The sequence below is a fragment of the Notechis scutatus genome, chromosome 15, assembly GCF_049901735.1.
Source record: "Notechis scutatus isolate UNSWTSFEM ecotype Mainland chromosome 15, rNotScu1.2, whole genome shotgun sequence".
Classification (NCBI taxonomy): Eukaryota; Metazoa; Chordata; class Lepidosauria; order Squamata; family Elapidae; genus Notechis; species Notechis scutatus.
Genome location: NC_142023.1, coordinates 7999217 through 8070973, shown reverse-complemented (window position 1 = coordinate 8070973; position 71757 = coordinate 7999217). Strand labels below are relative to the sequence as shown.

At 43.8% G+C, this 71757-nt stretch overlaps 1 protein-coding gene across 1 annotated transcript; it reads left to right on the top strand.

The window, feature by feature from the left end:
• The first annotated feature begins 28585 nt into the window (after positions 1–28585).
• On the top strand, positions 28586–69740 carry FIBCD1 (fibrinogen C domain containing 1). The gene is made up of 7 exons (XM_087944302.1): positions 28586–29076; positions 46809–47285; positions 50666–50825; positions 51963–52099; positions 65986–66082; positions 66922–67101; positions 69303–69740. Exons 1-7 carry the CDS (start codon positions 29005–29007, stop codon positions 69560–69562), a joined length of 1383 nt encoding a protein of 460 aa, XP_087800428.1. The 5' UTR covers positions 28586–29004; the 3' UTR covers positions 69563–69740.
• The last annotated feature ends 2017 nt before the right edge of the window (positions 69741–71757 follow it).

Here is a 71757-nt window from a genome sequence, read left to right as displayed (position 1 = left end):
GCAAATGGGAGATGAAAGCTATTCCTGATTCACTTTAAGACCACTTATGAAACTGTTTTTGGGAGGAAATTGTTTTAGAGATCAATCTGCATGGGGAAATTTTAGGCCATATAGATGACAACTTCCACGAGGTAAAATAGCAATTATAACAGACAGCAAAGTTCAGGACCCCAAACAGCTCCAAACCCATCCAGGTAGTAGAACAGAAGAACATAGAATAACAGGGTGGGAAGGGACCTTGGAGGTCTTCTAGTCCAACCCTTCTGCTTAGGCAGGAAACCCTATACCCTTCCAGACAGTAACTGTCCAGTCTCTTCTTGCAAACCTCCAGTAATGGAGCACCCACAACTCCACTGGTTAATTGTTCTCACTGTCTCTTAGGAGGTCATTACTTATTTATTTAAAACATTTATAGGGCTGTCCATCCTATACTAGACTCTGGGAAGCTCCAACCATGAGTTAAAACAAGATAAAAACCATTAAAATCATAAACATTCAAATAAAAACACAAAAAATCCAAGTCAAACTTCCAACATGCAGTCACCTTGTCCTATCCCAGCGTTTGAGGAGGAAGTCAGATCTTCAGGACTTTCTGGAAGAGTAGGAGGGTAGAGACTTGCTAAATGATAGGGGACAAAAGACATACTTCCTAACTCACCTAAGGTGGCAATGTTTAAGAGAAGGATCTAGGAGCGTGCCCAACTGTCTAACCTTGTAGGATCAGTAGACACCCCTCAGATAACCTCATCCTCTGCCATTCATATGTAGGGGCTAGTGGTTAAGACATTGGGCTTGTCGATGGGAGGTGGCAGTTTTTAAACCCCAGCTCCATGTGATGGGTTGAGCTCCCATCCTTGCCTCAGTCCTGCCAACCTACAAGTTCAAAAGCATGCAAATACAAGTAGATAAATAGGTACCACTTCGGTGGGAAGGTACACCTTTGATGTTGACCTCATGACCACAGAAGCTGGGTCCCTCAGCCAAAAAAACAGAGTTGATTATCATCCCCTAGAGTCAGATACAACTGGACAGGGGAAACTTTTACCTCTGTAAAAAAGCTCCAAACTTTTTACTTTTTACGCCATGGGGCAGGCCCTACTTCATCTAGAAAATAAAATAAAAATAAGGGTTTCAACCACAAAAGTAAACTGTAGTAGCCTCTGTTTCCTAAGGCAGAAGTCAAGTTATGGATCTATCTATCTGAGCTTTCAGGCTATTGAAACAGAGGAACCGTCACAAATCACAACCCCACACCAGGAATTGTTTCTTACTATGCTGTGCAAAGGCACGAACCACTAAACAGCAAATAGAAGTTGGTTATTAGTTCTCTCTTAAGAGCTTCCTTTCTTAATTTTAAAATCAGTAGGCTGCCTTCCCTAGCCAAGTCTCCCCTTAATTGCCAGAGCTTCACTTCACAAATAACAAGAACACACAATTTGAAGCAACACTTAGGAGTTTTCCGGGGCTGAAGAGGACCAAGATGCTTTATCTGCTTATTCCAAGTAATAAAGACCTTCCGCTGCAGACTGAAGCAAATTGACCCACCTTATAAATCAGCTCCAGGGATTAAATTTTACATCTCTTTCCGAGAAACATCCAAATCTTTAAAGTGCATGTGGAAATAAGTTACATTTTTCTTTTATTTCATTTGGATCTCTGCCGCAAGATCTACCTGATGTATTAGCTTTTAACAGGAAAATAACAGGGGAAAAAAAAACAACCCAGAATAACAGAGTTGGAAGGGACCTTGGAGGTCTTCTAGTCCAACCCCGTGTTTGAGCAGGAGGCCCTATACTATTTTGGACAAATGGCTGTCCAATCTTTGCTTTTGGGGGGGGGGGGGATGTTCAGAGCCTGGGAATTTTGTCTGAGGGAGGAAAAGGCAGGAAAGGGGTCTAAGGGGGGGTTCTGTCAGGTTTTGGCGGGAAAACATTTGGGGAGGGGGAGAGTTGGTTAGAATCCTGAAAGGTGAGGGGGGGGGACATTTACCTCAGACAAGGTTAGAAATTGAGATTTTTTTTAAAGTTAGAATAGCCCTGAAGCTTCCACTGAGGGAGAAAAAGGTAAGGAAAGAAAAGAAGGGGATAAAAGGAGAGATATTTTTTTTTTTTTTGAGGGGGGATAACTGAGGAGAAAAGAGAGGGAGGAAGGACCCCATAGAGAGTCAGGAGGGAAGGGAGGCGAGCTGACCCAGGTGAGGGAAGGAGCCAGAGACCAATCCCCAGGAGACGGGGAGTTCTAGTCCTGCCTTCTTCACGAAAGCCAGTGGATGACATTGAGCCAGCCACCTTCTCTCAGCCCCAGGAAAGAAGCAATGGCAAATCTCTTCAGAAAAAACCTTGCTAAGAAAATGGCAGGGATTCGTGGAGGGCAGCCTTCTGAGAATTCAACAGGATTGAACGGAAGAAATATAAATCCATGTTTGTTTGTTTGCTTTTAAAGAATAAGAAGAGGAAGCTTGGCGATACGAGTTCTTGACCTTTGGAAGATCAAGAAAGTGGGATCCAGCTTGGCCAATGATCTGTCAGGAATCTTGCAAGAAGAGATTTTTATTTTATTTTTTCCTGACAGGGAGAGCAATCGACTAAGCCAACGCGTCGGAGAATCCCAAGAGAAATTCAGTTTTCAGTTTCCTTATCGTCCAAAACCCATTCTAAAAATACATCAATTGCCACAGACGTTGATAAATAATAAATAATCACAAGTCCAAGAGAACAGATGGCAGAGCTGTTCATCTCAGACAACTCCATCCCGAGTTGTGGGTGCTTTGGGGTGATTTTCTTTGACCTACCTCAACCTAAGATCAGTGGGAGAAAATATCTGAGCGGGTCAGCGTTAGCCTTTCGGTCTTGGTCACCCCAAAAAGAGAGGGGATAAATTGACAAAGGGGATCAGCAAAAGAATGTGGCATTAATAAAGCAGTAACCATAGCTATTTTTTTTAAAAAAAATCTTATTTGCTTTAGCTCGTTTCTGTCTGCAAAATAGAAACCTGGAACACCCCAGTTTTCAATGATTTTAAAGGAAGAGATGCTGGGAAAGAGATCAATCCTCAGCTAATTTCCTCCACTGTTTGCTAAAAGAGGAGCGTTTGTGTCTGTGTGTTTGTGTTGCATGTGTTGTAACACAATCCCCTATTATTATTATTTTTCCATCTCTTGCTTGGCACAAGCATAACGTCTCTAATTTGCATGCAAAGCAAGAGATGAAATCTTGGGAAGAATTTCCCCTTTCATTATTAATATGACGGTTGATAGCAATGGAGAACTGGGGGTGGATTCTGGGTGGGTGGGGGCCCTCTAAAATGCATCCAAATGGGGGAGAGGAGGAAGCAGGAGGTATGGCTTTGGCTTTTATTGCGAGACATGATGGACAGGACTGATATACGTGTCTGTTTCTGGTCACCACGATATAAAAAAGATGTTAAGATTCTAGAAAGAGTGCAGAGAAGAGCAACAGAGATGATTAGAAAACTGGAGCTTAAAACATATGAAGGACAGTTGCAGGAATGTGATATGTCTAGTCTAACAGAAAAGAAGGGGCCAATTCTTTCTCCAAAGCACCAGAAGGCAGGACAAGAAGCAACGGGTGGAAACTAATCAAGGAGAGAAACAACCTAAAACTAAGGAGAAACTTTCTGACAGTGGGAAGAATTAATCAGCAGAACAGCTTGCTTTCAGGAGTTATGGGTGCTCCAACACTGGTGGTTTTCAAGAAGAGACTGGAGAACCATTTGACCAGGATGATATAGGCTCTCCTGTCTTAAGTAGGGGTTGGTCTAGAAGACCTCCAAAGTCCCATTCCAGCCCTATGAGCCTAGATTCTACTTTGTGCGAAATTTGAAAGCGAAGAAAAACAAGGGGAAGAATGCGTGATAAAGTAGGCTAAAAACGTCGGTTATGATATACAGAATGGGAAAATGCGTGACTGAGAGGACTCAGCTGTACGTTGTGTTATCATGTTAAGGAGATTTTTTTTTTTAATAAAAGAGCTTCGGTTCCTGTCCCCAGAGAAACTGTCTAGAATGTAAAAAGGCACTTCAAGTACATGTTGGAAATCTGAACAAAAAAGAAGGGGCGTTTTAGCATTTGTGTAAGAAAGCTAGACAATTCTGGATTCAAACGCGTATAAAAAAATTCAAACGCATATAAAAAAATTGATACATAATGGAGAGGTTTGTCTTTGAGGAAGGTAGGAACAAAGAGTTGGAAAAAAGGAATTTAACTCCCAACCCACCTCTAATTTTTCTCATTTGCTCTGAAACAATCCCTTTTCTACTTCTTCATCCCCAGGTAACCACTTCAAATGATCCCTCTCACATATCATGCTAAACCATGTTTGATTAACCAAAGTTTGTTGAATAAGCCATCATTGGCCCATTCTGCCCATCCCTCTAAGGCGTTGCATATAGTTGAGCAACTGCAAGAAGCAAATTTGTACAATATGTCGGTGGTTCTTTACCACGGACCTCTTTTAAATACCTTTTGGGGGCTATGAACCACCTGGCAGAGACCCCCCCTCAAGAATTAATTCAAGATTTGAATCATAACATTTTTTTCAAGCCTTTGCAGACCACCCCTGTGATGACATCGTGGGGGTGTGAGAACCACTGCATTATGATTTTCCCCCCCAACGATATGAATATACTTCGTTGGTTTACCATCTTCTGAGATAACAGATAGTCCTCCACATATCACCACAACTGAGTCCAAACTTTCTGTTGCTAAGCGAGGCCATCATTAAGTGAGTTTTGCCACATTTTACCACTATTCCTGCCACAGTTGTTAAGCGAATCCCTGCAGGTGTTAAGTCAGTAACACAGTCGTTAAGCGAATACGGCTTCCCCATCAACTTGGATTAGCAGAAGGTCACAAAAGGGGATCATATGACCCCCGGGACACTGCAACCGTCATAAGTACAGTTGCCAAGCATCCAAAGTTTGACCACCTGACCACGAGGATGCCGCAACTGCCGTAAATGTGAAAAACGGTTATAAGTGTCAGGATTCCAGCAATCTCCCTAATTAAGTCATGATTCTTGAGCCAAACTTCAAAAAAACTTCAAAGGATTTATTGGCGGTGACATACGGGCACTGCCCTGTATGAAGCCAACTCCGGCATACATAAGCCTGTTTCCCCCCACCCTCCCCGCTGGGTGTGTCATAAATCAGATTCTCCAATTGAGCACATTCACGGGCTGGGTGTCATCATTCACGTTCTCCAATCAAATATATTCACGGGCAAAAGCTCTGGTAGTTTAGTTACAATCTTTTAAAGATAAAGAGTTGGAATGTACTTTTGCTTTCAAACTGCTCTTCCAAATTTCCTTCCTTCCCCCCTCCTTTTTTTATGGCAACTACTAAATCAGGCACAGGGATGTTTTATGAGTTGACAATAAGTCACCTTCTTCAGTCAACGAATGTTTATCAATCAGGGCTGTATTCGGTCATTGCTTTTCCCCCCGAATGCTTAATTTAAAGCACTGAAAGAGAGCAACCTCACCTACCTACCCTGAGAAAAATAAAACATATTGGAGAATTTCCATTTTGGCTCTCTAAAGGAGAAATCCTCACCACGTGTTTAAAGTCCTTGCAACAAAGCTTTATATGGAGAGCAGGTTTGACTTCTGCGGCCCACTTGAAGTCTGTGCTGCGATCTAACATATGAACACCCCGAGTCTTTGTTCATATAAATTGCCCCAAAACCAAAGAATCCTTCACCCTCCGCCGTTATCAGAATGGATGTCAGCAAGACGTAAAAAGTGCCTTACGTACTAACAGCGCTATAGAAATGATGAATGATAACTGTAAAATGGGGGGGGGGGGGCTTTTTTTGTCTTGGGAAAATAAGACCAAAGAGAAGGGGGGGGAAAAGCGTGAGTCTTTATGTTTTTTCCTCCTCACAAATATTATTATTTGTGTTTTTGGTTTCGCATTGGAGACGCATTGCAGAAGAGGAAAACAACAGCATTAATCTAGTTCACTAATATGTTCAACTTAAATCAAATGCCAGCTAATGCAGCTTATTAAGTTTGCAAGTTTCCCCTAAATGAGCCAGAAAGAGATTTCCATCTGTGGAAATCCATTCCTTCACCAAGACTGAAAGCCAGGATTGATTTGTTTCATCATGGGCATTCAAATGGGTGTTGATGACTCTTAACAACCACATAAATAAAACTTCCCCAGGTTGATCTGTCCCCAACTTGGTTCTTCAGGTCTTCCAACAGTGCTCACCTCTCTGTTGTAACTGAGTTCATCCACCTTGTTGTTGGTTGTCTTCTTCTTTTTCCTAGCACTATGGACTTCTCCAAAGGAGCTAGGTCTTTGTATCAATCAATTGGCTGATTATGTCCTGTCAGGTTGATAGGAACTCTTAGGAACCACATAGGTAGACCTTGTCCAGATCTTCAATCTGGTCTTTCAGGCCTTCCAACCATGCACCATCTCTGTCATACCTGAGTCCATCAAGGTAACTTCTGGTTAATCTCTTCTTCTCTTTCCTTCCTAGGATTTTCTCCTTCTCTGGGGGTTGTACAACTTGACAGGCTAAACTTGATGTGCCATCCAGTCCATGTTGACTTCTAGCAACTACCTCAATAAACCTTCTCCAGGGAGATCTGTCTTCAGAATTGTCCTTCAGGTCTTCCAACCCATTCTTCAGGTCCAACTAGTCCTTCAACTCTTCCAACTCATCACTGCCATAACTGAGTCCATCCGCCTTCCGGCAGGTCATCCTCTTCTTCTCTATCTTTTCATTGATCAATTGACTGATTAGGCGCCATCAAGTCAGTGTTGACTCTCAGCAACCACATGAATAAACCTTCTCCGGATGAAAGGTCCCCAACGTGGTCCTTCGGTCTTCCCACGGTGCACCCATCACTGCTGTAACTGAGCTCATCCACCTTGCTAATGCTCATCCTCTTCTCTATCTTCTCATTGATTAATTGGCTGATTAGGTGTCATTGAGTCAGTGTTGACTCTTAGCAACCATATCAATTTTCAATGTTGATGATCCTGTGCCCTCTGGGCTTGCAGCTATTTTTGCAAACAAAACCCTCACCCAAGACCACCTATTGACTACCATTTTTCCTTTACCATTGAAACACTGTAAAATCTCTCCATCTCTGTAACAGACATCCCCAGGTACATAAATTCATCTACTGTTTTTCCTGCCTTCCTTTAACACAACTTGCAAATGTTAAACCCATCTATCCAACTATCCAACCTAGCTACCTTGGCCCCTGAGACATCAATTTGCAAATCCAGACTCCTCATTGCATCATAAAAATCTATCTAACTTTCGCTGCACATCATTCAAGCCCAGGCGATGCTCCGCTAAGGTCGCCAGAAGCCAACCTTTGTACCCTTCTCTGCAAACAATTGAAACCAACCAAGGCAACTGCACACATCTACTTTTTGCTCCCTTGCTCTGCGGTTCATGCTCTGCTACCGTTACGTTCTGCTCTTATCGCATCCAGCAAACAACCTTCAGTTCTGCATTTGCACCAAACCGGCATAATTCAAAGCTACTCGGCGGCTCACCCGCTAACTCCAATCAACAGGCCTTTAATAAACTTCCTTGCGTGCGTTCCGTGACTCACAAGAAGAGGCTTGGTTTGCATGCCTTCAGCACATCAAAGCAAGCCACACTGCATCTTTGGTGCTTCCTTGTCACCCTCGTGCCTTTTCCATCAAGATTCTGCCAGGCCGACTTAAAAACATCTGTACAGCTTTGTATTTTATTTTTTTATTTTTTTTGCATCAAATCTTGCTCTGCAGAAGGGAATGACAGGTAGTCCTTCACTTACGACGGCCACAGGAGCCAGCATTTCCATTGTAAGCAAGGTGATAGTTAAGTAAGCTTTAGGGTCTTCTTTGCCATGGTCATTAATGAAATCACTGCAGTTTTTTTTTAAAGTGAATCACGGGGTCATTGAGCGAATCCAGTCCACCCCTCCCATTGAATTTGCTTATTGGAAGCTGGGTGGGAAGGGTGCAATTGGTGATTGCATGGCCCCAGTATGTTGCAACCATCATAGATACATGCTGGGTTGCCAAGCACCCAAATTTTGATGATAGAACCGTGAGAGTTGGTTGAAAGTCAGCTTTTTCAGGGACAATGTAACTTTGGTCACTAAACCAATACTTGTAAGTTGAGGACTATCTGCAGCAACACATGCTTCCAATTGCCATATCTAGATGCATACATGTTAAACAAGAACTGTTTAACTGACAGGGCAGGCCACTAGTATATAAACAGAGAGAAAACCCCCACTCCTCTTCTAGCACTGATGATGTTACCTAGTTGGATGGTGAAACGTCTGCAAGAAAACAACCAAGTTCAGAGAGCACTGAGGACCTTACAGCCCTCCTCCTCCTCCTCTTCCTTCACCCCCTTCTTTCCACAAATCCCACTCTCTTTTGCATTGATGATGTAACCTAGTTGGGTCATGAAACGTCTGCAAGAAAACCATCAAGCTCAGAGAGCACCAAGGACCCCGCAGTCCTCTTCCCCTTCTTCCTTTTCACAAACTCCATTCCCTTCTAGCACTGATGATGTTATGTAGTTGGGTGGTGAAATGTCTGCAAGAAAATCACCAAGCTCAGAGAGCACCAAGGACCCCACAGTTCAACCCTGACCTTCAAATATTCTCTTCTATAAGTCGTACAGCCTCACCATAAACAAACCACAGCTTCAATGTTTCTCCATATACCATAGATTATATATCTGTACTCATCACGTGTTTTTTTTTTTAAATATTCCTGCAGCACCTATAACATTATTTTGGTATACCTTCTTGAACGTATATTTTGCATCAAACCAATCCACACCCAAGAAATGCAGATTCCTCTTAAACACTTCAAGACTCACCACTGCTACATTCAACAATTGGACTTAGGTTGGTCTTAAGTAGAGAAAAACATCACAGACTTCACAAATGTGTTTCCCTGCAGTGTATCTTCAAAGGCACACATGCAAATGAGCAAACAGTATTAAAGCCTATCCAAACAAATTAGCAAGGGAATAATTACTGAACAAGCAAGCATATAAGACTTGATTATCTGGGGAGAACATTTACAGAAGGCAAAAAATAATCTCCATTATTAATGGTAGGATTTGGAAAATTGAGCTTTGGTGTCATAATATTACGGAAAAAAAGGTGTCGTGTTCTCTGAATCCCCAGAAGAGAATCAGAAGGGATCTTTAACAGAGTTAGTTTGAGAATGATACAGAATCAGCTTTGGAGGCCTGTCCGCATTTATGGCATGTTGTTCTCCGTAATTGGGTTGAGAATAACCAGTAAAGCTGTTTTGATAGAGAACGTTCATGTGGAATAAAATAATACAGTAAGTCAAGCCCCAATTTCTTTTTCTAGAATTCTGCACGCTATGGTTTTCTCTGTGAAGCTCCATAGAAGTGAAAGTTGAGCTTGGAAGAAACAAAATAAGACACTTTTGGATTTTAGAGTTGGAGAAGAACCCCGAGAAGACCCTGGATGGCCAAGAAAACATACCATGATCAATCAATAAACCTAGAATTCTCACTTGAGTTACAAATTAACCTACTTAGGGCAACTTATGTGAAGGCTCATCCCTCTGGAGAAGGCTCAGATGCTGGAAAAGGTGGAAGGAAAGAGGAGGAGAAGAGGACAACCAAGCTAGGGGGAAGGAAGGAGGAGAAGACAACCAACAGCTAGGTGGATGGAATCAGTTGCAGCAACAATGGAGGAAGACTTGAAGTTGAGAACAGGCCTGGAGAATGTCTAAACTATGTGGTTCCTAAGAGTCTATGTCAACCTAGTAGGACATAATCAAATCAACTGATTGATGAAAAGACACAGCTCCCTTCAAGAAGTCCACAGTGCTGGGAAAGAAAGAAAGTGAAGAAGACAACCAACAGCTAGGTGGATGAACTCAATTACAGCGGTGATATGAGCGCCATTGGAAAACCTGAAGAACCAAGTTGGGAACAATCTTGGAGAAGATTTATTTATGTGGTTGCTAAGAATCAACAGTGACTTCACGATACACAATGAATCAATCACATTTCTTTTGCTGCATTCACACTGAGCCGGGTTTCCAATGTTCTCTCCCTTCGTGATATATTAAACCACAAGCTAACTAACCAGGCCAGGTTCATACCACACTGTCAACAAGCCAACTGGCTTGAGACTAACCTGGGTTAAATCTGCCACAGGCAAAGGCTCTCAATCTGGCTTAAAGCTAAACAGAATTAGCACTCTGCACAAACACGCTTTGAGAAACTGCCCTGGTAACAGCCATATCGGGATCCAGCCAATTTTATTTTTTTTTTAAAAAAAACCTTTTTACATTTAATAATCGGCTTTCTGCATTAGGCAACAAACAGGAAAACAAAACAAAACAAACCACCCAGAAATATTTAAGAGCAAACATGTCTAATTTTAAAACAAGCAACAGCACAAACCAATTACAATTTTTCATTTTGCCAAAAAAAAAAAAAACAACCCTTATGGAACAAGCCAGCAATTAAACTTCCCTTTCGAAGGTCCATGGTCCACTTCAAAATAGATGTTCCTCCCTTTCCCTGCTCTTAAATTACAAAATAAAATAAAAAATAGATTCTCGGCCCCAAACGCCGGATGCCACCAGCCAGAATCCATTCACAGAGTTTGGCAGTCATTAGGACAAGCTTTAATAAATCAGTTGTGCTTAGCTTCATCGGAGGCAATTTACTCTCAGAGAAAAAAAAAAACAGCAAATGAGTACTTTTTACACATTTTATGATTATTAACATCTTCGTCGGCGTGGGCTGTAGATTTGAGAAGTCAGCTTTTAAGACCGGGATATAAAAATTAGATCTGTGGATTTGCAAGACGGAAGCAACCGAGAAAGAGCCTGTCTATTAACATTTTTAAATGAGTTCAGATTTGTGTGCTGGGGTGCTTTGCCCTCCCTACACTTAATCCTTCCTGTCAGCAAAAATTAAAAGAGAGAAAGAGGAGAGAGGGAGAGAGAGAGAGAGAGAGGGAGAGAGAGAGGAGAGAGAGGGAGAGAGAGAGGAGAGAAGAGAGGAGAGAGAGGAGAGGAGAGGGAGAGGGAGAGAGAGAGAGGAGGGAGGGAGAGGAGAGAGAGAGAGGGAGAGAGAGGAGAGAGAGGAGGGAGAGAGAGAGAGGAGAGGGAGGGAGGGAGAGAGGAGAGAAAAGAGGAGAGAGAGGGGAGAGGACAGAGGGAGAGAGAGAGAGGGGAGAGAGAGGAGGGCGGAGAGAGAGAGGGATACAGGGAGAGAGGAGAGAGAGAGGAGGGAGAGAGGAGAAGAGAGGGAGAGAGAGGAGGGAGAGGGAGAAAGAGAGAGAGAAGAGAGGGAGGGAGGGACAGAGAGAGAGAGAGGGAGAAAGAGAGAGAGAGAGGGAGGGAGGGAGAGAGAGAGAGAGAGAGGAGAGAGGAGAGAGAGAGGGAGAGAGAGAAGAGAGGAGAGAGGAGAGAGAGAGAGAGAGGAGGGAGAGGAGAGAGAGGGAGAGAGAGAGAGAGAGGAGGAGGGAGAGAGAGAGAGAGAGAGGGAGAGAGAGGGATAGAGGGAGAGAGAGAGAGAGGAGGGGGAGAGAGAGAGAGAGGGATACAGGGAGAAGGAGAGAGAGAGGGAGGGAGAGAGGAGAGGAGAGGAGAGGAGAGAGAGGAGAGGGAGAGGAGAGAGAGAGAGAGAGAGGGAGGGAAGGACAGAGAGAGGAGAGAGGGAAAAGAGAGAGAGAAGAGAGGGAGGGAGGGACAGAGAGAGAGAGGAGAGGGAGAGAGGAGAGAGAGGAGGGAGAGAGAAGAGAGAGAGAGGAGAGAGAGGAGAGAGAGGGAGAGAGAGAGAGAGAGAGGGAGGGAGAGAGAGAGAGGAGAGAGGAGGAGGGAGAGAGGAGAGAAGAGAGGGAGAGAGAGAGAGAGAGGACAGAGGGAGAGAGAGAGAGAGGAGAGAGAGGAGGGCGGAGAGAGAGAGAGGGATACAGGGAGAGAGGAGAGAGAGAGGGAGGGAGAGAGGAGAGAAGAGAGGGAGAGAGAGAGGAGGGAGAGAGGGAGAAAGAGAGAGAGAAGAGAGGAGGGAGGGACAGAGAGAGGAGAGAGGGAGAAAGAGAGAGAGAAGAGAGGGAGGGAGGGACAGAGAGAGGAGAGAGAGAGGGAGGGAGAGAGAGAAGAGAGGAGAGAGAGGAGAGGAGAGAGAGAGAAGAGAGGGAGGGAGGGAGGAAGAGAGAAGGGGAGGAAGATCTACCATTTTGAGGAAAACCACTGTATTGAGTTGTCAAAAACAAACTAGGGCTGGGAAGGGGGTGTTAATTGACTGTACCCATTAGAGAAAGACGAGAATAGAAGCACAGCGCACAGTGAATAGAAATGACAACATGAAGGCTTATCTTGGCTGTGATCCTGGCACACTAGTCTTCTCAAAATGGGGACTGGTTTTAGTTAGCAAGGGTGGGTTTGTATTGTCATCCAGTCTGGAAAAGCAGAATTCCCAAAGGATGATCAACCACTTGAAAAAAGTGCTTCTGGATTTTTCCAGGCACTGTTTTAGATGGCAATGCTCAAAAGGCAGCTAAATCATAGGTATTATTATTGTTATTGTTGTTATTGTTGTTATTATTGTTATTTATAATATGGAATATTATATAATATAGAAATATGGAAACTATAGGAAGGAAGGAAGGAAGGAAGGAAGGAAGGAAGGAAGGAAGGAAGGAAGGAAGGAAAATATGGAAGGAAGGAAATATGGAAAATATAGGAAGGAAAATATAGGAAGGAAAATATAGGAAGGAAGGAAGGAAATAAGGAAGGAAGGAAGGAAGGAAAGACAGACAGGCATTTCTCTGTTGCCCTGTTGCTGGCAACGAGCAGTTAAACCTGCTTTTAGAGGCAAGCGATCCTTGCAAGCGTAGCCAGAGAAGGAGGATTGAACCCTCACCAAGCAGTAAGTGTGAGAGACGGTCTTTTCCTGGGAGAATTTGAACGCAATGAGCCAGCCGTGTCTGAGTGAATGAACACAGGCCATAAAGGAAGAGCTTTTATGCCTCCGACGCGCTAAAGCCGAGATAAAGATTGCTCCCTCCCAGCTGAACAAGAAACGGGAGGCTAGAGACAGCTTCTTGCAGAGGCTCCTGGTTTCGGGGAGCTCTTCCTTGCTTGACCAAGCCACGAGGACCATTTCTCACCCCACTCTCCCCACTTGGGCTCTACTTTTTAAAATATTTTTTTTAATTGCTTTTAAAACAATAACAGGAAAAACAAGGCCCTAAACGGAAGACAACATGGCAAAGATGCAAAAATGGTCAAACAATACATAGGACGGGTTTCCAGAGCCACTGGAAAAAAAAAAAAAAACAACCGAAGGGGGGGAAAAAATAGAAAAATAAGTTTCAGAATAAGGTAGATCTTCCACTCAACGACTGTTTGTTTAACAGCGGTTCAAAGTTGCAACGAGACGGCTTTGCAAAAATTCAGTTCACGGCCACCTACAAAAAATGTTTGTAAAATGGAATGCAACACCAATCGTGCCTACCTCCCCTGTCCTATTGTTTTTTTTTCTTTTTCTTATAAGTATCTATCTCATGTATTCAAAACTACGTTTATTCTTATACCTGTATCTTGTAAGCGATTGACAAATCAAATCAAATCAAATAAATAAATAAATAAAACTTGATTTATTATCAAAATAACTTAGGAGAGAAATTACAGTCCCAACTTTGGTCATAAGTCAAGGATCACTTGCATAATATATTTGTTACAAGAATAAACAATTACCATTCTACCTATAATTGCCTAAAACAAACATTGATCACGTGTGTGTGTGTGTGTCAGAGAGAGAGAGAGAGAATGAGAGAAGAGAGAGAGAAAAGAGAGAGAGTAAGAGAGAGAGAGAAGAGAGATTACAAGAGAGAGAGAGAGAGAGAGGGAGAGAGAGAGAGAGAGAGAAAGAGAGAGAGAGAGGAGAGAAGAGAGAGAGTAAGAGAGAGAGAGACGAGAGAGAGAGAGGAGAGAGAGAGAGGGAGAGAGAGGGAGAGAAAGAGAGAGAGAGAGAAAGAATGAATATAAACTATGGATAAATGGGACCATTTTTGGCCTCTTTTTCAGTTGCTAAGAATTGATTTTATCAGATAACCAGAAGTCAAATTAGGTCTCTAGTTTCTTGACTTTGCTTGCTGTTTAATTTCCCCCCCTCTTCCCTCTCACTCTCTTTTTCCTCACCTTTTATTTTCTAATACCTGGTTCTCAGACCAGAAAGATCCAAGAGATTACTAAGGAAATAGCCCAAAAGGTAAGCTTCTCAAAGAGCAGGAAAAAGGCAAGGTGGGCTTGTTGAATCATAGGAAGAACAGTCTTTGCTCTGCTTTAAAACTCCAGTTGTTGTATTGGTTTCAAACCAGCTCAGTTGCTGGAATAGTTGCCGTTCCGTCCTGTTCATCTCCACAAATCTTGTTAAAGAAAACTCTGTGGAAATTGTGCTCGCAAAAGAATTGACTTCAGGCAGCTGCCAAAGCCTTTGGAACAAATCCAACCTGTTGCATATTGCTTTCTAACTTAATTTTAGTTCAGTTTTAATGTTCTTTATTTCTTGTTGCAAGCTGCCCAGAGTCACTTGACTGTGAGACAGGTGTCATATAAATTTAATAAAATAAATAAATATAATGAAGGGGTTCTCCATGCTCTCTGAGCTTGGTTGTTTTCTTGCAGACGGTTCATTACCAAACTAGGGAATGTCATCAGTGCTAAATGAGGACCCCCCTCCTTTCAAACCCGAGCTACAAATATTCTCCTTTATGAGTAAATATCCTTTAAAAGTTTCAAGGGATCCTTTTGGGCTCAAAAACTACACACAGGAAAAGGAAAAAAATTAACCTCTAGGATTAACGATCAGTGCTTTGTGGGTGGAAGACGGCCCTGGAGATTTTAAAACCCAACGCTTTTTATTTGTGTTTGTAAATATGTGGACTGTCTTATTGGCTGTTTACATACCGAAATTGGATCCTGGAATGAATGTTGAGCAATGTATGAGTTGTGTGAAGCATTAAAAAAAAAAAAAAAACTAAATTTGAAGGCACATCTGAATTTCCTGCTGGGCATTTTGCTTGCAAGCTGCCCTGAAAGGCACCAGTCATTCTAAAATTCCTTCTCTAGCAAAGTTTGGAATTTAAGGTAGACTGCCTCTGTTCCTGGAGGTTTCGCTCCGAATGAACCTTGCAATGTGATATTCTAGAGCATTCTACAGGGTTAAGGCTTTGAATGGATCTACAATGGCAAACATTTAGCGATGGGAAGAAACCAAGTTTATTCGTGTATCACCATTTCTGACTGACATGGAAGCTGACGGATGGTTCATGTATAATTCATACCTCTCGGAATATCTGCGGTTGCAAGAAAAAGCTTGCAAAAAAAAAAAAATCTGTGCATTTCATGTTTCTCAGAAAGTGCATTTTGGAGAAACAGAACAGGGTTAGCAGGGAATGCCTCCTGCATAGGAATAATCCTATGCAGGAGGCATTCTCCCTGTAACCCTCTCTGTTTCTCAAATGCACTCTGAAAACATGAAATGCCATTTTTTTTTAATTTAATAATATATTATTATTATTTTAATAATTATTATTATTATTATTTTTGCTGGCTAAAAATCCCAAATGGGAAAAATTGTCTGTGTTGGAAGAAACATATATACATAATATTTGGGGTTGTTGAAAACCAAGACAAACCCTCTTAAAATTGCTGAAACGAGGAAAACTGAGTCTCAGACTGCTGAGCAATATTGTCGCAAATCCATAGCTTTGATGCATGCTTTTCCAGAAATAAGGAAGATTCACTTAGCCTGGGATTCAAGGCAAAGGAAAGGCATTGCTAAAGCTTTAGACTGTATTGGATGCTTTTGGCATTAAAAATAGGGGAAAAGGAAAGGAGGGAGGGAATGAAGAAGGGAGGATTAAAAGATGCTGAAGTAGGGAGGGAGAGAGAAATAGAAGATGAGGAAGGGAGGGAAGGAAGAAGGAAGGAAGGATTAAAAGATGCTGAAGTAGGAAAGTAGGAAAGGAAGGGAGGGAGGGAGAATTAAACGATGAGGAGGGGGAGATTTAAAAGATAAGGAAGGGAGGGAAGGAAGGAAGGAGGAAGGAAGGAAGCTGAAAATGCAGAACGAAAGATGGAAAGAAAGAAGGGAGAGTTAAAATATGTTGAAGCAGGGAAGGAAGAAAAGGAGGAAGAGAGGGAGAATTAAAAGATAAGTAAGTAAGTAAGTAAGTAAGTAAGGAAGGAAGGAAGGAAGGAAAGAAGGAAAGAAGGAAGGAAGGAAGGAAGGAAGGAAGGAAGGAACTATTGATTAGCCAGCCTGGGATACCTGGATGCTTCCTCTGGAGAATAGACATCCCCAAAGAGATTTTTTTTTTAAATAAAAATCCCATCATTGTATAAATCTCACTTGTTTTACTATCCCAACCCTCTCAGTTCAGGATTTTTTTCTCTCTCTCTCTCTCTCTCTGCCAGATCCAGTTATTTAACCTGTCCAGATTTATTTCAGCAGCAACATCTTCATGGATTTTTTTTCTTTTTTTTAAAAAAAGAGCTTTGCAAACAGGAATTATGGCGCCGGCAAGTTGCTTTCTCTCTGGCGGTTTGCACAGCAATTAATCCTTGGTTAAATGAACCGTGGCTTACTCAATTAGCCTAATTTTCTGAATGCAAGCTGAACCATGAGCTGCAGAGAGCGGGTTCACACAGCTAGGTTAAAACAGCCTTGGTTAAGTTTGCAGGTTGATGGGCTGTGCAGAGCAGGCGGGATGGTGTAATTTGGGTTGGATTGAGATCCGCCTGGCTGGCCGCTCCAGGAGAGTGACACGATTCAAGAAAATTCAGGATTCTGTATCCAAAAGTGTAAAAAAAAATAAATCAATAGAGGTTTTAGTACTGCTTTATAATGCCTTGGTAAGACCACGCTTAGAGTATTGCATCCAGGTTTGGTCATTATGATATTTTAAAAAGATTTTGAGACCTTACAAAGGCTACAGAGCACAGCAACGAAGATGATTAGGGTATGGAGGCTAAACTATGCAATGAATAGTTAAGGGAACTCGGTATGTCTAGTCTAATGAAGAGAAGGCTTAGTGGGGGGCGGGACATGATATCTATCTTCCACTATTTGAGGGGCTATGAAGAGAAGAGACGGGCAGGGCAAGAAGCAACAGATGGAAACCTATCAAAGGGAGAAGCAACCTAGAACTAAGGAGTAATTTCCTGACAGTGAGAACAATTAATCAGTGGAACGACTTGACTCCAGAAATTGTGGGTACTCCATCACTTTTTAAGAAGAGATTGGACAGCCATTGTATAGAATGATATAGGGTTTCCTATAGGTATATAGGGCCATGATGGCGAATCTATGGCATGCATGGCAGAGGTGCATGCAGAGACTTCTCAGTGGGCATGGACACCATCGCCAGCTGCTCTTCTGGTTTCTGGCACGGCAGCCAGCTGCTCTTCGCGGGCACCAGAACACTGGAAAACGGCCCAGAAAATGGCCAAAAATGCCCCAAAAGCAGGCATGCATGCACCGGCCAGCTGGTCTTTGGTTTTCTGACCCTCCATGCACGTTCTGATTTGGGCACTTGGTGCCGAAAAGGTTCGCCATCACTGGTCTGTCCATCCGTCCGTCCATCCCTCCCTCCCTCCCTCGCTCCATCATCTCTCATCCACGTCTCATTTATATATATAAATGTCTGTCTATCTATCATCTATCTATCTATCTATCTATCTATCTATCTATCTATCTATCTATCTATCTATCTATCTATCTATCTATCTATCTATCTATCTATCTATCTATCTATCTATCTATCATCTATCTATCTATCTATCTATTTATCTAATAATTCTTCTCTATCTAGCTATCTATCATCTTTCTCTTTCATTTATCATCTATCATCTCAAATCAAATCAAAGCAAACCTTTATTGCCAATGCACATGTGTACAATGAAATTTAATATGTGTACAATGAAATATTCTTTCTTTCTTTCTTTCTTTCTTTCTTTCTTTCTTTCTTTCTTTCTTTCTTTCTTTCTTTCTTTCTTTCTTTCTTTCTTTCTTTCTTTCTTCTTTCTTTCTTTCCATCTGTCCATCCCACCTATCTCTTCCTCTATCCACCATCCAGTTTACTTCGCTGCCCATTTCACAAGCGTGGCTCTAAGCGGTGGGCATGAAAGCCCCTCACCCTGGTTTCAAACAACAAAGACCTGCCACGAAAGACAATTCAGCTCCGAGATCAACGGCTGGGCCATCCTTTGACTTGGCCCATTTCAGACCTGGCCGCTGCCCTCTGGATCCTTGACCCTTGGGTGGTTTTCTCCCACCCCCCATCCAGGCTCAGATTTAATTTAGCTTCTGCGGTGGGAGAGGGGGAAAACAAAGCTCTGGCTCGTACGATACTCGGGTTCCAAAATACGCACCCTGTTTCACTCCTGAGCCTGCAGGAGTACGTGGGCATGAATGCTGAGTGTGCAAAATGCAGGAAAGAAATCCTGGGGTGGGGTGGGGTGGGGGAGGCTTTTCCCAGCGTGCCTCTGTCGCTTCTCCAACCCTTTGTCATCCTGTCCAAGAGTGGCTGTGGAGTGCAAATGAGGAAGACCCAAATAAAATGCACATCGATCAAAGAAAGAAAACACTCAGCAGGCGGCCCTGATGGAGTCACCCTTCTCCTGGGCCTCTCTCAGCTCTCTCTCCCCCCCTCCCCACCCAAAAAAAACCCCACCCCTCTTGCAATTGTATTATGGGTTGATGTCAAGGTATGTTAGATGTTAAATTAAACGTCAAGCCGCTCTGCGTGTTTGCCGCTTGGGCTGCGGAAAAATGAGTTGCTGAGCTTGGAAAAGAGCCAGTTGCTTAACTCATCGCACCGAACGGTGGAGTGTGGCAAGGAAGGCTCCTGAATTACTCCCTCTGTAGATTTTCAGAGCTGTGTGAAGCCAAGATAAATGGGTTTTTAATGGTAAATGTTATTGTCGGAGTGGAGGCAGAACGGAGAGCTACCCAACCTACCCCCGTTACAGCTTTCTTGAGATAGCACCGTGGGACCCCGTGAGGTTAAAAACAAACCTGCCCAGGGGGCAGGGGAAAATGGTGAATCAACTGGATATCACCAATACCCCATCTAGAGTGTGGAGATCCCGCTGGGCTTAGCTGCTTAATCGGATTATAGTCTCCAAGTTCGGTTAGAGAAATGATAACTTGGTGAGTTCTAATCCTGCCTTAGGCGCGAAAGCTGGCTGGGTGACTTTGCACCCATCACCAGGAGATGGTGAGTTCTAGTCACTTAACAAGTGTTTCACTTAAGCAACAAAGATTTTGGGCTCAATTGTGCTTGTAACCTGAGGATTACCTGTATGAGATGGGTGGGCTTCAACTCCCAGAATGCCACAGCCAGGCAGGGAGAGGGAGAGGGAGAGGGAGACGGAGACGGAGAGGGAGAAAGAAAGAAAGAAAGAAAGAAAGAAAGAAAGAAAGAAAGAAAGAAAGAAAGAAAGAAAGAAAGAAAGAAAGAAAGAAAGAAAGAGAAATTCATGCCTTAGCAAGGATAATTAAATTTGAGGAAACTTGAGAAAAAAACAGAAAAGTGCCATCAAAATCTGTGAACTTACAGAGCATCTGTACCAGTGCCATCATGACTTGACTGCGGTTCTGTAACAGTTATCCTTCCAGCTCTGGATTTAGGAATCTTGCTTGACTTAAAACTGAGCATGTAAGGCATTATGAACTGTACTCTTTGAGTTGTCATCCGCTACTTTATTAATGTCCTACAGTAGAACGTCCAACCTTGGCAACTTTAAGTCCTTTGGACTCCAACTCCCTGAATCCAAGATTCAACTCCCTGAAGTTGCCAAGATTGGACACCCTTTTCCTATAGTAATGTGAAAGAAAGAAAGAGAGAGAGAGAGAGAGAGAGAGAGAAATTAATTCATGCTCTGGCAAGGATAACTAAATCTGAGCAAACTTGAGAAAATGACAGAAAAATGCCATCAAAATCTGTGAACTTAACATGAGAAGTTGGGAGCAAAATCTCCAGGGATCTTAAAGCAAGATTACAACCTCAGAAAAAAAAAAGATCCTAATGAGAGGCCCACAAATATTTGCCAGGATGGAAGATGGTTGGATGTTTCACCCCGACGGTAATTCGCCTTTTCTTTTGGGTGGAATGTCGCAGGCGTTGGACTCTGTTTTAAAAACCTGATGGCCTAACACCATTTTCAAATGTTTTCTAAAATATAATTTCTCTGAAAATGTTAACTGCAGTAAGAGCTAATGCCAATTAATGTCGAACTGAAAAGAAAGCAAAAGAAGAGCAATTAAGATGATTATGAAGACCTGGAGACACTGCAAACATCGTAAATATGAACCAGTCACCAAGCATCCGAATTTTGATCATGAGACTTTGGGGGAATGCTACAAGGGTCATAAGCGTGAAAAACTTTTTTTTTTCACTTTTTTTTCAATGCCTTGAATGATCACTAAATGAATTGTTATAAAGATGAGGATTAGTAGGGTCCCTGGGAGAATTAGGAGTGACATTCTGATTTTTCTCCGAACGTTTGCAAAGGTTAAACCGAAAGCCAAATGCAAGCCCTCGATGCTGAGGGTTTTTTTTTAATCCATTCTTTCACTGGGAAAACAATCCTGCATAAAAAATATTGCACCGTGCAAAACCACCAACCAACTGTTAAAATTCCTACAGTGCAATTTGGGAGCTGCAAGCAAGGAGATCAGAGACCTTGCTGTAATTCAACGCCAGGCTACCTGAAACCTCCCACTAAAAATCTTTCCCTGCCTTCAGGATAGGAAAAAAAAAGAGAGGAAAATCATTCGGCAACATCTGGCAGGTCTCCCCAGCCTGCTTTAACCACTCTGCTCAGTTGTCTTGGGAACCATTTTCCTGCAGACGGGGTGGAGAACGCTCACTTCCAGACATAGGTCGAGTTTTCAAGAAATGCCTCGTGGCGAAGGAAATCTATGCCCTTTGATTCCTTCAGTTCTCCCTCCGAAAGAAATGAAATTAATTTTAGGGGATCAAAAACAACCACAAAGAACATCGAAGCCATTCCCCCATGGGCGTGACAACTGTGCACACATTGAGTGAAGGACCAAAAGTCTTGTAAATTTGATGGCCTTGCGTTACTTCCTTTCAGTTGTCTACAGCTGTTCTAACCCACGCCCTTTTCCGACAAATCAAACACAATTCAAAAAGAACAGAAACCTTGTAATGCTTTTACAAAATAATTAGCTGTGATAAGCACAAGCCTTGTCAAACTGTGTGAGACTTGCCAAAAGATAACAGACGAGAAATAATGTGCAATACAAGAAATCTTCAAATCCAAACTCAGGATACTGGAATGTCCACGAGGCTGTAGTTTCAAAACGTCTTTGCCTTCTGCAAAGAAGGTTAGTTTCACAGCTGGCTTTTATCTTCTTGAAGGAGGGGCCATTACCTTGCAGCCTTACTCCCGAGTCACCCATGCTGTTGCTCTTTCCTACAAGCAATCCTGCACACACGTGCACTTAGCACAGGCTCCTTGGGAACCTCCTCATCACTGCTGCCAGCCCCCCACAATCTCCGAAGGCAGAAGTCCACTCCCTAATGGTCATGGCCCCTCATCTGAGTCCTCGCTCTCCTCAGCCGTCCGCACCTGCTGCCGGCTAACCACAACAGCAGCCTTCCTGGCTTTTCCTTGTCCCATTCAATGCCAGGGGGATTTTGGCAAGAAGACCCTGCAGGGATTTACAGATAGGGAAGCACAGCAAGCAGAGCAAGTGATGGGGAGCAGCAGACAATCTTCTATCCGGCTGTCAGACCTGCCTCAACTTGGACTTCTCAGTTAAAAAAAGATGCTTAACTCCATTTGTTGATAAAGGTATAGTTTACTGGAAGTCAAGTGAATTACAGTAGGGTAAAGCCAAGGACTGAGAGCTCGTGACAGACTTTTTGATGGTTAACTTTCCTCCCTTGTTCCCTTCCCATTGTTTATCTCTCAATGCCCAAGCAAGGTGTTTTGGAAACGGTCACTCTACCTGTTGGGATTCTTCTCCCAGGGAAATGACCTTGAAAACTTGCGCCGTCTCTCACAGAGAAGGGTTCTCTTCCCACCATTCCGTTTTCACTTTCCCCCAGGCCCTCCCCCTCCTTTCCAGTTTCCTCCCAGTCTGTTCATGGCAATTGTGAGGTGGCAATTGTGACACCTGCCCCCTGCAGCCTTCCCACTTACGGTGTTGTGGCCCGCCAGCAGAGCTGGCAGCAGATTCGGGCAGTGAGGAGGTTGGGGAGGAACGTGGGCCAGTCCTGATGTCTGGGGAAGGCTCGGATGAATGCTCTGCATCGGAGGCAGAGAGGGGGCCAGGGCCATCTGATAACTGTGGGACATCAGTGAGGCAGAAGAACAGCTGGAGCCTGTTCCCAGTGTGCACATGCACAGAGCTGCCCGAAGAAGGGAACAGCTAAGGAACAAGGGTCGACTTGGGAGTAAAGCCACAGCTGGACGGTGAATGGAGAGATGGTGAAGACACAAAACTTTCTCCGGCCATCTGCACTTTCCCTGCTGCCCAACCCTTTCCTTCAATCCCCCAAAGTTCCCTGCGGAGAGGTTTTCAGATGAAGATATGGTGGGGCAGCTAAGGAAGCCACACAGGGCCAGAGACGAGGAACACCCAAGCGTCTCTCCAGAAACCTGCAATTTCCCTGCCTTTCCGCCCCCTTCTTTTCATTCTTGGCAGGAAAAATCTATTTTTTTTTTCCCTGCAGAGGGATTTTTCCATAGCCATCCTACCAACGCCTCTAAAGCTATCGTCTTCAAGGTGGGGGGGAGAGAAAAATCAGCTCTCTCCCAGAGATACTCTGGAGGAGAAAGAATCCCATCCCATCCTCTGCCCATAAAAGGGAGGTAGAATTTCTCAGAGAGGCTCAGATTTTAATTGCCCCCCTCTTCTGTCTCAGGAGACGTCGAATCCCCCAGCCGGCAACTTGCAACAGAGAGAACGAGGAGGAGAAATTGCAAAGATTCAAGACAAGCAGCCAAATTGCACAGGGGGGGGAATGCACATCCTCAGCCGCTTTCATTGGCTGGAGGTGTCTGGGGAGCCAAGGGAAAAACGACACAAGTGTTGGAAGCCGGGGCTCAAATCTGCAAAACCGTATAATTACAGAGCACAAGATATGCTGGAGGACAATTTTCGCAGTGCCTTTTTGACTCCTAAGATTAAACATTTCTCAAGTCTCCCCCCAGGCCCCCACCAAAAGATCTGAAAGGTTAAAAGTTTCATCCAGCACAATCGCAGAACTGGGTTTTTCTCATTGTAGCAAAACAGGCATTTCTCAGAAGGTTTATTATTATTATTATTATTATTTTCCCCCCTGGCTGTTAAATCACATCGTGCCTGCAGCTGAAGGATCATCCTGAAACTTGGTTTAAAGACGGAGAAGTCACCATAAAGAAGGTTTAAGTGCCCAAGTGAGGGTTAGTTTCAACTCCAGGTTCGTTTGTCTGGGTTCACACCTCAAGGCATGCTATGGACTGAGAGAAATATAAATGTTGATTAAATCTAAATGTAAATTAAGGGGTGCTCCATCGTCACTGGAGGCTTTTAAGAAGAGACTAGACAGCCTTTTGTCTGAAATGGTACAGGGTTTCAGGCTCGAGCAAGGAGTTGGACTAGAAGACCTCTGAGGTCCCATTGTTCACACTTACGACCATTGCAGCATCCTCATGACCCCGGGATCCAAGTTCAGACACTTGGCAAGTGACTCATTTTCGTGACAAAACGGGATCTCGTTTTGTGACCTTCTGACAAGCAATGGGGAAACCAGGTTCACTTAACAACCTGGTTACTAACTTAACCACTGCAACGATTCTTAACAGCTTGAACACAGCTCAACAACTGTGGTAAAATGGAGCAAAGTTCCCTTAACGAATGTCTCGTTTAGCAACCAGAAATGTTGGGCTCAATTGTGGTCGTAAGACGAGGACTCCCTGTGTAAGTGTAGGAGGCAGCCTGGGTCAGCCCAAGGGAGGGGTCAAATACACCATCGGTCTCGAATCCCTCCGTGCCCACAAAGGATTTACATCCAGCCCACCGTGAATTCCTTATCCACCGCCAATTGGCTTTGACTGTTAGTAGTTCAGGTTCTTGCAGAGTGCATAGCTTGCCACCAATCCTTATATTCATTTGAACTGCCTGGGTTTCCCGATTGTCTGTGCTTGACAATAAGTTAATGAATGAATACGGGGCTTGCAACTTTTGGCGAAGCCAACTATTCTGGCTTGGACAGCAGGGGGCACAGCTCAACAAGCAGACCCAGAGTGAGTTTTATTCCTGTCTCGGGCGCCAAGCCAGCTGGGTATTTTGGACCGGTACCCTTGTCTCAGTCCTAGGAAGGAGATAGCAAGGGCAAACCAATTCTAAAAGTCTTGCCAAAAAAAAACCCTGCAGGAACTCATCCAATCTCCAGGTACATACACACACATGGAATCGGGGCAGGAAGCAAAAAAGAGACACCTGTTTTTGAAAAAGGGGTTAAGTTAGAGATGGGAAAAGTTGAAAAATGCTGCTTAGAAAGCCCAGCAAGTGGTTTGAGGTGTATATCAATTAAGAAACCAACAATTGCCAGTTTGCTGCAAAGTTTCGTATGGAATAGCATCTTCCTTGGATTAATTGTTGGGAAGGAACATTAACTGACAAGTACGAGATGCTCCATCATTCACACAAACACACACAGATTCAAAGACAGGAATTATTATTATTATTATTTGCATTTCTGCAGGAGCGATGTGGAAAAATAAAACTGGCATCAATGTTCAGTTTCCTCTGGATCCCTTTAAAAATTCAGGCACACCTCAGGTTTCTAGTCCTCATGGCTATAAAAAAATGCAGGAGAGATTTGCTGGGTTCCCAGAGCATTAATCCATATCGGCAGTTAAGGGGGAGGAGGGTCTCCTCTTCATCTTCCCAATGGCCACATCAGCAAAAGAAATTATGCAAAAGAGCTCCTCAACCACCTGAATCAATTATGCAAAATCAGAGCCGATCTGCATATGTACATGATTTATGCAAGCTGACAGATTCAGCAACCGCTTGGCACAGTTTTAGAGGCGCCCTAAGGCCTCGTCATCAAAGTAGGAAATCAAAAAAGAGAGAGAGAGAGAGAGAGAGAGAAGTTATGAGTTATCACCCATGCAATCCAGGACGCAAATCCAGCAAAACTTTTCGGGCAGCCAAACTAGCTTGAAGCAAAATATTTCATCCACCCATTTCACAGAAGATTACTGAGGTTTGGGAGAAAGCCAAGGGCCAGGATCTGACAATTGCATGTCCCTATCCCAATTTTCCTTGCTCTTCTTACATCCCCTGGATTCAGAAATCCTAGAAGAAGCAGTGATCAAACCCAGTTCATCCCACCATTCAAGTTTGGGCCAGCAATCGTGGGCAGATCTCTCTTTCATCTTAGTTTAGCTGAATGGCCGGATGATGGGAGCCAGGAAATGATGCTTTGGTTAGGGAGGAATTGGTCAGCTAAAACCCAAACAGACACATTCACACAACAGGCCAGCATGGTTTAAACTCGGTTAGTTTCTGTAGTTTAGAATGGCGGGTTGTTTCATCGTTCAGTTGGGCTGTATCAACACAGAACACGGGTTAGTTCAGTGGCTGTATATAACTATTTATCTATCCATCATCTGTTCATCTATACATCATGTATATCGGTCCATCATCTATATCTGTCTATCAATCTATCCATCCCTCTTTCTGTCTTCCATCCATCCATCAGTCTATCTGCCCATCTATCTGTCCATTTATCCATCTACCCTAACCCATCTACATATCTAGCCAGCTACCCATCTACCTACCTACCTACCTACTTACCTATCTATCCATCCATCCACCCATCCACCCATCTATCTATCCATCTCTCTACTCATCTATCTATCTATCTATCTATCTATCTATCTATCTATCTATCTATCTATCTATCTATCTATCTATCATCTACTTACCTACCTACCTACCTACCTATCTCTCCATCTCCTACCTCTCTATCTGTCTGTCTTCTCTCTCTGTCTGTCTGTCTGTCTGTCTGTCTGTCTGTCTCTCTCTCTCTCTCTCTCTCTCTCTCTCTCACACACACACACACACACACACACACATATCTATCTATCTCATTGGGCCCAGTGGTTAGAATACAGTACTGCAGTCTAACTCTGCTCACATTGCCAGCAGTTTGATTCCTTCAATCCTGACCAGCTCAAGGTTGACACAGACTTCCATCCTTCCGAGATCAGTAAAATGAGGGGCCCCAATTGTTGAGGGCCAGATGTTGACTCTATAAACCACTTGAGAGGGCTATAAAACACTGTGAAGCGGTATACAAGTCTAAGTGCTATTGCTATCCATCCATCCATCCATTTATCTGTCCATCCATCTATCTGTCTGTCCATCCACCAATCTTTCATCCACCCATCCTTCCATCGATCTTCCAGGGTTTCCCCAGGGCTTCCAAAATGAAAGGATTAATCGTCGCAAACGACAACCTTGGCAAATGGCTTTCTTTCTCTCTTCCCCCTCCCAGGGCTGCCTTCCTTTGAAGAAAACCATGTCTTGGCCCCATTTTGTTTCTTTCCTTGGTCGACTGAATCTCCCCTAACCCATTTCTCTTTGAGATGTACTGGGGTGAGGAAACTCCCTGTGGTTAAGATGGGCGGCCCCATGGATTTTAGAAATCGATCAATTAAGGATGCTTTCTCCCCGCTTCACTTAACAGCCACCTGGTCAACGTTACTCACATCTGGGAGTCAAAGGCAGAATATTCTAGAAAACCCCCAGAAAACAAGATGTCTCCTCAAACACCCTCAGGTTCGGTGGAAAGAATAAATAAGCTGCTCACACCTGAAGACAATTAAGGCTGCTTTTTTTTTCAAGACCCCTCCCCAAAAGCTCAGGTGTTGTTTGTCAGTAATTATCTCTTCTCAAAGGTTCTGTCAACCCATAAAACATTTTGTATACACGTTTTATAGTTGACAACAGAAAGAGGAGCGGAGTTTCAAAGAGCAGACGGCAGTGTGGAATCGAAAGTACATTCCATTCATATTTTCTTCAAAGACTGATTAGATGACTGAAGCTTCTGCCGAGCAAAAATCTAACTGGAGAACATGATTGATGACTACGGACGTGTCCCATTGGAGAATATGAATTATGACACACCCAGGGGGTGGGGGGAAACCAGGGTCAAGGGTGATAATGATGTGTCTCAGAGTCAGCTGTGCCCAGGCTAATGCCGGCATGTTACCTTCAAATAAATCTTTTTTTAGTTTGGGGAGTGTGGCTCAAGGCTCATGATTTAATCGGAGTAACTGCCGGAATCCTGACAGGTTCCTATTCGAGAAAATGGCTTTACTCTTGTGTAAAAGACCCCTCATGAGGTGCTTCTAATTCTCATCCCACACCTCCCACACCCTAAAAAAAATAGACATCTGACACCATGACTAGTCACAGCCCAGGCAAACCTCAGTTAAAAACAGGTTGAGTACAGACAGTCCTCAACTTAATGATGGTTCGTTTAGTGACCATTTGAAGTTTCAAGGGGGCTTATTTTTCACACTTAGGACCATTCCAGCAGCCTCCGGGGATGGGGTGGGGGGTGGAGGAGGAGGAAGGGAGGGAGGGAGGAAGATGGATGGATGGATGGAAAAATGGATGAGGAAGGAAGGAAGGAAGGAAGGAAGGAAGGAAGGAAGGAAGGAAGGAAGGAAGGAAGGATGGAAGGATGGATGGATGGAAGGAAGGAAGGAAGGAAGGAAGGAAGGAAGGAAGGAAGGAAGGAAGGAAGGAAGGAAGGAAGGAAGGAAGGAAGGAAGGAAGGAAGGAAGGAAGGCAGGCAGGCAAGGCACTCAACAATATTCCCAAGAGTTGGGAGGGAGGAGGAGGAAGGGGGGAGGAAGAGAAGGAGGGAGGGAGCAAGGGAGGAAGATGAATGGATGGATGGAAAGATGGATGAGGAAAGGAGGAAGGAAGGAAGGCACTCAATAATAGTCCCAAGAGTTGGGGGGGAGGAGGAGGAGAGGAGGAGGAAGAAGAAACATCTGCTATGCCAAAAGAACAAAATTATTTTTATTTGCTTTCAGAAATCTCCCTCCCTCCCTCCCTCCCTCCCTCCCTCTCCCTCTTGTGTGTAAGTGTAATCTAGTTGGCTGGAAGTGTTCACTTAATACAGCCACGCACAACCGGCCCCCCAACCTTACGCACCTCCCCTGCTCGCAGCCAAAATCCACCTCTGACTTTCCCACCAGCAACCGGGAAGCCCCATTTCCCCCCAAAGCCTTGGAGAACGACCTTCTCTTCAAGGGTGCCCTTCTTCACCCAACGTGTCAACCAAGAGCAAAACCCGGCAGATGCCTTCACACACCAAGCCGTGTCCTTCAACTTGGTCCGCGTGAACACGCGTTAAAAGGTGGCGGACGGCTCGTCCTTTTTGAGGGCGGGCGGGCGGGGCGGGGAGCCTTTCAATTCCACACGTGGGGTCCAACTCAACCCAACTCAACTCAACCCAACCCAACCCAACCAGCCTTGGTTTTCGTGCGCCGCGCAAACCCAGAGGCAGGAGGAACCCCCGCGTCCAGGTGCAGGCTGGCGTGGACGTCGCGGCGGCGAGTGCCAGCCTGCGTGCTTCTTTTAAAAGCGGCGCGACCCTCTCCATCCCCGCGGCCCCCCCTCCCCTCCCTATCTTCAGGCGAGCGAGGAAGACGGGAGAGACCGCCGGCTTGCAAAGAGAGAGCTGGTTAAGCCAAAGGGACGTTGCCTTCGGAGCTTAGCGGATATTTCAGCCTCTCCCCCGCCGGTTTGAGGAGACGGCGCCCCACCGCTTCACTCCCCGATTCTCGTCGTTTGCATTGGGGGTAGGGGGGAGAACCCTCGGAGCTGGGCAGAGGGAGACCTCCTCGCTGGAGCGCCGCCAACCCCGAATCACCTCCCCTCCCCAACCAACGATGGTCAACGAACGCTGGAAAAATGTGGGGAGGTCGGCGCAGCTGGAAGACGGACCTCAGGAGAAATCTCAGGTGGGCATCGTCCGGCTTTCTGGGGTGGAGGTGTGGGAGGGGACAGAGGGATCTGGGGAACACGGGGGAGGGAGAGGAAAGAAGGAAGGGAGCAGGAGGGCGCTGAGCCACCAGGAGATGGAGCAGAGTGGGCGCAGCGCCTCGGCTCCAAAGGGGAACCCCCCCTCCCGAGCCGTTTTTCAACATCTGGATGGGTTGCCCTTCAGACAGCCACCTGAAAAGGTGTGAGGCTGTCCGTTTGCGGGGGAGAGAGAGGTTAAGAGGGGGTAGAGGAGCCAGTTGGCAGTGACCAGCCTTCTCGACTTGGAAGACCCAAAGCCGAAGAGGCAGCTTGGAAAGGATCAGGCTGGGACCCCCGGAGATGATCCTTTCAAGCAAGGAAGGAGAGCCCACCCCGACCCCTAACCCCCACCCCCTCTCCAAAACTTTTCAGCCTCCCGTTGAAGCCCTCCTGCCATGGGGGGAGGGGGCGGTGGGGAAGAGGAGGGGCAATGAATATACAGTATATATATATATATATTATATATATAACCCCTCAAAATAGGCGCCCCGTTTGACACTGGGAGGTTTGCTCAGCCTTCTGCTGTCCATTGGGGATTTGTGTGTGAGGGGGCGGCAGTTGCGCAGCCCTCGGCATTGTGAAAACAGGTGTGTGTTTGCAAAAGGAAGGCTGCGGAAAGCAGAGGAGAGCACTGAGTAGAGAGGGCCAGTTGGCTCTAGCGCTTAAAGTACCAGGCAAGAAAGCAGGGAGTTCTAGTATTGCCTTATCCATGAAAGCCAGCTGCGTGACTTTGGATCAATCGCTAGGTGATGGTGAGTTCTAGTCCCTCCTTAACCATGAAAGCCAGCTGGGTGACTTTCTGCCAATCGCTAGGTGATGGTGAGTTCTAGTCCCTCCTTAACCATGAAAGCCAGCTGGGTGACTTTCTGCCAATCGCTAGGTGATAGTGAGTTCTAGTCCTTCCGTAAGCATGAAAGCCAGCTGGGCAACTTTCTGCCAATCTCTAGGTGATAGTGAGTTCTAGTCCCTCCTTAAGCATGAAAGCCAGCTGGGTGACTTTCTGCCAATCGCTAGGTGATAGTGAGTTCTAGTCCCTCCTTAACCATGAAAGCCAGCTGGGTGACTTTCTGCCAATCTCTAGGTGATAGTGAGTTCTAGTCCCTCCTTAAGCATGAAAGCCAGCTGGGTGACTTTCTGCCAATCGCTAGGTGATGGTGAGTTCTAGTCCCTCCTTAACCATGAAAGCCAGCTGGGTGACTTTCTGCCAATCGCTAGGTGGTGGTGAGTTCTAGTCCTTCCGTAAGCATGAAAGCCAGCTGGGTGATTTTGGATCAATCACTAGGTGATAGTGAGTTCTAGTCCCTCCTCAGGCATGAAAGCCAGCTGGGTGACTTTGAGTCAGTGCTTCTCTCTCTCTCTCTCTCAGCCCAACCCACCTCACAGGGTTGTTGTTGTGGGGAAAACAGGCGGAGGAAGGTGTTTTGGATATGTATGCCATCTTGAACTATTTATAAAAACAATAAAAGGTGGGATACGATATAAATAAAAGCCCTCTCTGATGGTTTCTCCATCCTTTGGTAAGAGATCTGGGTTGGCTTGCGCCCAGTCCCTGGATGACTCCTTTGCCCTCCCTTCCCTCCCCAAGGGACCAGCTGGGAACCTGTGTGGCTGACGGTTGGCAAATGTGCCTTGAATTATTTAGTTGATTTGTTTACAGACAGAATGTCATCTCGGATTTTCTCTCTCTCTCTCTCTGGCTCAGGAAGAGGAGGGGAAAAAAATGGGGAGGCAGGAACCCAAATGCCAACTAGTTCAAGTCTCTTGTTTGCTCAATCAGTCTGTTTGAAAAGCATATTTATCTTTTATTTTTTATTCATTGGTATAACCTGCCTTTATTATTTTTAGCGATAACTCAAGGTGGCAAATGTATCTACTACTCTTTCCTCCTATTTTCCCCACAACAACAACCCTGTGAGGTGGATTTGGCTGAGACAAGGGGACTGGCGCAAAGTCACCCAGCTGTTTTTTATGCCTAAGGCAGGACTAGAACTCAGCCTCTCCTGGTGATTGGCCCAAAGTCACCCAACCGGCTTTCATGCTAACACAAGACTAGAACTCACCTTCCTCATGATTGGCTCATCCAGCCAGCTTTCATACTAAGGTGGGACTCGAACTCACCCTCTCCTGGTGATTGGTCCAAAGTCATCCAGTTGGTTTTCATGCCTAAGCTGGGACTAGAACTCACTGCCTCCCAGTGATTGGCCCTAAGACACCCAGCCAGCTTTCATTGAACTCACCCTCTCCTGGTGATTGGTCCAAAGTCATCCAGTTGGCTTTCATGCTAAGGCGGGACTAGAACTCACCATCGCCTTGTGATTGGCCTAAAGACACCCAGCTGGTTTTTATGCCTAAGGTGGGACTAGAACTCACGTCTCCTTTCTAGCCTGGTGCTTTCAGCGCTAGACCAAACTGGCACCTTCGGCAGAATAATGCCTCTCTCTGGATTGTCTTCAGGGAGCCCCAATCCCCTGCTACTTTTAAGTCAGGCAGATCTCTTGGAGCAGTTCCATCCTTAAAGGGCTAGGATAATTCCTTGCCACCTCTGGGTATATACACATGTGTGCACAGGGCCTTTTACAGAACCAGCCGCCGTCAAAGGTTTTATCTCTGCTTCTTTGTAAGGAAAGACCCCCTAATTCTCTCCCTCAGGTGTGTGCCTGTCCACAGGTTGCTAAATAGCTGAAAACTTAATGGTCAGGCAACCAAGAGACGCAAGGGAGAGGGGAAGCTAATGCACGCATGCCATGGATTTTGTGCCACGTAGTTAAAGCTACCTACATGCACCGGCAAACAGCAGCTTCTTAGTCAAGATCTTGCTTGCCTCCCCTCGTAAACCCGAGACAATAAATTCCAAGCAGAGAAATGCAAACACGCGCCAACGTGTGGCAGGTGGCACTGAAATAAAATATAGACATCCTGGCTCAGTTGGCAAAGAACCTTTGAAACCTAGGTCTGCATCCTTTGTGGCCCACTGTTAGTATTGCCCCCCTCTTAACGTACACAAGAAGCAACGTTTTACGGGTGTAGAAAAGATGGTGTGATTCAAAATTTAGAAAAAAATAAATAGCTTGGACATTTTGGGCCATGTTTTGACATGGATGTGAATGAGAGAATTCTACCTGCCTGACTAGATTTAAACCAGCCAACTTGGTTTGCGGTGTTGTACAAACTCGGGGTTGAGTTTAGGATGCAACCAATTCAAAAAAAAAAAAAATTGGGATCACTTCTGGTCAGGCAGTCCTTAACTTAACCATGTTTGTTTAGTGACCATGCAAAGTCACAATGGTGACTTACAAACCATACTTAAAACCATTGTAGCATCCGTGTGGTCACGTGATCAAAATTCAGACACTTTGCAACTGGCATGTACTTGTGACTGGCATGTACTGTCCCAGGTCATGTGATCAACTTTTTGCAACCTCCTTACAAAAGAAGCCAACAGGGAAGCAGGATTCACTTAACAACCAGTGATTCGCTAAACAACCGTGGGGAGGAATTTTGTAAAACTGGTGCCACACCCTTAACAACTGCCTTGCTTTGTAACGGGAAAATGTTAGTTGTAAGTCTGCGTGTAAGAGCGTCTCTGTGTATAGGGGGTGGGAAAACAGAAAATGCATCCTTTAATTTACTATTGGTTTGCAAAATGGTTGACGGTGCCGGAGAATTGGGAAAGTCTTATTTTGCAGAGGTTGTTTTTTTTTTGAAAGAGGTTCTGAGTGTGAAACTTTTTGCCGAGTTGTGACCTTGCCTTAGGGCAGAGAGCAAACGCCATTTACAACTTCATCTAACTCTTTCAAATGCAAGTGGGCACCAGAGCTGGTATTCAGCAGGTTCTGACCAGTTCGGTAGCGGAAATTTTGAGTAGTTTGGAATACCACCTCTGACTGGCCCCACCCCCATCTCTTCTCTGCCTCTCAAGTCCCAGCTGATCAGCTGGGTCTTCTTTTGTTGCCCTGCACAGGAGAATGGAGCTGGAAAGCAGGTTATTGGGGTGGGGAGGGAGGATTGTGCAGTAATCTTCCCCCTGGAGTGAGGAGGGAATGGGTTTTTTTTTCAGTATTCTTCCTCTGCCATGCCCGCCAAGCCACACCCACCAAGCCACGCGCACAGAACCGGTAGTAAAAATATTTGAATCCCACCACTGGTGGGCACCATATTTTTGGGATATTCTTCTCCATACGTACAACCCATAACCCAGATCCTTTGGTCACCGAGGGAAAGCAGACAGCACGAGAGTGGCCTGCCTTCAAGGCAAGAAGCTGGAGAGCTGGAAAAAGAAGTTGAGATCAGGCCCACCATGGGACATGGCCTTCACCCAAAAGTTCCCTTAGATGGCCAGTTGAAGCTGCAAAAGAACATCGGCTTGGTCCAGATGTCCTTCTTAATTCACCCGAGATGAATCCAAGGATTGGGAAGGCTTAATTCATTTCCACAGGGTCAAGCAAAGCTGAGCTTGTTCCAAGCAAAGGAATCATCTTGAGGGTTTGGCTGTCCTCCATCCATTCTCTTGCAAGACGATGGATAAGAAGTTGACCCTTCTGTCCAAGGAGAACTTTGGAGAAATGCTTCTGAGGGGAAGTGAGGTTCCATGAGGGACAATGTGATGGAGATGATTGTCCTATTTTTCATGGCACGATTGTCTCTCAAGTTTCATCTTTAGGGGAAGATCTCAAGAAGGAACTGCTCCAATTGAGAACCTGCTGCTTCTGTCCAGGCTAAGGGGAGAAGCTGCCCTTGAGAAACGGATGGAGAACGTTGTCTTCCCCTGAAGAAAGACTTCATCCACTTTCTCTGCCCACAAATTGAGTGGAGATTTTCTAAAGCTTGTTGGTGCCAAGTTCTTATAATTACTGAGACTATAACTGAATATTTTATCTGGGGTATCAAATGATCTGAAAGCTCCCAGAATGAGAATTAGGGGATCTGATCAGACAGAAAGATTGGACAGGGATGGTCAGGAATTTTACAATTTAGAGTATGTTTTTCTCCAAGGAGTTGAGCTAACAGATGTGGTTCCTCATTCCACACACTCTAGGCATACAGTTATAGCCTCATAACCTGATGAACGTTAGGTTAACATTATGCTTCTCCGAAGATTCAGCCAGATTTTTCTGTATCCTACCTGGAAATGACCGAACTGTGAAATTGTTCAATGCAACGTAGATCTCTTAGTGAATATTGAAGCCAGTCTACTTTTCTATACAGAAAATGGATTTCTTGAAAGTCTAAAATTACTCAACGGCAGCACCAAGCAAGCAAACACAGAGCTTGCAAATTGGTTACCTAGTAAACGTTGTTTATTAAGTTATTCCATCTGATTATTGCTAATATTAGAGGGAGGAGAAAAACCTTCTAGAATTAAGTGCTAATTTTAAGCATCTTGGTGAGGAAAGGGAGGGAATTTTTCTATAGCTATGGAATGATGCTATTTTTTTCCTCTGGCAACGCACGGGGGAGGGGGAGGGAAGAAGAAGAGAAATTTGGGGGGTGGGTTGGGGTCTGGAGCATTCCTGGAATAAGTGGGGGTGGTCTTGACTGTCCCAGATTTTTCCCTGGAGATTTAACACTCAATCTTTGAAATTAGCGCTATGCAGGAAAAGATATCCTATGTTTTTCCCCCCATGTTTTAACGAGCGTTTGTTGGAAAGGAGAAGCCATTTTAGTTACGAGGTGCTCCTCTTATCCCTCTACAGCTAGTCATTGATTTAAAAAAAACTATTCATTTAGCAACAGTTCAAAGTTATAACGGCACCATGAAAGTGACTTACGACCGTTTTTTTCACATTTATGTCCATGGTCATGTGATCAAAATTTAGGTTTTAGCAACTGGCATGTGCTTACGACGGTTGCAATGTGATCAGCTTTTGGGACCTTCTGAGACACAAAGCCAATTGGGGAAGACGTCTTCACTTAGCAACCGGGCTACTAACTTCACAACTGCAGTGACTCGGTTAACAATTGTGGCCAGAACGGTCATAAAATGAGGCAAAATTCACTTAGCAACTGCATAGCAACAAAAATATTAGGCTCAATCTGTGGTCGTAAACCGAGGATTACCTGTGTTGAGTTCTAAAGAAGGACCTCCTCATCCTATAGGACTTTTTTCAGACGTGAATGGGATAGAACCAGAATAAACTCTAAGCCAACCAGTAGCCTCTTCTTTCTGATGTCATCAAGACTGGATAGTCATAAGCAGGGCAAGGTGAATCTGGAGTGATCCAGACAGTTTCAGTGGGTTAAAATAAATATTTGAGCTGACATGGTACACAATGCCGGGAAGAAGCAGAATGCATTCAGCACCCTGGACAGAGAACGCCCAAAGAGATTTCTCTACAGGTAGACCTTCCACCACTATTGAGCCCAAAATTTCGGTTGCTAAGCAAGACATCAACAGTCGCTTTTTCAGTGCTATTGTAACTGCGAATGGTCACTAAAGAGATGATTGTAAGTTGAGGACTACCTGTATTTTTACAAAGAACCCATCAGTGGTGCTGCTTCGTCTTTGTAAAATTTTACTTGGACAAAAGCTGTGGGTTCAAGGCACACAGGGACCTTGGAAGACAAGGTAGAATGTGAGAAGCTCAGGCTAGGAAACGATTTCCTCTCCAAAAGAAATTCTGTTTCTTCCATATTATTTACAAATATTTTCATAGCACCCTTTGATTATACTCCCAGGCTGGTTTATTCAAAGAAGAAAACAATTAAAATGTAAATACCAATGAGAGAGAGAGAGAGAGAGAGAGAGAGAGAGAGAGAGAGAGAGAATGAGGAGAGGGAAGAGCAGAGAACAAAAAAACAAAAAACCCAAATCAGCTTCAAGACGCGAACAAATTATGAAAATCTCGAGACAGGGCACAGGCCAAAAACTGCATATAAATAACAGGGGGAAATTAAAATAAGTGTTTCACACAGTGACTGAAGGGTTTTAAAGCAACAATCCTGTAGCCCCCCTCCCCCACCAGGATACCAAGCGGGGGGTAATGCAAAGGAGGAAGGGAGGGAGGATTAAGTGAGAGAAAATAGGGAAGAATGAAAGAGAAAAATTATGGGGAGGGAGGGAGGAAGAAAAGATTAAGTGAGGAAATATAGAAGATTATTGGAAAGAAGGAAGGAAGGAAAGAAGGAAGGAAAGAAGGAAGGAAAGAAAGATTAAGAGAGAGAAAATATGGAAGGTTGAAAGAGAAACATGTTGAAAAGGAAGGAAGGAAAGAAGGAAGGAAGGAAGGAAGGAAGGAAGGAAGGAAGGAAGGAAGGAAGGAAAGCATTAAGACAATGTAAAATGGGGCTGTCAGGCTGTCACACAGCCCATCATACTTTTAATTTCCTCCTATCTTTGATAGTGTGTTACAATACTGTAATTCTATAACTAACTAGCTGCTCATTCATACATTCAAAATCGCTTGCCCCACGACTCTGCTTAACAGCAGAGCCTACGACCCCTCTGTACCGAGAAGCTGAAGTTCCTTGAAGGATTATATCTACATGTACAAAGGTGACCCAGGCCACTCCATCCCTGAGAGTTATTGGTATATTCCACATGGATGCTCCCATCCCAAATGTATTTCCACTGAAGTTAAAAGCGCTATTGATTTTGATGGCGTTGACTTTTGGGCAAACCTTCCTAGAATTGCTTCACGTCTACTGATCAAAGATAATCATAAAACAGAATTTCTCAAGTTGGGGAAATTGCTTTTTGTTCAAACAAAACCATCTGGGTCCAATAATGGAAGGAAAGCACAGGGGACCAGGGGGCTGGCAGCTGCTCTGGTACTCTCTTGAGCCTTTGAGGAAGGTGACCCAACTTGGCTTATCTCAGTTGAATGAGCATATTGACAAATTTGGGGATAGATTCGAGTCTGAAAGCTGAGGGACAGAAGGACAAGCAGATAAAACTCCTGGATAGACAGGGCTGAAAGTGAGCGACGTGTGTTTAGCTTCCAGTAAAGAAGATTAAGCACAGGGAGAAAGCTATTCAAATATCGAATGGGATAAGAACTTGCTAATAAGGTCAACATGCTTAAAAGATTTACATCTCTTCATCCCAAGAAGCTCATAGCGGTGATGCAGCCCAAACCTTGCGAAAACAAACTTAGTTTGTTTGGCCCTCTTCTGAAAATCCTGGGTTGCAACTTAGCCTTCGGCCAAGAAGTCTGGAATTCTACTTAAAACAGTTTATTTAGTGACCAAATGGCACTGGGAAAAAAGGGACCTATGACCAGTTTTCACACCTATGACCATCCCCAAGGTCACGCAATCAAAATCTGGTTGCTTGGCAACTGGTATGTATTTATGATAGTTGCAGTGTCCTGGGGTCAAGTGATCACTTTATCCAACTAGCAAAGTCAATGGGGGAAGCCAAATTCACTCAGCAACTGCGTTTCCAACTTCACGACTGCAGTAACCCACTGAACAAAATTCACTTAACAACTGCCTTATTTAGCCGTGGGAATTTGGGGCTCAATTGTGGTCATAATTCAAGGACTATCCGTCCTTGGTTCTGAGTGGCTCCGATTCCTTGCAACGGATGAATCTGCATATTGCAAAACGTTCAGTACTTCCTTTACTACCAGACCAAAACAAGATCGGTAGCATCTTTTCTACTTTGGTCCCTGGAAATGCTTTCACTGGGCATTGATGCATTATGCAACCCAAAACTAGGCTGTCCCAAAGGTGTTTCTGAAGAGCTGAAGAAGGTCCTTGGGTGAGGAGCGAGATGTCTTCAAAGAAAAAGTTGCCTTTTGATGAAAGCACCTTTGGGACAGCCATGACCTGGAGGACCGAGAATCTCCATAGAAACCAGAATTATGTTCTCTCCTCTCCCCCTTCAGTTTCCTGGAGGTGATTTTTAAGTTTCCTTAGCTAGGTTGCTCATAAAAAAAACAACTCAACAAAGAGGTGGTCAAAGAAGAAGCCAGAAGTCTTATTTGGGATAATTTGCAGGACAGCTCTGCAGAACATAGAATCCTAGGATTAGAAGGGACCCTGAAGGTCTTCTAGTCCAGCCCCGTTCAAGGCAGGAGACTTCATACCATCCCAGTCAAATGGCTGTCCAGTCTCTTCTTGAAAACCTCAAGTGATGCACTACCCACAACTTCTGGAGGGAAGCCATTCCAGTGCTTAATTGGTCTCAATGTCAGGAGATGCCTTCTTACTTCTAGATTGGATCTCTCTTTAACAAGCTTCCCCTCAGGACTACCACACAATATACCTATTTCTCACCCCCTCAAATTAACCCACGTATTGTGCTTTTTAAAATGCCCTTTCCCTAATGCACACAGCTATTGAATTTGCATTGGTTTGAATTGTGAACCATTGACTGTATTAATTGAGGGTTTGGGCATATCAGTCTAGCAAGGCAGATAAAGGGATATTCAAATGTAAATTGGGAAATTTAAAAAAAGAAAGAAATCCACCCCAGTCACATCGAAAAAGGAAACTAATATCTCCTGGGTTGATCTTAAAAAAGTAAAACAAAATTGGTTCGGGCTTACCACTCTAGAATTAAGGAGAAATTTCCTGACAGTGAGAATAGTTAACCAGTGGGACTCTTCCCACCTGCTTCACACATTGCTTCATGAATGGTCTTTTGTTCTTTAGATATCTTCACCTCCCCTTTTTTTCAAGATGACTTCAATACAGGTAGTCCTTGACGTGCAACCTTGAGTGCCATAGTTGTTAAGTGAATCCTTGCAGATGTTGAATGTTCCCAACTGGCTTTGCTTGTCAGAAGGTCGCAAAAGGAGAGCACATGACCCCAGGGCATTGCAACTGTCATAAATCTGAGTCAGTTTCCAAGAGTCTGAATTTTGATCATGTGACCATAGGGATACTTCAATGGTTGTAAGTGTGAAAAACAGTCATAAGTCACTTTTCTCAGTGCTATTGTAACTTTGAACTCTCACTAAATGAACTGTTGTCAATTGAGGACTACCTGTACTATACAGCTCTCTCCATCTTGCCCTTCCTCTTGAATCATTCACTCTTCCTTCCTAGCTTTGCCTTCCATTCCTTCCTCATTCAGTCATTCATTAATCCAACCCAACCCAACTCAACCCATCTCAACCTATCTCAACCCAACCCAACCCAACCCAACTCAATACAACTCAATCCAACCCTACTCAACCCTCTCATTGCTTTGTACCTTTCATTCATGTTTCTACTTGATCCTCATTCTGGACCCAGTCTCCTTTTTATTCCACACGCATACCTCAAGTCTCTTCCCTCCCACCCCAAAATTCAATTGATTTTTTTTTAATGTTCTTCCTCACCTAGGCAGCAAATATAACCAGCACCGTTTCCCAAAATAAACCTCAAATGGTCCAAATGTCTGCATTGTTCAGTTTCTTGCAAAAGAGAGGACGGCTTTCGACCATCGCTACCTTAATCTTGATGTAATTTGCACTTAACGGTTCTTCTTGGCAAGCTATCCCATAATCTCCTAATAAACATCTCAGCCTCGCTTGTGTTCTGGTAAAAAAAAAAAACATAAGCAAGTCATCAGCCGCCGGTAACTTGGACACAGTCTGCACCTCGACAGCTGGCAGGCAGGCGGGGAAAATAGACTGCCATATCAGTTCTAATAGTTGATCGTTTACGTCTAAATGAAAGCCAAATGGCTTTGGAGATCCCACGGCCTCTCCCCACCCAGGCTAATTTTAATCTTCTCTGCGATGCCATGCTTCCTGATCACAAATAAGTAATTGGTTTTGTTTTTTTTAATCCTCGTGCATTGCACAGCTTCGTTTATAGACTTGGTCTGCCTTTGGCACTAAGCAAAGAGCTCTCTGTAATGCAGAAGCCAGGAGGTCAGGTTTGAAAGAAGCTACGATTGATCACAAATCACAGAACATAGAGTCATAGAGTTGGAAGGGACCTTGGAGGTCTTCTAGTCCAACCCCCTGCTGGAGACCCCCATACCATTTCAGACAAATGGCAGTCCAGTCTTTCCTTAAAAACCTCCAGGGTTTGATTCTCTCCTTGGTTAGTTTCCATTCATTGTTTCTTGTCCTGCCCTCTGGTGCTTTGGAAAATAACTTGACACACACACACACTCCACCTTCTTTATAGCAACCCCTGAGATATCATAACACTGCTATCATGTTTCCCCTGGTCCTTCTTTTCTTCTGCCCAATTCCTGCAGCTGTTCTTCAGAGATTTTAGCCTCCAGTTCTCTAATCATCCCTGTTGCTTTTCTCTGCACTTTTTCCAGAGTCTCAGTCTCTTTTTTTATATTGTTGTGACCAGAACCGGATGCAGTATTCCAAGTGTGGCCTTACTAAGGGTATTTTGTAAAGTGACACTAAGAACTTCACGTGATCTTGGTTCTATTCCTTTGCTAAGGCAGCCCTCGGACGGTGTTGGCTTTTTAGGCTGCTGGTGCACCCTCCTGCCTTCTCTTTAAGCGACTGCCTGCTTAAGGACTCCAAGATCCTTCTTACCATTACTGGCGTTAAGCCAAGATTTACCTGATGCATTGCTGATGTCAGCCTTAGGTGCGCAACCCAACCTACGTCTTGTTTCCCCTCCCGCTTCTGGTTCTTCCACCTGCCAGAAGAGATGATCAGAAGATAATTGGTTTAACTTCAGAGATGTCGCAGTTATCCGTCTTGGCATCTCCGTTTGGGAGAAGAACACAAATTGCAAAAAATAAAAATAAAAATAGAAAAAAAAAATCCACAAAAAACACACCAGCAACAACAGTGCAGTACAACGGCCTCTTTCAGAGTACCTGCCAAGAGAAGAGCTCCTTCTTATGGAGACAGAGGCCCTTCTCTTCGGTGGGTTTTGAGGATGGCCCGTTAATTTAGCGTTGGCTAAAGGGCCTTGTCTGGCTGCCTGGGACCTGTCCCTTTTTTGTGGCATGCTTGCCGTATCAAAGAAACAACTTGGGAGCAGGGAAGATGGTTTCCCCTTCCCTCCCCTCCGTTCCTAAGGAGCTTATTGCTGAAGTCATCTTAATGCAAATGGTGACGGGGGTGGTGGAAAAGAGAGAAGGCTTGAAGGAAGACGTCAATCGAAACAAATTTGCGTGGAAGCACCACCATGGAAAGGAGGAGAAAACCATGGAAGGAAAGGAAGAGAAGGGACCCAGGGCTGTTTTTTTATTTTATTCTATTTTATTTTATTTGCAGAAGTAGCAAGAGGGAAAAAGGATTGGCTTTGTTTTCCCAGAGAGGAACCAGTCTTGGGTTGCATCTTCTAGGCCTTCGGACAGCTGCATTGAAAAAAAATCTGAAAACACCCCAGCCTCTCCGGAGCAAATGCAACAGAAAATGAGCAGCCGCACGGAAGGAAGAAGGCGAAGAGAGAAAACAGAGGGAAGGAATTGGGGGGGTGTTTGTGTGTCAGGGTTTGAGAAACTCAAAACAGCAGAGAACTCAAGGAGATGCAACTGAGTTCAGAGCACTAGCTGAAGGTGTAAAAACAGAAGAGAAAACAGAATAATGAGATCTTCTAGTCCAACCCCCTGCTTAAGCAGGTAACTCTATACCATTTCTCCAGAAATTTGTCCTTAGTTCCAGCTTGCTTCTCTCGATAGGATAGGATAGGATAGGATAGAATAGAATAGAATAGAATAGAATAGAATAGAATAGAATAGAATAGAATAGAATAGAATAGAATAGAATAGAATAGAATAGAAGAATGGAATGGAATGGAAGAATGGAATAGAATAGAAATTGGAATGTAGAGTAGAGTAGAGTAGAGTAGAGTAGAGTAGAGTAGAAATGAATAGAAGAATAGAATAGAATAGAATAGAATAGAATAGAATAGAATAGAATAGAATAGAATAGAATAGAATAGAATAGAATAATAGATGAAGGGAAAGGAGAGTAGAGTAGAGTAGAGTAGAGTAGAGTAGAATAGAATAGAATAGAATAGAATAGAATAGAATAGAATAGAATAGAATAGAATAGAATAGAATAACAGAGTTGGAAGGGACCTTGGAGGTCTTCTAGTCCAACTCCCTGCCTAGGCAGGAAACACTATACTATTTCAGACAAATGGCTGTCCAGTCTCTTCTTAAAAACTTCCAGTGTTGGAGCATCCACAACTTCTGGAGGCAAGCTGTTCCACTGATTAATTGTTCTGTCAGGAAATTTTTTCCTGGATTAGTTCCCATCCATTGTTTCTTGTCCTTCAATTGCTTTGGAGAATAGCTTGACCCCCCTCTTCTTTGTGGCAGCCCCTCCAATATTGGAACACTGCTATCATGTCTCCCCTGGTCCTTCTTTTCATTAAACGAGACAAGCCCAATTCCTGCGACCGTTCTTCGTAGGTTTTACCCTCCAGCTGCCTAATCATCTTGGTTGCTCTTCTGTGCCCAGTTTCCAGAGTCTCTACATCTTTTTTTAATGTTGTGGTGAGCCAAACCGGTTGCAACATTTTAAGTGTGGCGTTATAAAAACGGTACTAACACTTCACGTGATCTTGATTCCATCCCTCTGTTAATGCAGCCTGGGATTGCGTTGCCTTTTTTGGCTGCTGCCCCACACGGCTGCAGAGCCTTTTATATCCAGATGTTTGAACTTCAGAAAGGGGGAGAGGCCATTGTCCCTTGGCATTGGCCGTGCTTGTTTCTCCAAACATCAAATCCAAAAAGCCCACTCGTGACTTCTCGGCATCAGGCATCGTAAACCAAGAGGCCATGATCTATCGCAAAGAAGAGCTCGTCCGAATCGGGGCGCAGCCACCCCCAATTCCCTCTGATCGTTAATGCTGAACAGAAGGAACGTTCTCACCTTCCGTTCTCAGACAATAAAGGCTCTTTAAAGTCGCCCCAAACTGAGATTGGAGAGGAGGAGGGAAAATGGAATTGGGTCCGTCCCTTTTGGAAAAGCATAGCAACCCTGCTTTGCACGTCTGAATGGGGACAGAGTTTGGAGTGGCTTTGTTGTTCTGACGGAAATATCCGAAGCTTTTGATGGCTAGGAAACTTCAAAAACACGCCAATTAACACCTCTTCCTCAAAGAAGAGCCTTCATGGGTTGTGATGTGCCATGTGCAAGCTGGAAAACCACACCACAACATTACAACCAGACAAAGGGACGCCTGTTGTTTAAAAGACTTAACCAATTAAAATGGATATAAAATCATCAGGGGTCGTCTTTGTCTTACAACCATTCATTTAATGACCAAAGTTATATCAGCATTGAAAAAAAGGTGAATTATGACCATTTTTCAGGATTCCAGCAGTTACCCCAATTAAATCCTGAGTCTCGAGCCAACCTTCCAACACTTCAAAAGGATTTATTGGGAGTTAAACTGTCCGGCATTCATTGTCACCCTTGACCCTGGTTTTCCCCCACCCCCCTGGGTGTATCATAATTCATATCCTCCAATGGGACACGTCCATAGCCCAGAGTCATCAATCATGTTCTCCAACTAGATATTTGCACGACAGAAACTTCAGTCACCTAGTTACTATCTTTGAAAAACCATTTATGGAATGCACTTTCAGTTTCCAAGCTGCCGCACTGCTCTTTCCAACCCCTTTCCCCCGCTTCCCTTTCTGTTGGCAACTCTAAAAAGACCATAGAAATATTTTATGAGTTGATGCTACAATTGTTGCAGCATTTCCTCTGGTCACGTGAAGTTATGGGAGTTGTGTCTGCACAGTGCCCAAGGCTTCAGTTCTGTGGGGAGAGGGAAGGTTGATTGGACACCGTTCCTCAAGATGGACACACACACACACACCTCAGTCCATCTCCTGCGGTGCTTTCCACCCTAACCAACAGTTTCCCAGCTTCATGAGAAGTTGTAAATCAAGTGTGCTTACTCTTGGACTGGGTTGCAGAACCATCCATCACTCCTCTTCCATCTTCCTGCAGTTTTGCGAGGGTCAAATAAGTCTTCGTTTCCAGCAAGCGCCACATGTCCACTGTCAGAGTTCAGAAGGAGACGCATAAAGTTGTGAGTTCAGCCCAGAGATCAAGATGGACACAAAGGACAGCCTGTTCTGGGGAAAAAATGTTTCAAGAAGGAAAATAACTTTCTGAGTCAAGAAATTCCTCCTTACTTTCAGGTTGCTCCTTTCCTTGATTGATTTCCATCCATTGTTTCTTCTCCTGCCTTCAGGTCCTTTGGAGAATAGATTGCCCGCCCCCCTCTTCTTTGGGGCAGCCCCTCAACTACTGGAAGACAAGATATCATCTCTCCCCTAACTTAGTTGCTCGTTGGGCAAATGTCCTGATGATTGTTACCTACTTGAATGATGAAACATCTTCAAGAAAACAATCAGGCTTAAAACAATTGTACAGTATATAAACAGGGAGCAAACCCCACATTCACTGATGATGTTACCTGGTTGGGTAATGAAATGTCTTCAAGAAAACAGCCAAGCTCAAAAAGGATCAAGGAACCCATAAACCACATCTGTTAGGAAAGGCAGCTGTGCCTAATAGGACAGAAGCCAGCTAGAGGGATTTATTCAATTACTTACCCGTTTATTGATTCAGTTATTAGATTTATACGTCCCACCCAACGTGCTGAACAATTCTAGGTGCTTTTCAATTTGGGGGAAACATAAAAGCAAGGAATTAAATGGAGAATAAAAGGGGATGCAATGCCGTAAACATTTCGAATGGAGAGAAAGAAAGAGAAAAGAACCATCGTTAACAAATAACCAAAATAAGAATTAGAACAGAATTAATTGGGGATAATCCACATTTATCTCAATTGAGATCTTTCAGTCTACCGAAGGTTATAGCTCCAAATGCACATCCCCAAATATAAACCTAGAGTTGTTGTTGTTGTTTTTTTCACTATTTGCACAGTGTGAATGACAAATGGACTTATTCTGGCAAATCAAACATTGTTACCTCTAAATCAGTCATTTCTCTCCATTCTCTCCTAACCCTCCGGCTTTTGTTGCCATGCCTGAACTTAAAAATAAAAAATAAAAAATCGTATTTTCCAAAGGAAAGGATTAAAGTCTGAATCTGAGGATGCAGCTGGAGCAAAACCAGTTTGGGACGCCACCTTAATTTTGGGATTTGACTATTGGAAATGTTTATGATTAGAGATATGCTGTGTATCATTGAATTTCAGATCAAAAGCTTAATGTATTTTATAGTTATAACTCATTTGACGAAAGTTAGAAGTTTCTCTTCTTTCTTTCTTTCTTTCTTTCTTTCTTTCTTTCTTTCTTTCTTTCTTTCTTTCTTTCTTTCTTTCTTTCTTTCTTTCTTTCTTTCTTTCTTTCTACCTTTGTACTTTTCCCTGTATCTTGGGGGCAAAACTCACTTGGCAAATGTCTCACTTAGCAACCTAAAATTGTGGCTCAATTGCCGTCATAAATCAAGAACTACCTATATATTCCTAAACTGTGCAACCTCACCATTTTTGGGGGGGTATCGCTTATAACATCATACATGGAAAACAGCCAAGAGAATTATATTGAGTGATTGGAAAAGTACCATGATCCCAGATATGAAAGAAGAGATCCAAGAAATATGTCACTTACCCATTTTTGAAAAGGCAATTTCTTTAACCACTAATAAAAAAAAAATGACACCATCGTTTCCCTTGGGCACAGATTTCATAATATTTTACGAGAGTAAATAAACTTTGATGCACAGTTTGATACGTTGTTATTACACGATGAAATGAATGTAGGCAGAATTGGGTGGTTTATGTTAATTAAGTTGATTTTTTAAGGAGTTTTTTTTTTCCCTGTTTATTTTTTGGATTGACAGTTTTTCTATTTTTGGTACTGCAATTTCATAATGCATTAGTTAATTTATGGGGATATTATTTATTTTCATCCATTATTTTCTTCTGGATTTTTTTTTAAATTGATTCATTTCAGACATTGGGAGTTGGATGGCACATACATTTAATTAATCACCATCTTCTAACACACTGTTTTCCTCCGTTGACTTGAAGATATATTGGGCTCTTCAACCATCTTAATAACTTTGTCTGCCTTTGGAAGTTAAGGAGGGTCTGTCTTAGTACCTGGCTGGCAGATCTCCACAAAATGTTATGGCATTAAAGTGGAATAGGATTTTTTTTTAAAAATCCCAGAAAGCCATGAGATGGAGGGAGGGAGGGAGGGGGGGAAAGAGATGGCCAGAGAGACAGACAGATGATAGAAGACATGGATGGATGGATGGATGGATGGATGGATGGATGGATGGATGGATAAAAGACATACACGAAGGGATGGATGGATAAAAGACATGAAGGGAGAGAAGTACAGAGGGAGAAAGGGAGAGATAGATGATAGTAGTAATAGATGGAAGCTTATCAAAGGGAGGAGCAACCTAGAATTAGGGGGAAATTTCCTGACAGTTAGAACAATTCATCAATGGAACAGCTTACCTCTAGAAGTTGTAAATGCTCCAACACTGGAGGTTTTTAAGAAAAGTCTGGACAATCATTCGTCTGAAATGCAATAGGTCTCTTTCTTAAGCAGAGGTTGGATTGGAAGACCTCCAATGTTGTTTCCAACCCTTTTATTATTCTATTTTCTAATTCTGTTCTGTTCCATATTGATCATTATTTATTTTCTGGACCCAACTCTATTGTCACCAGGTCCCCATTACAAGGGCTAAGTGAGAACCTAGAGAACATGACAGGGCTGGAAGGATGGGGCTGGATTACTCCATGGGACATCATGGTGGGCTTCCAAAAGGACCTCACCCTCTCCCCGCCTTCTGTCTGTTCCTAGAGAGTGAACTGCGGCTACATTCTCTGCACCGTTCTTCTCTCCGTGGTCATCCTCTTAGCTGTGACCGTCACGGCCGCCATCCTCTTCATGAACCACTACCACACGCCAGTCACTGAATCCCCGCCCGTCATCACCACCAACCCGGACGATGCCAACGCTTTAGTCACCATCGAGAAAGCCGACAGTTCCCGCATCAACATCTTCATCGACCCCAACTGTCCCAACCAAGCCAACAGCTTCGTCCGCTTGGAGAGCCTGCAATCGTCCCTCCTGAGAGTCGTGACGGACCACGACGCGGAGGCCAAGTCATCCAAGGGGCAAGAGAGAGCCTTGATGGTGGGCCTCTCGGACGAGGTCTCCAAGCTGCTCTCTCACGCCGCGCAGCTCCGGACAGACTGTGAAAATCTGAAGAAGGGGCACAGCGCCATCGGGCAGGAGCTGAGCGCCCTCCAGAACGAACAAGGGCGGCTCATACAGGTGAGTCAAAGATGGGACTTTATCGTCAAAGGTGAGGTTCAACTTGAAAGGGTAGTTTTGTGGCATTGTCGGCCGCCGGCCCTTCCAGCAGCCAAATCAGATGAGGAGAAGGCGTGGGAGTCAGGACCAGAATCCAGGTGTACCTGGGAGCTCCGAGGGGGAAGAGGGAATGGAGCTGGCAGAGAGAGAGAGAAAGAAAGAGGCAGAGGCAGAGCCTGGGCTCCATCAGCCCTCAGATGAAGAGTCAACAGCCCCCAGGTCTGGAGGTGGCTGATGAGGAAGAGGAGGAACAGCTGGGTCCAGTGCCTGATGCTTGGATGCACAGAGGAGAGGAGAGCAGTGGAAATCTATGGGCCGGTCCTTGGGACGGAAGAGCCACCACTGCTAACGAAGCCCCACCCTAGTTCTGGGGAATAAAAGGCAGGGGGTGGAGATAAATAGATGTGGCAGACAACTTATTCATCAAATCTGGAATAGCAGCTTTCTTCAAACAATCTCAGTTCCAGCCCAAGATATTTGGGAGAGGTTCCCATTTTATGGCAACTCTTCCAGCCCAGATTCGATACCAGATGCAATTTTAAAGTGCCAATAAATCTTTTACCGAGTCGCTCGTTTTACAAGGGCAATACTCTTATTCTGAATTGCAGATTTTTAAAAATTCAAATGAAATGCAAAGTGCCTACTTTTGCTTCTTGCAATTGTAAGCTCGCTTTTTTTGAGAGCATGGCTGCGGTGTGTACATAATGAGGAGGAGGGGGTGTTTCTTGCTTTCTTTTTTAACTTTTGTGAGGCCGTTTGCAAATCTGGCTTGATGTTGAATCTCAAGTTTTTCTTGCGTGCCAATTTTTCAAAGCTACATCACCTCGTGGCTATTACAGAATTGCACGATCTTGGCTCGCACGGTCTTCTTTGCACTGGAAATTGGGTAATTTTTGAAAACAGCAGGCACAAGACCCAACAGGGCAGCCGAGATGGTTTTTCTCTCTCTCTCTCTCTCTCTTTCTGATATATAACCAAGCTTTGTTTCCCACAACAATTTCTTTTCTCCTTAACTGCACGCAACATTTTCTTTAGAAATGGGAGGCGAAGTCTAGGAGAGAAAGATAAAAGAAATATGGGCCTCAGCGGTCTTTCAAAGATGCAAAATTTGCGGCTGGAGAAATGGGTTGGGTGATGGCTTCAAATTTCTCTCCGAAATAGAGAGAGAGAAAAAAATACATCCAGATTCCCCAATGACTTTGCTTGTCAAAGGTCGCAAAAGGGGAACCAGTGGCCAAGCCTCTGAATTTTGATCTCGTGACCACGGGGGAGGCTGCAACCATCATAAGTGTGGAAAAACAGCCACAAATCACTTTTTTTTGAATCGTCACTAAATGAATGGTTATAAGCCAATGGCTGCCTGTATATATGACAGTTACACCTGTCTCTGGGCATCTACAACTTCAATCTGAATTTATTTATTTATTACTTTTTTGTGGGGGCGGGGGGCACAAACGTAAGCCAACATTTGGGCTCAAATGTTAAAAGCAATCTGGAATATTCAGCCACTTAGATTTCCCTTGCAATTGCTCAATATATATTTGGGGAAATTTTCATTGGTCCCTGAAAGACAAAATATAAATATTTTTCACACTTAAAAAGAGTACTGCATCCAGTTTTGTTCAGGCTAAAATGTTCTCCAGCAACTTTCTGACTGCTGCTCTTTTAAAGCTTTTCTGCGCAGAAATCAAAATCATTTATCTTTTTGCAAAAAGAGGCTAGAATCAATGGCAGGGCCTGTATACTATTGGCAAGTGTGATTCACCAAAATTGTGATAAATATCTGGCTGTCGTACTTGACATGTCGAGAGCATCCTGGTTTCCTAGCCGGCAGGGCTGTGGAATAAGAAATATTGCTTGTATTTGATGATTGAACTATAAAAAGCATCTGCTTTAAGAATCAAAAGTTTAATCCAAAGGTCGGATCAATACATCGACCAAATTAAGACATAGATGGAAATGAGCTGTATTTTATTTTATTTTATTTAAGTTGTGGGGAAGAAACCAGCAATTTTTTGAGCGAAGGCGAGACGTTTGAGCTTTCAGATAAACTGGGGAGGAAAAATCAAAATCATTATTTATCATATTTGGATTTTCTTCCCACTGTAATAAAAAGCATGTATGGTCCCCACTTAGGTTGATAAATCCTTTTTTTAAAATTTTGGCCTGGTGAAAGAAATGAATGGCCTTATAATTAGTAAACGGAATTCTCTTGCAAAAATTCATTGCAAGCAGTCCTCAACTTACAAAAGTTCATTTACTGACCGTTCGAAATTGCAGCAGCACTGAAAAAAAGCGACTTATTATCACCGCTTTTCACACTGCTACGGAATCCCTGCGGTCATGTGATCCAAATTCAGATGCTTGGCGACTGACTCGTACTTATGACAGTTGCAGGGACCCCTCCCCCCCTTTGCAACCTCCCAACCAGCCAAGTCAAGGGGGAAAGTCAAATTCCCTTAACAACCGTGCTACTCACTTAACAACCCCAGTGGTTTCCCTTAACGACGCTGGCAAGGAAGGACATAAAATGGGCCAGAAGAAGACACTTAAGCAGCTGTTGCTTGCTCAGCCCCAGACGTTTTGGGCTCCGTTGTGGTCGTAATTCGAGGACTAGGTACAAACACAGGGTCTTTCAAAAAAAAGAAGGAAGAAAAAAGAAGGAAGGGGTAAGTGAAAGGCCGGGAAAGAGAATAAATGTTTGTTTGTTTGTTTCTTTGTTTCTTTGTTTGTTTGTTTGTTTATTTGTTTATTTGTTTATTTGCTAGCTCGATACCCATGCTTCGCTATGAAACTATGTAGTTTTGGGGGAAGAAAATAAGGGGAAAAAATTCTGCCTACCAGCATCCATTGGTATTCTTCTAGCTAGCGTCCGGTCAGTGTGTGAGAGAGTTGAGGGCTGTTTGGAAACTGAAAGAGTATTTGCTGAGTGAGCAAGGAGGAGACAGCAAGGAGCTTGGGCATGGCTTAGCTCAACTGTTCTGTACTAAAGCTGCTTGGTGCTCTGAAACTGAAACTCCTCTCCTCTGCTTGTGTTTTGCATTTGGAAAAGATTTCTTTCCAGGTGGGGAGGGGGAGTAGAACTCCTTAGCATCAGAGCGTAATAATAATAATAATAATAATAATAATAATAATAATAATAATAATAATAATAATAAATACTCTAAATGCTCTGAGGATCATTTGGAACAATCCTTCCTTAGTGAGCACCTAGAAGCCAAGAGGAACATATGGGCCAAATTTCAAGTTTGTAAGCTTTATGGTTCTGGAGATTTTGTGATGATGCATGAGTGGCATTTTGCTTTTATACAGATAGATTTTTTTTTTTTTTTAATGTGCAGCTGCTTTCCGAAAGCCAGACCAACATAGCGAGGCTGGTGAGCTCCGTCAGCGACATCCTGGAGACTCTGCAGAGGGACCGCAGCCTCGCCCGACCACGCATGAAGGCGGACCTTCAACGGATCCCATCCCGGACCACGCGGCCCAAAGGATGCCCGAATGGTGGGTCAAATAATCCCCCTCTTTTCCTTCTTGAGCCCAGCGGTACAGGCCCCGTCCTCGACTTGCCCCAAATGTCCATCGCTAGCCAGACGGTTGCTAAGGGAGTTTTCACCGCCTAGGATCTTTCTTGACACAGTCGTTAAGCGAATCCTTACCGGTGGTGAAGAGAGTCACCTGGTTGTTAAGGGAATCTGGCTTCCCTGTGAAACTCCTCCTCCTCCTCTTCCTCCTTCACTGCCTCCTCCTCCTCTTCTTTCCCTTTTCTCTTCTCCTCCACAAAGCCCACTCCTTTCTAGCACTGATGATGTTCCCTAGTTGGGTCATGAAATGTCTCTAAGAAAACCACCAAGCTCAGAGAGCACCAAGGATCCCACAATCTCCTCTTTCTCCTCCTCTTTCTCCTCCTCCTCCTCCTCTCTCCAAAGACCTCACTCCTTCTAGCATTGATGATGTTCCCTAGTTGGGTCGTGAAACGTCTGCAAGAAAACAAGCAAGATCAGAGAGCACCAAGGACCCCACCATCTCCTCCTCCTCCTCCTCTCTCCAAAGACCTCACTCCTTCTAGCACTGATGATGTTCCCTAGTTGGGTTGTGAAACGTCTGCAAGAGACCCAAGCTCAGAGAGCACCCCATAGTTCCACCCTGAGCTACAAATATTCTCCTCCATCAGAAACACGTCCCTCGTCTTAAAAACAGGCCCATTATTCTCGTTTTCAGAATCCATTTCGCTTGAAATCACATCCGGGCTGACTCTTGGCGTACACCTCAGTGAATGTCTTCTCCTGAAACCTGAGGTGGACAGTCTCCTTTGTGAAGGGAAACCGAACCCTCCCACCTTCCCGTCATTTGCCAAGAGGACCGAAATACATGGGTTTTTTTGTGTGCGTGTGGTTTTGGCAAAGCCAAGGGAAAAATCTCTTTCTGTGTCCTCCTTCAATTCTGAGCCATCCACCTGAAACTTAATGTGTCCCGCAAATTGACCCTTCGAAGTTCATCCTGGATTTAGAAACCAGGAGAAGAAAAGGCAGTTTAAGGAGAAACAATTAGCAGAGAGAAGGGAAAAACCCCCCCCCCAACAAAAAAAACTCTAATCAGGGTATTAATTGACCTTCCTGCCTGCCTCATTCTTCTCAACAGGCTCAAAGCCTCGGGATTGTTTGGATGTCTACGTTGGTGGACAACAGGGGGACGGGGTCTTCTCCATCTTCCCCACCCACTATGCCGAGGGGTTCCAGGTTTACTGCGACATGACCACCGATGGTGGAGGATGGACGGTAAGGGGGGCGTCGCTGCTCTGGGTGGGTCTCTTCATTTCTTCCTCCCTTCTCGGAGCTAAAGCCACTCAAGGTGGGCACCAAACTGAGGAGAAGCAAGGGGGGAGAAGGCTGGGTGGGCTCTCAGAAGGGAATCGGGGAAGGGAGAGGGTTCTTTCTCGAGGGAGGGGCAAGGAAATTTGGGCTTGGTGTCATCTTGGAAAGCAAGTAAAGGGATGGGGGGTTGGGTGCCTCCCTTTACCCTTTTTTCCTTCCTTCCTTCCTTCCTTCCTTCCTTCCTTCCTTCCTTCCTTCCTTCCTTCCTTCCTTCCTTCCCTCCCACCCTCCCTCCCTCCCTCCCTCCCTCCCTTTTTTTCTCCTGCCATCTTTTTCTTTCTTTCTCATTCTTTTTTTCTTTTTCCCTCCTCCATCCTTTCTCTTTCTTTCTTTTTCTTCCTTTCTTCTTTTTCTTCTTCCTTCCTTCCATTCTTTCTTTTCTTTCTTTCTTTCTTTTCTTCCCTTCCTTCTTTCCTTCCTTCCTTCCTTCCTTCCTTCCTTCCTTCCTTCCTTCCTTCCTCCCTTTCTTCCTTCCTTCCTCCCTCCCCTTTCCTTCCTTCCTTCCTTCCTTCCTTCCTTCCTTCCTTCCTTCCTTCCTTCCTTCCTATCTCCCTCCCACTCCCTCCCCCTTTTCCCTTCCTTCTTTCTTTTCTTTCTTCTGCCATTTTTTTTCTTTCTTTTTTCTCTTTCTTCTGCTTCTCCCTTTCTCCCTTCCTCCAAACCCTTTCTTCTTTCCTCCACCCACCCACCCACCCTTCCCTTCCTTCTTCTCCATCCCATTTCTCCTTTCCCTTCCCTTCCCTTCTCCCTTCCTTCTGCCAGACATCCAACCTTTTTGCACCCTTGGGAGAATTAAATCTCCTTTTTTACCCACTTCCCAAAGTCCATCACAATGTTAGAAAAGGAATGGTAATTGCTACCATGACCACATTTGATAATAATTTTTTGGGGGGTGGGGTAGGGAGTAGCGTTCCTAAAAAGAAAACAACAAGGATTGGCTTCATCATGTGGGTGTAAAATAAACTAATTTCCAGAGAACAGCAGATGGGAAATAAATCTATACAAGTGTAAATGTGAAAGATTGCAATAATGTCAACTTTATTATTAATAGACGTGGCTGCATGGACCATTTGCAGTCTAGAGAAAGTGGTTGTTTGATATGCCAGCAGAGTTAGATGCTTGGTGGGTACAGTTGAATTGATACACTATAATCAGCATAATGAGTCTCAGTTTGTTTTAGCTTAGAATGTTAAGTGCTTTCTAAAGAACAGTTTAGATCCGAAGTTTGCAAACTTGGCAACTTTTAAGATATGTGGACTTCAACTCCCAGAATTCCCTTGCTGGCTGAGGAATTCTGGGAGCAGGTCCACACATCGTAAAGTTGTCAAGCTTGATGAGAATAATAATAATTTAATAATTTAATAATAATTTAATAAGAATAATAATAAATAAGGTTTAAATGCTGTCTCAGCCCCAGAGTTTGCTGCTAACCTTCTCAGTTGGCTTCCTTTGTTTGATCCCAGCCTGAGCAAGACTTAAAGTCAAGAAACAAAATACAGATTAGTTTCTTATGCCCTGTTGGACTGTCTGGATTTAGAGCTGGATGAAGGGGTTAGAAGTCAATTGATGTCTCTTTGGTTACATCCATCCCATCAACCTTTTGACTTGCTGGATTCTGAGTCAGCTGGATGTCACTATTTCATTTTTTTTCCTGGAAAGAAATCTCACCCTAAAGTTGTTGGTTGGAATTTGAGGATCATAAAACCAACTTCCTTCCTTCCTTCCTTCCTTCCTTCCTTCCTTCCTTCCTTCCTTCCTTCCTTCCTTCCTTCCTTCCTTCCTTCCTTTCTCTTACATCTTCACACTACACTCTCCTTCCTTCCTCCCTTCCTCTTCCTCTATCAGCAGCAGTTAAAGCTATCTTTCACAAACGATTCCTCCTTATTAATGTTGTGTAAATCTAAGAGGCTCCTGCTTGTTTAGTTATTTGAATGGGAAAATATTGGCCGGGGGGTGGAGGACGACTTCGAACTAGAGTAACAAGCTTTGTTTTGAAAATAACAGATGCTATTACTATTTTCCGCAATCTTGCCAAGGAAACCCTGCCTGGTTCTTCTCTATGCAGTTTTCGTGAGCCAAAACTGACTTGAAAAAAACTGATTGCGTTTTTCTCTGTTCTTTTTTTTGGGGTGGTGGGAAAAAAAGTCAACAGTTGCAGAGTTGTACAGTACTTATTCTTTGGGATCCCCATGAATTTCCCACCACTTTTGTTTAAATAAATCTACTTAAAGAGAAAAAAAAAAAGAAGAAGAAGTCACAAATGTATACAGGTGTAAATTACCGGCTTTCCAGTTCTTTTACCTCTATTTTTTCTTTTTTTTACAAAAAAGTGTGATCCGAAGGCAGTTTTGAGACACACATACCTGCCTCTAGTTACCTGGTCATGTCACTTCGCCAAAATTCCTTTCTACCCACACTTTTAATTTCTTTTCCCCTTCACACAATTATACTTAAATGAAAATTGGGTTGTGCGAAGGGAGGGATTGATTTTAAAAACACACGACCATTTTTCCTCGGCAGCATCCCAACACCGTCCTAATTTGTTAATTAATCTTTTCTGACAAGTTTGTGGGCATGAATGTAGCCTTCGTACGGCCTTTGGAAAGGGAAACGTTTTCTCCTGAGCTGCCACCCACCCACCTTCCCACCCTTGGGAGCAGCTCGGTTTTTATAAAGAAAGTGGAAATAAATTATATGATGGATGTATCAATACTTTATGCATGCGGCTAAATAAATCTTGCAGCTTTTCCTACTGGTTCGCGTTTCAATTTACCTCGGGAAGTTTTATTTTTTCCAGTGGGTAACAGAATTCTTCGAGTTTTTGAAGTTCTTCAGACATGGTGTTGTCTGAAGTAGGGAATAATCTCTCTGAACTTGCTTGTGTTCTTGCAGACATTTCATTACCCAGCTAGGTAACATCATCAGTACTAGAAGGGAGTGGGGTGTGTGGAGAGGAGGAGAAGGAGGAAGAGATGATTGTGGAGTCCTTGGTGCTTTCTGAACTTGCTTGCAGACATTTCATTACCCAAACTTGATAACTTCAGCACTGCTGGTGATTTTATCTACTTTGGGTAGTGAAACATCTGCAGGTAAACTACTCAGAGAGCACCAAGGAGCCCTCATTTCAACCGTGAGCTGCAAATATTCTCCTTTATACATAGAACATAGAACAATAGGGTTGGAAGGGATCTTGGAAGTCTTCTAGTCCAACCTTCTGTTCAAGGATTCCAGACAAATGTCTGCCCAACCGCTTCTTGAGAATGTCCATCGATGGAGCATCTGCAACTTCTGGAGGCACCCGTTCCACTGATTAATTGTTCTGTCAGGAAATTTCTAGGTTGGATCTCTCTTTGATAAGCTTCCATCTGTATTACTTCTATCCGTTCTCTCCATCTCTCCATCCACCCATCTGTCCTTCTTGACTTGCCAGTCAAACGCCGGAGAAATCAGGAGATGCAGGCAGTTCAAATGAGTATAAGGACTTACTGTAAGATTAAGCGCTCTACAAGAATCTGACCAACTAACGGTCAAGAGAAATGAGCGGGAGATAAGAAGGGTGTTCAAAATGGACTAGACTTTGATCTCTTGCGGGTGTGGATGGACCCAGGACTTATGATGCTTTTGACCCCTCCTTCGGGCTCAGCCTGGTCATTTCCTACACTGCCCCCAGGTCCTTGGGAAAATAGGTTGACCCTCCTCTCTGTGTCAGCCCCTCAAATGTTGGAAGACTGCTTTCATGTCACCCCTAGTCCTTCTCTTCATTAGATTAGACATACCTCTCACCAATCATCAAGGGAGACTCCCTCTGGCTTTGTTATTTTTTTCCTTCCATGGTGGGGAACTTTTACACAAAAAGGACCATTTTCCCTCCAGCTCTGTTCTAGACAATTCTCCTCTTGATTACAAATATTGATCAAGAGCAAAACCCCCACCAGGACAATCTGTTCTGAAGTCCAAATCCTAGCTTGTTAGTCACAGGCAGAACAGAGAAATATGGAACCTCATTCATTTCATTTCCCCTGCAGCCATGGTTATTGTTATTATTATTATTTTTTCAATCAACACATTGGCTACGTGGTGCAGCAACCAAAGCCTCCGGGTACAAATTTGCAGCAGATTGTCAAATTAAATCATTTACACCCTTTGCTTGACATTTCCCTGCAAATTGGCCAATGAGTAGGGTTGCAGAAACACCACTTCGGCCCTTCGGTTTGTGGATGATTCACGTATTATCCAGAGCCACAGAAAAAAAAGGGGGGGGAAATAGAGCAAACCAGGTTAAATGGGGCCAGACAACACTCAGGAAGGGATTACGATAAAAAAATGATTAATCTGTGCAAAACGTCGATGGCAGGATAAGGAACTCTAGCAGAATAATCTTGTTCCTGATGACAGCCTTTCCAGGTAGACCAAGCAGGAAACATGACAGATATGCTAATTCAACTTTATTCTAAAGCGACATTAATAGAATTTTACATGTCTGAAAGGACCAATCTCCCACCATTTCTACTACAGCCTGAGAAATTAGAGAGGGGACATTTTGAGTCTCTGTCTCCACCCATTATAATGCTGAGTGTTTATCTGTTCTCTAATCAGCATTTCCTTCTCCCAGCTCTCATTACAAATTTTTGAAAGACACCATTTCTCTTTTCTTTTTTTTTTCTTTTTTTAAATCCCTACCCCACAATATGAGCTGCCCGAAGCAGATGTGGATATAAACAGGCTGTGTGTTTCTTCCAACTTTACCTCATCCCTTTCAGCAAATTCTGAAAGTCTTTTGGGAATTGTGAGTTGGGTTAAATGGCTCCTATAAATTCTCTCGCATGAGGTCACTGAATTTCTCCAACTCAAAGAGACCCTGCAGTCAGCAAGCTCATAATAAGCCGCCAGCTTGCTTTCTTGAATTCATAAGTGGACCAATATAGCAATAGCCCTTAGACTTATATACTGCTTCACAGTGCTTTACAGCCCTCTCTAAGCGGTTTACAGAGTCAGCCTATCGCCCCCAACAATCTGGGTCCTCATTTGACCCACCTTGGAAGGAAGGATGGAAGGCTGAGTCAACCTTGAGCCTGGTGAGATTCGAACTGCCAAATTGCAGGCAGTCAGCAGTCAACAGAAGTGGCCTGCAGTACTGTGCTCTAACCACTGTACCACCATGGCTCATATTACTCTATCCTGCACTGGGGAGGCCACATTTGAAAGACTCCAACCTGTTCTGGTCACCACGATACAAAAAAGATGCGAGAAAGAGTGCAGAGAAGAGCAACCAAGATGATTAAGAGACCAGAAGGGCAAAATTCCTATGAAGAACAGTTAAAGGTTCTAGGTGCACTTAACTTAACAAAGAGAAGAATGACTGGATAACAAAAAATCTGTTAAGGTGGCCTTTCAATGTATTTATTTATGTCTATCCCACCTTTATTATTTTTATATAATTAATAAAGTTAAAGTTAAGGGTGATGAACGTATCCAACACACCCTCCTATTTTCCCCACCAAAACCCACCCTTTGAGGTGGATTGGACTGAGGGAGAGTGACTGGCCCAAAGACACCAAGGTGGCTTTCATAGCTAAGGTGGGACTAGAACTCCCAGTCTCCTGGCGATTCACCCAAAGTCTGGGTTTTCATGACCAAGACAGGACTACAACTCTCTGTCTCCTGTTTATTGGCCCAAAGTCACCCATTTGTCTTTTATGACCAAGGCTGGACTAGAATTCACCGTTTCCTGATGATGGACCCAAAGTCACCCAAATAGATTTCATACCTCAGGTAGGACTAGAACTCACAACCTTCCCGATTCTACTTTGATGCCTTAACCTCTTGCAAGTCTGAAAAAACAAAGCGCCCACCTTCTCTTTTTACTGCCTGATAGGTTAGGCAGTAGTTAGAAGTCCTTTCTAACTTTTCTTACCCAATCCTCATTATTCATCTGTCAGCTCCCTCCAACTTTTATGCCTTAGGCAGCATCTCTTCCCCTTCTCACCCACGGTCTTTCTCACGTTCCATCTCTCTTTAATCTCACCTTAATAACATTATCCCATTTTTTCAGGCGCGGCTGCTGCAAAGAGAGAAAATTTATCAGTTCTACGCCTCTGATCAGAGCTGTATGCCAAAAGCCCCTTTGAAATTATTCAGGGCAAGTACACAGGATTCAAGGTCAACAAAAGCCACGGGTACGGGCCTCAAAGGCACGTTTCCAAACCTAAGCAGAGAACCGTAATTTTTATCAGGCCAAAGAGGGAGCGATTGTATTCCCTGCATTAATTAGTTTAAATAAATCACATTTTGGTTACATTTTATGCTCAGTCCCCTTCTGTTCCACCAGCCCTGTCTCGCTTTTACCGTATGGTCTCCAGCCAGTGTAGGGCTTAACTTCAATTTTTTTTTTTTTTTTTAAAAGGTCTTTTTGTTTGTGAGGAAAACAAAATGATGGTGAGAATTTATTTCGTTTTTCTAAAGGGAAAAGAGACTCTTCAAGATCAGAGGCTCAACATTGGTGAAACAAATGAGCCAGCTTCCCTGTGTTTTCTTCAAATGATCGGTTCGATTTTAAGTTCACCTTACTGTTTCATTTTACGGGGAAATGCCAGTCACCTATAACTAAATTTCAGAGAAAATGTAAGAAGCAGCATTTTAATTTTTTTCTGCCCCAGGAGGGGAAACCACTCAAACCTTTCTACAAATTGATGCCTTATATGAATCATCTGGATTTGGTCAAAGCTTAAGGGAAATTTTTCTGGGCTTCTGTTGTGAGACAAATATGGTTTATTTTTCCCCTTGAGAAAAAAATATATATGGGACAATCGTAGGCTTTTCAGCAAGCACTGAGAAAGTGACCTTCTCAAGAGAAGTAGAAAATGAGACTTAATTTCCAGAGACCCCAGGAATGAGTTGAGACATCAAAAGTCTATGGAGATTCTCAGTTTCCATCCGTTGCTTCTTGTCCTGCCTTCTGGGGCTTTGATTAGATTAACAGAGTTGGAAGGGACCCTGTAGGTCATCTAGTCCAACCCCCGCCAAAGAAGACCCTACACTATGTCTGACAGACGGGCAGTACAGTCTCTTCTTTTCCAGCAATGGAGCTCCCACAACTTCCGAAGGCAACTTTTGTTCCATGGGTTGATTATTCTCACTGTCAGAAAGTTTCTACTTATTTCCAGATTGAATCTCTCTTTGTTCAGTTTCCATCCATTTGTTCCTCGTCTGGCCTTCAGGTGCTTTAGAAAATAGCTTGACCCCACTTCTCCTCTCTGTGGCAGCCATCTTCCTTGTGGCAGCCCCTCAGATTTTGCAGCACTGTTATTATGCCTTCCCTGGTCCTTCTTTAGATATTGGAAGAGTGCTTCTCAAGTCATTCCTAGTAATCATATCAAGGAGTGTTTCTCCTTGAGATAAACCTTGAGAAGAAAGCTGGCGGGTCCATCTTGGCAACTTGAAGCTCTCCAAGAGTCATCTCCATCTTGCTTTGAGAGCGTATTTAACCCACATTTCTTTTTGCAAATATCCATCTCCTTGTTTCCATCCCTACATCTGAATTGTCAGTCGATGAGTTGCTTGCTTTTTCCTTGATGACTGCTTCCCTTGGCAGAATGCTATCCAGATGTCACAGTGAGAATCCTCAAATAATTCATCACTGGGCCCACAAACACCCTTCAAATGCCTTTGCGTTACTTCTCATCTTTGTTGTGAAAGGCACAAATGCTTTACTCATCTTATCACCAAGGACAATCACAGCAGCCTTGCTAATTAGCATTTCAAATAATCACGATTATTTTCTGATCCTTAGAATGCGCTGACATCTTAGCACGATCAGCCAATATTCTATTAGCAGGATGGAAACTGCCTTTCCCTCTGTCTGGTTGCTAAGAGTCAGTCATGATTTGATGGTACTTAATTCACCTATCGATATGGAAACAGGCTCAACCTAACAATGTCTTGTTGACTAGATTTGCAACTACACTTAACCATGTTTAGCCGTGAAAGCCGAACAGTTGCCTTCAAAAATGTGGCTAGCTTTAATCTTGGCTACTCATCTTTCTGCCTTTGAATCTTAACAGAATAACAGAGTTGGAAGGGACCTTGGAGGTCTTCTAGTCCAACCCCTTGCTCAAGCAGGAGACCTGATAACATGTCAGACAAAATGACTGTCCATCTCTTCTTAAAAACCTCCAGTGTTGAAGCACCCAGAACTTCTGGAAGCAAGTTGTTCCACTGGTTAGTTGTTCTAATTGTCAGCGTCTGAATTTTGACCACGTGACCACGGGGATGATGCCAACAGTTGTAAGTGTGAAAAGAGGTTATAAGTCACTTGACATTGTAACTTTGGATGGTCTCTTAAAAAAAAATACGGTTGAAAGACAAGGACGACCTGTAAGGTAATTTCAAAACTGTTGCTTTGAAATGAAGATTTAGCTCGCGTCCAAACTTTTTAACTCAACCAAAGAAGGAGAAAAGATAGAAGAAACACTTTTAAAAAGGACTATACAACATCGTTCCCGCAGTCAAAGCTATGCCACTTCTATATCTTCTATATTGTATTTTGTTTTTTGTTTTTTCCTGGACATTCGATCTGGGTTTCTAAGCTGAAATCTTCAGGGAAAGGCTAACAGATCTGATACACAGAAAATTGATTATCGTTTCACTTCCCACAATTGAGTTATTTTACCAGGAATAGCATTTTTTTCTTTTTTTTTGCCTTGTCAGCATCTCAGACCTGGGCTAAATTTTCGCCCTCTTGGGATTTAACAAATAGATCAGTTATAAATGAATACTTGATCTAAGATAATTGCTTAAGCTCTTTTGTTTTACCTTTACCACCAAGACCTGCTAAATTTTACCTGCTTTTGAAACCATGGTTCTTTAAAAAAAAAAAAAACCTTTAACAAACCTACAGACTAATGCTGGTTCATTTTCTGAAACTGGAAGGAAGTTCTCTTCAGTTTTCTTAAACTTCAGTTGTGTGAGCTGACATTTCTTGCATAATTGGGCAAATAAAACCACTGCCTTAGAGATACAAGCACAAATCTCGATGCTTTAGCTTTTAGCAGATTTACTGACTGGCACTAGCAGAGAATAACACTTATTTTCACACTCCCACTGGCTGTTAAAAGGCCATTCCTGAATAGCAAAGAGTTGCAAGCTTTCAGATGGGCGGACTTCAACTCCCAGAATTCTCCAATCAGCAGGCTTTAAGATGGATGGGCTTCGATCCCCCAGAATTCCCCAGCCAACCTGCTGTCTTAAAGTTTCTTAAAATTCCCAAAATGCCATCCAGAAATTGTGGGTGCTCCATCACTGGAGGTTTTCAAAAAGAAACTGGACAATCGTTTATCTGAAGTTGTATAGGGTCTCCTACTTGAGCAGGGGGGTTGGGCTAGAAGATCTCTGAGGTCCCCTCCAACTCTATTATTCTCTGTTCTAAAATATCAGAATGCTCCAATTTTTGCAAGAAGTTTAGAATCCTATTGCTGTCGGGAGAAAACTCAGTAATTGAGAGGAGTTCCCTCATGTGGAATTTTTCAGGAAATGAGACAGGTAAAATGTTGTCCCCCTTGTGCCTGGGCTCATTGTTGTCTAATTTTAGACAAATAAAAAATAAAATCTCTGCTGCAAAAGGGACAACGATGCTCTTCAGCATGCAATCCGGTGCCCACTGTGTTCCTGGGTTGTGCTCTCCTTTTTCGCCCTTTCAAGTTTTTCCCAGCTATTTTTTTTTTTAATTAGACCTTTCTTAATTGTTACCCAGCGATGCTTTATTTTTAAAAAAATTATTATTATTATTGTTTGGCAGCTCAGTTGGGTCTCCTTGATTCATTCCTAAAAGGAATTCTACTGTGCCCAATAATGCAAAAAAAAAAAATTAATAATAATAATAGTAATAATAATAATAATGCAGCAAAATTTCACAAACTGACTACTTAGAACGCCATAATTGAGTTGCTAAAATCATTCACTGGAAACTGTGGCAAAAGTTTGGATTTGAGTATAGTAACAACTACTGGGAACATCAGGTTGAGAAGGTTCTGGAGAATGAAAAAGTCAAGATCTTGTGGGACTTCAGAATTCAGACGGACAGGCATTTGGCCCACAACACACCTGACATAACAATAGTTGAAAAGAAAAAGGGTTGGTTCACTGAAATTGCAATACCTGGTGATGCACGAATTGTAGACACGCAGCAAGAAAAATATCACAAAGTATTGGGACTTACAAATTGAAGTTGCTGTGTACACTGTCATTTTTTGTGTATAATAATAATAGTCATGCAAAAGGAATACATAATGCAAAAAATAAAAAGGGGCTGGGAAAATAAAAAGAGGGAAGTTTTTGCCATTGAGCTGCAAATTGGGAGACCAGTGCCTCCCTTCACTAGACGACCCAAACTTCAAAGAGAAGTAATATGGAGAAAAGTCACATTTTGTCTGCCTCAATAAAGTCATTGTAGTATATCGGAGGGGGGCTTTTTTTTGCAATAACCTAATCACAAATAATTTATGCAGCATGAAATTGCCAGAAAGTCCACTGCAGATTTTTAAAAAAAGCAGAGAATTTGCTTTGTGCAACTCAAGAGAGATTAATGTTTTTCAGGATATTAACGTACCAGATTACCCAATTAATTAGTAATACAATGGGATGGGAAGGAACAGAATAGAATAGAATAACAGAATACGAAGGGACCTTGGAGGTCCTCTAATCCAACCCCTGCTTGAGCAAGAGACCCTAGTCCAGGGGTCACCAACCTTTTAGACCTCAGGGACCACCATACTCATAATTTTAAATCCCTGGGACCACTAACTGGTGCTGTGGGCATGACCTAATTTGTGGGTGTGGCTTGGTGGTCATGTGAGTGGCTGGGCAAATATTATAAATATTTATATAAATATTGAATTTTTTATTAAAAAAGAGAGCAACTTTTACCCAAGATCAGGCAAAGCAGGCAGGCACATTGAGTTGCTCACAGAATCATTCAGTGATCTATCTATCTGCCATCAGCTAGCACAGTCTGTCACATGAAATTTGCTTGCTGTGGAGTCTGCACTGAATAACAGAACCTTCAGTCCTAAGGGAGGTTCGGCTGTGCTTAAAAGCAGAACCGAAGATCTAAAGACTAACTAGAAAGCAAGAAATCCAGCCATTTCCTGCTTCCTAGCTAATCTAAATCTCCTGGCAGAGCAGAACAGGTGATGGTCAGAAAAAGGAAAAATAGCAATTTAGCAGGCAAGTTTGCCTGGTAAGGAGTGAGTGGGCGGGGAGGTTCCCGCGGGCCATGTGGGCGGCGCAGCCTTGTGCTTCTGCACAGCCTGGATTAATTGCCTTGGGGGAGTGCACTGGGGGTGAGATTTCTCTGCGGCCCACCAAAATTTTCTCATGGATCACCAGTGGGCCACGGCCCACCGGTTGGCGACCACTGCCCTAGACCATTCCAGAAAAAATGGCTTTCCAATATCTTCTTAAAAACCTCCAGCATTGAAGCATTCACAACTTCTGGAGGCAAGTTGCTCCACTCATTAATTCTTCTAACTGTTCTGCAACAGTCATAAGTGTGAAAAACAGCCATAAGGATTTTTTTCCCCCAGTGCTGTTCTAACTTCAAACGGTCACTAAACAAGTGGTTGTAAGTTAAGGGCTACCTGTAATCACTGAATCAAAGGAAAGCACCTCCATGTGGCATATGATTTTGGGGAAAGTGGAAAAGCTCCTGAAATGAGCATCTGGAGGTCCCTCAAAGCATCTTCCCAAGTTCCTTTCCAATTAAAGTGAACCCAAGCTAAGTTCAGAGCGATTAAATCCAGGGGTGAGGGCTTAATTATAGCGAGCGGCCAGACCTCAATGGCATTTTCCTTATCCCAGTCAATAAATTAACCTTTCATCAAAGGAAGACATTTCTCCCTGGGCTAATTTGAGAGTCTCCGCAGAAAATGAATCGTTCAAAATGTCTTCTCTGGCTTGAATACCTGCAGGCAGCTGAGTTGCTAGAATTTCCCAGGTTTGGGGATCCTTTGCTGAGAATCTGAGCTACCTGTGATGGCTAAGAAGGCTAAGAAGGCTGACTTTGATTCACAGGTAGAGAATGATCGATTGATATATCTTCATCAAATGAGGGTTGACCTTCAGCAACCCCATAGATGAAATATTCTCCGTGATGATTGGTCTCTAATCTGGTCCTTCAGATCTTCCAATGGCTCTCCCATCACTAGTGGATGGGAGTCCATCCACCTTGTTGCCGGTCACTCTCTAAAGAGGAGAGGGTTACTCACATTATTGTCGACATCTCTGGAAATTGCACAGCTCTTACTTAGATGGGTAGATGGATAGACAATGGGTGGATGGATGGGTGTGTGGGTGGACAGAGGGATGGATGGATGGAGGAATGGGTGGGTGGGTGGATGGATGGATGGAGGGATGAATGGTTGGATGGATGGGTGGAGGAATGGAAGGATGGATGGGTGGATGGATGGGTGGAGGAATGGGTGGGTGGGTGGAGGGATGGAGGGATGAATGGTTGGATGGATGGGTGGAGGAATGGAAGGATGGATGGGTGGATGGATGGGTAGAGAATGGGTGGGTGGGTGGAGGGATGGAGGGATGAATGGTTGGATGGATGGGTGGAGGAATGGAAGGATGGATGGGTGGATGGATGGATGGATGGATGGAGGGAGGGAGGGATGAATGATTGGATGGATGGGTGGAGGAATGGAAGGATGGATGGGTGGATGGATGGGTGGAGGAATGGGTGGGTGGGTGGAGGGATGGAGGATGAATGGTTGGATGGATGGGTGGAGGAATGGAAGGATGGAAGGATGGGTGGGTGGATGGAGGGAGGGATGGTTGGTTGGATGGATGGATGGATGGAGGGATGAATGGTTGGATAAATGGTTGGAAGGATGGAGGGATGTATATGTGTGTGTGTCAATATGATATTCTTTTTTCTCTTTTGTTTTTGTTTCTTTTCCTTTCTTCTGTTTTTACTTGAATTAGTGACCTATAAAGATGATACAGCTTTGTTTGTTAACGTTAATTAAGAACTGTGAATTCATACAGTTAACGTGGGAAAAAAAACTGCCAAATTCCATGTGTATATATGGTACTTAGTGTACTGCCAAGAAAACGATATTGAAAGTTGTCAGTGTAATTTCTATTACAGAAACTTTTGTAAAGCTTTTTAACGTTTTGTTCTTTGTAAACTTTTTAATATTTTGAACTTTAATAAAGTATTTTTTAAAAAATTAAAAATAAAATAAAGTAAAACACAGTCGCTAAACGAACGGTTACAAGTCGAGGAATAGCCGCATAAGGGAGAGGGGATGCAAGTCGGCAGCTGTTCCTTCCCTGGCAATTTTTTTTCCATTTGCTAGAGGAACGATCGTTGGCCGAAACCAACCCTGGGTTTCTGGACAGCCTGTCTTAAAGCAGAAAGCGGCAAATTGGACTGTCCTTTCCTCCCCGTCTGACCGATGGGAAGCTTTTTCACACAACCTCAACCGCCCATTAATCCTGACAGGCAGCATGTGTGGACTTCCCCAATGCCGAACCACTCCGGTCTAATTAGCCAATTTCCAGCCCTCTATAATTAATGCACATTTTGTACTCAAAGTCGAATAAGCAGCTCTCTTCAAAGGCAGCGCGATGGATCAAAAGCAAGAACCAGGGGGATGAAAGCAACAGGGGCTCGGCCATCAGCAAGCTGAGTTTTGTATTTTGGAGGGGTTGGTTTTTGTGTGTGTGTGTTTTGGGGGGGTTGCGCCCACTCTTTCTTAAAACTGCGTTGGCGACTTGTGCCTCTCCAGGTTTTTCAGAGGCGCGAGGACGGCTCCGTGAATTTCTTCCGCGGCTGGGAAGCTTACAAAGATGGATTTGGAAAACTGACGGGAGAACACTGGCTGGGTATGTATGTCCATGGCTGGGGAATATGGGACAGGGAATTCTAGTCCCTAGAGCTGGCTAGGTGACTTTTGAGCCAAGCATGAGGAGAAGGTGAGTTCTAGTTCCACCTTAGGCATGAAAGACACCTGGGTGATTTTGGACCAATTGCCAGGAGACATGAATTCTAGTCCCACCTTAGGTAAGAAAGCCAGCTGAGTGAATGGATCACCAGGAGACAAGAGAGTTCTAGTCCCACCTTAGATACCAAAGCCAGCTGGTTGGTTTTGGACCAATAGGCAGGAGATGATGAGTTGTAGTCCCACCGTAGGTCTTAAATTCAGATGGATGGCTTTGAGCCAATTACTAGGAGACAGTGAGTTCTAGCCCCACTTTAGTCATGAAAGCCAGTTCGGTGGCTTTGGGCCAATCTACAGGAGACTGGGAGTTGTAGTCCCTCCTTAAGCCTGAAACCCAGCTGGGGCTCGTTCACTCTCAGCCCAGTCCACCTTGCAGGGTTGTGGGGAAAATAGGAAGAGAAAGGAGTATTTGAGTTCACTGAGATACAAATAATATACATATAAGATAACGCCAATCCTTGATAAGCCAACAAGCAGCCAATAATGGTCCAAAAGAACCTTGCCACCCGTTTGACTAGGAGCAGGAATGTCTATTTTGCTTCAATTATAGCTGCAAGACTCCCAGCCTCAAATTCATGTAAACATCCAACCTGGGCTGGGAGGGACCCTAGAGGTCTTTTAGTCTAACCCTCTGCTCAAGGCAGGAGTCCTTGCTACCCACGGCCAGGAAGGGGAGGAGGAGAAACGGAAAGCTGATGATTTTCTTCCTCTTTTCTGGACAAGGTCTGAAGCGAATACATGCTCTGAGCACGCAAGGAACCTATGAATTGCGCATCGACCTGGAAGATTTTGATAACGGCACAGCCTATGCCCATTACGGGACTTTTGCCGTCGGCCTCTTCTCCGTGGACCCGGAGGAAGATGGCTACCCCATCACTGTCACTGACTATTCTGGAACAGCAGGTGGGTCTCCTTTCTAAAGATGTACCTTTCTTCTTTTTTATGGGATCCTTGATGCTCTCTGAGCTTGGTTGTTTTCTGGCAGACATTTCATTACCCCAGCTAGGTAATGTCATCAGTGCTAGAAGAGAGTGGAGGGAGGGAGGGAGGGAGGGAGGGAGGGAGGGAGGGAGGGAGGAGGAGGAGGAGGAGGAGGAGGAGGAGGAGGAGGAGGAGGAGGAGGAAGAAGAAGAAGAAGACGACGACTGTGGGGTCATTGGTGCTCTCTGAGTTTAGTAGTTCAGTTGTTTCCTTGCAGACATTTCTTCACCCAGCTAGGTAACGTCATCAGTGCTAGTAAAGATTTCATGACAGCACTAGGATGCAATACACCCAACCTAATCAAATACACTAAGACTGAAGTACCCAAAATCATGGGCTTTCAGTTTGATGGACAAAACGTAGCACTGATGCTGTTACCCAGTTGGGTCATGAAATGTCTTGAAGAAAACTAAACGAACTCAGAGAGCACCCAAGACCCCACACAATAATCCTCCTCCTCCCCTCACACACTTCACTCCCTCTAGAACTGATGCTGTTACCTAGTTGGGTCATGAAACATGGACAATGAAAACATCGAGTTCCGAGAGCACGAAGGATGATACTAGGCTGGCAGTTACTTGTTTCACTACCGTTGTAACTTCAAACTAAACACAAAGTTATAAGTGGAGGACTACCTGTATATGTTTTAATAATTGCCCAGAAGTTGTTTTTGTAATTTTTTTCACATTATCATTTCGATGGAAGAAAGGAAGGGGGGGAAAAAAACCGGTTTCTCCCTGTTTAGAATTTTGAAAGGAAACTGGCCTGCCACAGTAGCAAATTTCCACTTCAAACACCCATTCAGAAATGTAAATTTCATGTCAGAAATCAATATTTCATTCCAAGGTAAAGAATGCTTCAGACGGAATATCCACTTTGCAAATGTGTGTTTGGAAGCCATCCGTCAGTGGGCTGATGTGGAAATAAGCATTTCTGGTTTTCTGATAGGGCAAAACGCAACAGGTTGTTTTTTTTTATCTCCGCTGCCCTTATGGAATCCAACCAGCCAACCATTCCTCGGCTCACAATTCTGCTCACTCCCTTAAGTCTTCCCTAAACCTGTTTTTTTACAGAATAACAGAATGACCGAGTTGGAAAAGGACCCTGGAGAGGTCCTCTAGCTCAACCCCGTGCCCGAGCAGACTATTAAGACTGTTAAGACAGAGAATAATCTAACGCGTAGTTTGATATTGTCCCCTTCCTTCAGCTTCCGTCTGACAGATTGGTAGCTTGTAAAAGACTCCCATTGGAGGGGGGGAAAAAAGCTTCCCCAAGTCAAGAACTCACCATCTGGATTCCTTGAAGTTGGGAGGTTGAACATGAGGTGATTGGTGGGACTCCCGTTGTCCCATTGGTGTCCTCCAAAGCTCCAGTGAAGGAAGTGGTGGTCTTTCCTTCCCTGGAATTATTTCCTGGGATATATTTTTTTTTATTGGAATCCCGCAACCTTGAATTCAGGAGAAATTTCCTGACAGTGGATGGGGTTGCCTTCAGAAGTTATGGATGCTCCGTCAATGGTGTCTCTGGAGATTCTCTGAAGCCAGAAGAAGCTTCTTGGATGAGCAAAGGAAAAGCACCTTTGGGACCTTCATCCCTGGAGGTTTCCAAGAAGAGACCGGACAGCCATTTGTCCAGGATGGATATAGGTTCTCCCAGTTGAACAGGGGGTTGGACTAGAAGACCTCCGAGATCCCTTCCAACTCTGTTATTCTGTATTCTATTCTTTGGATGCAGCTGGGTTCTTTCTCAGAAGATGGTTGGGTTGCCATCTGTTCAGCCTTCAACAGAAGGTAGACTAGATGACCCCCAGTGTTCCCTTCCAAGTTTCCATGATGGGATGGAATTATGGCTCCTTCCCAAGACGGGATATGTGAAGGGATTCAACGTCACTCAGAACGAATCTTGTGGAATGGTGGAATGTAACGTTCTAGCATAAATTGTAATTTGATGATGGAACCAGGTCTCACAAGGGGTTGATGGGTCTCCATGGTGGATGTTCCTCCAAGGTGAGGTTGGAGACCTCCTCACTGAGGGAGAATGTCCTCAGTAGCTTCTTCTACAGTCCCATGAAACTTCATTCTGACTTATCTTGCCAACTTATAATCTGCTTTCTCCCCTTCTAGGCGATTCTTTCTTGAAACACAACGGCATGAGGTTCACCACCAAAGACCTGGACAATGACCACTCAGAGAACAACTGCGCTGCCTTCTACCATGGTGCTTGGTGGTATCGCAACTGCCACACGTCCAACCTGAACGGTCAATACCTCAAGGGCCACCACAGCTCCTATGCAGACGGAATCGAGTGGTCTTCCTGGACAGGTTGGCAATATTCGCTCAAATTCACCGAAATGAAGATCCGGCCAGTCAGAGATGAAAAATAGCTGAAGCCCTCCGTGTTCTTCCTTTCTTCCTTCCTCATCTTACCCTGTGGTTTGTTTGTTTTTTCCCCTGGGTCAGGAGGAACACAGAAGCTGAGACATTCCCTTGCCACCTCTTACACTTGACAGTGTCAAAATGTTCTCTTTGTGTGCTCAACGGAGTTTTGGAGAAGACATTCATCGTAGACCTCTCTTTGATGCCAGACAAGCATTCTTGTAAATCTGTTTTCTTCTCTACACTCGAAAGGACAGACCTGTGGGGGGAAAAACCCCATATCTCCTCACTTCACTCTTGATGGGTCTAATCCTATGCCTCCCCTACCAATTCAAGATGTTATTTTAAGAGAGGGCCTTTGCTCTTTTGAGAAGTTAGCCTTGGTTCAAGAGCTTCTTCCCAAGGACCTCCATTTTTTTAAAAAAATGCCCTAATTATTTTTACGGAGAGCCACACATTAATTATTCAGCCAAGGTGAGCTCCAAGGAAGGCTGCTCAAAAAGGAAGCAAGGATTTAACTGGTAAAAAGAATGAGTCACAGTTTAGGAGATGCTCAGGGTGAAAGCTATAATGGGGTAGGAAACAAATTGCATGGATGGAGATAGAAGGTAAATTTATCATTGGATGGAAATTGGTTTAGTGTCCTCAACGGTACTGAATATAGAAATGTTGTTGGTGCTAGAAAGCTAGTTTAGTACTGGGCCAACGATGAGAAAAATGTATTTTCCATTTTGGTGAATCAACCAAGAGAATCCAGCCAAAATGTGATGACCCAGGGTGAGATACAAAATAAACACTGTCACAAAAACAGGTGAAGCCCTTTTTATTCCTTCACTTTGCTTCCAAGCTCCAAATATCCTTGATTGGAGACAAAAAACTCCCACACAAGCAGTTACAAGAAGGAGGAAATGCCGTTTAAATTATAAAGAGTAAAAAACAACACCAACCAGGCAAGATAAGGGCTGGAGGATGTCCACAGATAACAGAACACACACTGAGAAGGACGCCAAACTCAGAGAGGAACCATAAACTAGAGATATTTCCATGCTTTGTTTCCAGCACTTGCCTGTACGCATGTCCGTCCTCTTATTCAGTTGTCACAGCTGCAGCCCATGAAGAGGATCCAAGGCCCTCTTCTGCTGAGTAGACCACATCTCTCCCTTATCCTCTCCTCCCTGCGTGCCCTAGGATGGAGAAGGGATGGGTCTGGGTCCTCCTCTGACTGCACAGCCGGCCTCTGCCCTTTCCCAGCCTCTCCACAACCTCCGGAGCCACACCTCTACACCCTGTCGGCTGTTCCTCCTGTTCCTCAGAGTCAGTCTCCACCTGGGGCATGACACACAAGATCTACGGGACTGATCCTGAAGTTTTCCATAACCCACTTCGATCTAGTGTAAGTTGTGGGTTATTTTGTAGACTCTCTTGGGGTTGAAGAAGATGGGAACAATGACAGTGAGCAGAAATCCTGGAGACGAAGGAAAATATTTGTAGCTTGTGGTTGAATTGAGGGGGATCCTGGAAACATGGAAATTAAAGTGTCTTTTTAAAATAAATGTATATACAGGTAGTCCTTAACTCAGAACCATTCACAACAGTTGCAGAAGCCCAGGGACCAGAATTTATTTTGTTAAGCATGGCAATGTTTTACGGTAAGTGTCTGTCGGGATACTGCAATGGTTGTAAGTGTGAGGACCGGTTATAAGCGTGAGGACCGGTTGTAAATAAGTCCCTTTTTCAGTGCTATTGTAACCTCAAACTGTCACTAACAAACGGTTGTAAACTTAAAAGCAGAATGTTTAATGGGATTTGAAAGGGAACTAACTATAAGATACGTAGGCGACACACTCTAAACGGTGATTATAGAGGAAACCTTGTTTTGTAATATTTGAAATGTGGAGGAATTTTTTGGCAAATGATATAAGAATATGTAGTGAAATTGTAAATGGGACAGATAAGAGTATAATGAAATAGATCTGGAAATGAGAAAACTATAAAATAAGCCCAAGGGAGGTATTTGAGTAAAAATAGAGAATATATAAAGTAGTGATACGATAAGAAACTCAATGTGAAAAATGAATATGTAACTGAAATTACATCTGTATGGAGATGTGAAAACCTGGAACCATGTTGTTCACTAAAAAAAGATGTTCTATTTTTCTTTCTGTTTTATGAAAACCCAACTAAAATTGTTTAAAAAAACAAC

Bases quoted from the DNA above. Each gene is read 5' to 3' on its own strand.
- FIBCD1 (XM_087944302.1), top strand. From the start codon at position 29,005: ATGGTCAACGAACGCTGGAAAAATGTGGGGAGGTCGGCGCAGCTGGAA. The intron at 52,100-65,985 runs GTAAGGGGGGCG...GTGCCTCTCCAG, and splicing joins CCGATGGTGGAGGATGGACG to GTTTTTCAGAGGCGCGAGGA. The intron at 67,102-69,302 runs GTGGGTCTCCTT...CTCCCCTTCTAG, and splicing joins TGACTATTCTGGAACAGCAG to GCGATTCTTTCTTGAAACAC.